Source organism: Delphinus delphis, chromosome 1 (genome assembly GCF_949987515.2).
Source record: "Delphinus delphis chromosome 1, mDelDel1.2, whole genome shotgun sequence".
NCBI classification, from domain to species: Eukaryota; Metazoa; Chordata; class Mammalia; order Artiodactyla; family Delphinidae; genus Delphinus; species Delphinus delphis.
Genome location: NC_082683.1, coordinates 31,054,530 through 31,115,477, shown reverse-complemented (window position 1 = coordinate 31,115,477; position 60,948 = coordinate 31,054,530). Strand labels below are relative to the sequence as shown.

At 43.5% G+C, this 60,948-nt stretch overlaps 3 protein-coding genes across 3 annotated transcripts; all 3 read left to right on the top strand.

The window, feature by feature from the left end:
- The first annotated feature begins 3,239 nt into the window (after nt 1–3,239).
- On the top strand, nt 3,240–5,282 carry GJA9 (gap junction protein alpha 9). Its single transcript, XM_060003963.1, has one exon. It carries the CDS (start codon nt 3,240–3,242, stop codon nt 4,782–4,784), a length of 1,545 nt encoding a protein of 514 aa, XP_059859946.1. The 3' UTR covers nt 4,785–5,282.
- Nucleotides 5,283–6,039: 757 nt separating this feature from the next.
- On the top strand, nt 6,040–13,321 carry MYCBP (MYC binding protein). Its single transcript, XM_060019750.2, has 5 exons — nt 6,040–6,139; nt 6,334–6,406; nt 10,245–10,293; nt 10,538–10,667; nt 11,934–13,321. Exons 1-5 carry the CDS (start codon nt 6,056–6,058, stop codon nt 11,976–11,978), a joined length of 381 nt encoding a protein of 126 aa, XP_059875733.1. The 5' UTR covers nt 6,040–6,055; the 3' UTR covers nt 11,979–13,321.
- Nucleotides 13,322–16,518: 3,197 nt separating this feature from the next.
- On the top strand, nt 16,519–33,164 carry RRAGC (Ras related GTP binding C). The gene is made up of 7 exons (XM_060019715.1): nt 16,519–16,809; nt 18,506–18,709; nt 19,677–19,876; nt 22,383–22,497; nt 23,681–23,823; nt 25,831–25,979; nt 30,225–33,164. The coding sequence occupies exons 1-7, from the start codon at nt 16,573–16,575 to the stop codon at nt 30,374–30,376; spliced, it is 1,200 nt and encodes a 399-aa protein (XP_059875698.1). The 5' UTR covers nt 16,519–16,572; the 3' UTR covers nt 30,377–33,164.
- The last annotated feature ends 27,784 nt before the right edge of the window (nt 33,165–60,948 follow it).

Genomic DNA, 60,948 nt, shown 5'->3' with positions numbered 1-60,948 from the left:
AAAAAATTTACATTTTGATAGTTAAAAATAATACTTTATTTTAATTTGTATTTCTCTGACTACTAATGAAGCTTAGTGTTTTTTAAGTTTACTAACAATTTATATATTACACATAATATATAATTTATATAATACATAATATACAAATATGAATATATATATATATTTTCCTGATGAAAGGGTTGCATTTAATTTGAAAATTAGCTATAGTTGGCAAAGAAGCCCAGGGAAGAAATATTTATCTGCCATTGCCAACCCACTAGGTCACCAGCTCTGAAGAGAGATCGTTAATGACCTAAAGTGCAATGTAATTGTTAATAATAGAAAACTAGACAGAGAAACAGGATTCATCTAACTATGAAATCGGACATGACCCATTGATTATTAAGACTGATGACTAAGAAGTTATTATCTAGTTAGATTATTTTGGTACTAGAAACATCGTTCACATTACCAAAAACTGTGATGTCTTTCTGGGTTCCCCCGGGGGGGCAAAGTTACCATTAAAAAAGCACACAAACATCTGGTGTTTTAAATGTGACATCTCTGAATTATAGAGGAGCCATTTATTCAGCTTAATTTAGGGCTCATAATTTTAGTCTCCTAAACTGTGCTGTAGCATTAGAAATGTTGGAAATATTCTTTATGTGTGCTGCCCAATAAGGTAGCCACTAAGCACATGTAGCTATTTACATTTAATTAAAATTAAATAAAATTTAAAACTCAGTGCCTCTGTTACACAAGCCACGTTGCAAGTGCTCAATAGCTATGTGTTTCTAGTGGCCATCTTATTGGACAGTGCAGATAGAGTCTATTCCAACATTGCTGCAAAAAGTTCCACCGGATTAAAAAAAAAAAAGTTCCATTGGGTAGCGCTATTTTAGAAGCAGGAATGAAGACAGGGAGATGGATTTTAGCTGCTGCCTGACTCACTCACTGCACTGAACCAAACTGAATCTGCTCTACATCTGCAAAGGGACACATTCAGAGATTAAGCTGAAGATGGCTGTGGTATAACTTTTAAGCATGATCTGCTTCAGATTTACCTAAACTGAGAAAGGTCTGTGTTAATCTCTCTGTCTTAGCTAATTAAGAGTCATTTGAAATTTTTTTGTTTTCTTTTGAACTCTATAGTACTGTATATGTGTATATTAGTATTTGTGTCATTTGCTATGAAAGCTTTAGGACCTAAGATTTGAAGCTAAATAATAGTACTTCTTCTTTCAGGAAATACCATGCACTTGTCCTTTAAGGAAAAAAAAAAACCTTTAATTTCCTTTGGTGATTTTAACAGTAAAGTGCTCATGGTAAAAGAAAAAATTAAAATATATATAATTATAAAAAAATTAAGTCAGTTGTAATCACACTACCCAGAGATAATCATAGTTAATATTTTGATGAATATCCTAGGCTTTATTGGACACATCTCTACATATAAATAAATTTACAATAATGGGGCCATATTATTCTATATTTTATAATGTGAATGTTACTGAAACGATATATCAATGTCTTTTTATGTTAGTATATATTTATTACTTCTATTGGTTGCATAGTACCACACTGTGGATGTACTATTATTTATATGAACAATACAGTCTTTCTTGTATTGATAATTATTTTGGATATTTTCAAGTTATGATTATTATAAACAACAAGAATAATATCTTTGCTTACACTTTAAAATGCTTTGGATTGTTGGGTCAAAGAGTATAGTACTATTAACATAATAAAGTCAAATAGAAATTTTCTCTATCTCAGGAATACAACTCAATTTTAGAAGTTTGATGCTTCTGCAAGTCTTCTGAACTATATAAAGCTTTCAAAAAGGAACTAAAGACTCTAGAACCTGTTATTTAAAAAGTCAAAACTTTCACTATTTGACATACCTAATATAAATAATTAAACTTGTAAGAGAAAACAGATGATTTCTTAATATCTCTTTCATGAAAATTTCAAGTGTGCTTAGAGAGGAAAAATAACAGTTTAGTAAAACAGTTAAGAGCTGACTTTAGAGCCACAGTGATTGAGTTTGAATACCAGTTCTAGCTGTGTAATCTTGGGTAATTTAAGGTGTGCCTCAGTTTCCTGATCTGTAAAATGGGGGAACAACATACCTACTTCATAGGATTTTTGTGATGCACATATCTTGTAGCTATAATATCCCAGTATGTTGTTTGATTGTGTATCATTTCCCTTTCTATAAGGGATATAGGACATACATTTATATGTTAAATGAAAGTGAATGAAAACATTCACTCTTTTTTTCTTTCCTTTGGGATATACTTTCTCTTAGATATCCTAGGGTATCAACTCTAATACGGAACCTACTGGCTCATAATCCAAGCATCTGTATTATAACTCGCCCCACTGCTCCCTCCACAAAGCAAGCTACATGTCTTAAAAAGGTCAAATACTGTTATAATGAAAATTTCTATAATACTACCACCATACCAATGATCCATTTATTTCAAGCAATATCTAATAACATCCTGGTAGTACAAAATAGTTGAGAATTTTTGGAAAATTTTCACAGCAAAGTTAGTAATAATTCCATAAATATTCATAAATATATTACTGAAATGATTTCTGAAAATGCTCAAAAACTGCCAGAAAGAAACTAGAATTTAGACATTTAAATGTGGATTAAAAAACGAATCTACATTCTTATAGTGAGAGCCAGATTTGTTTCTTTTGGTTTCTTTAAATGCTGTATCTTACTGGATTATGAAATGAAACATGCCTTTTCCTTTGTGCATAAATGAGATTTTAAAATCATTGACTTTGGTTATAGTTTTTATATAAAATAATCTTAATAGGTTTGTAATATCAAGTCAGTAGTTTTAGGAACCTCTCCAAAAGTTCTCAGTTAAAAAAAATAAAACTACAAACTTCAGCTGAGTAAGAAGACTCTTTTCTTACAGGAATTCCTATAATTCTATTCTTCATAGGAGGGAATATATACACCCCTCCTCCAGTTATCTTTTTTTTCCCCATTGCATTGTAAGGTCTAAACATAAATTATTTTATATTCCTGACATCTTAAACATATTCTTGGTAACAGATTATTACAACTTTCTAGGGAAAAAAGTAGAGCGACCAGCATGCTGAAAGAGTGATGCTTTGTTCATATTTTGGCCATAGGTTTGCCTTAAGAAATAGCACACCCCTCAGAATGGAAGAATTTATCTGCCTCCTATTTGATGGGGTTCAGAGCTAAGATGGCTGACTAAATAAACATGGGGGACTGGAATTTCCTTGGAGGCATTCTGGAGGAAGTTCACATCCACTCCACCATGATTGGAAAGATGTGGCTCACCGTCCTGTTCATATTTCGAATGCTTGTTCTGGGTGTAGCTGCTGAAGATGTCTGGAATGATGAGCAGTCTGGCTTCATCTGTAATACAGAACAACCCGGCTGCAGAAATGTATGCTATGATCAGGCCTTTCCTATCTCCCTCATTAGATACTGGGTTTTGCAGGTGATATTTGTGTCTTCACCATCCCTGGTCTACATGGGCCATGCTTTGTACCAACTGAGAGTTCTGGAGAAGGAGAGGCAGATGAAGAAAGCTCAACTGAGGGGTGAACTGGAGGAGGTAGAGCTTGAAATGCCTGGGGATCGGAAGAGATTGGAGCAAGAACTGCGTCAGCTTGAGCAAAGGAAACTAAATAAAGCTCCACTCAGAGGAACCTTGCTTTGCACTTATGTGATACACATTCTCACTCGCTCTGTGGTTGAAGTTGGGTTCATGATTGGACAGTATCTTTTATATGGATTTCACTTAGCGCCTCTATTTAAATGCCATGGCCACCCGTGTCCAAATATAATTGATTGTTTTGTCTCAAGACCCACAGAAAAGACGATATTCCTGTTATTTATGCAATCCATAGCTACTGTTTCACTTTTCTTAAATGTTCTAGAAATATTCCATCTAGGTTTTAAAAAGATTAAAAGAGGGCTTTGGGGACAATATAAATTGAAGGATGAACATAATGAATTTTGTACCAACAAGTCAAAACAAAACCTTGCCAGATATCAAAACACATCTGCAAATTCACTGAAACGATTCTCTTCTGCACCTGATTACAGTCTGTTAGTGGAAAAGCAAACACACACAGCAGCGTACCCTGGTTTAAATCCACCTGCATTTCAGACAGATCCAGATAATCACAGTGGAAATGATGACAAAGGTATTTTGGATGAACAGGAAATGCTACTTTCTGAGATGTGTATGCTTAGTACTACCTGTGGTCATCTTCAAAACATCAACTCAAGTAATAAAGGAGACACTCATAAAATATCTGGAAAAGAAGTTAATGGTAACCAGTTGAGGGGAAAAAGAGAAATTGATGGCAAAGACAGCAAAAGGAACCACTACTCTAAAGGTCACTGTTCTCTTCCAGGTGATGCTATAGATCTGAACAACCACACGGGGCAGTCACCCCAAACAGCTTTCTCTCTGCCAGCTAACTACACCTGGAAACCGAAATGGCTTCGTGCTACTTGGGGTCCCTCTGCAGAAAATGAAAAGCAGGCATCACCTCCTAAAGGTAACCTCAAGGGCCAGCTCAGAGAGAGCACAATCAGAACGCTTCCTCCTTCACAGGGAGACTTCCATCCACTTGACATTCCAGACACTCCTGATTCTTTGGGAGGGTTGTCCTTTGAATCCGAGTTGGTCAAAACCTGTAGTAACCCTACTGCTTGTCCTCCAAATCATTTAGTGTCGCTGACAAACAACCTCATTGGTAGGCGGGCTCCCACAGACCTTCAGATCTGAACAGCTGTTGGCTTTTAGACATTCTGTGTATTACATTATCAAAGAAGTAGCTTAATGATGGTTGAGCACAGAAAAAACAGATAGGGCAGCTCTACAGACCAGCTGTTTAGACAGACAACTGCAAACCCATTTAAAAAAGGGAAAATGGCTCTAATTCTGAATTGGGAAGGACTAGTTTCAAGTTCAAAGACATAGAGTTACCAAGTCAGGACTACTTTTCTACAGGCTCCCTTCAGAATAACACTAATTTTGGGAAAATCACATGTCAGAATCGAAGCTAAATGGAACCAGGTTTTTCCTTGAAGGGAGCACAGCCTTCAGAGATTGTTCTTAATCTACGTAATTCCCTCTTTTGGTTATTCATCTTTTACTTCTGGACACTGATTATACTTTGTTTGCCCCTGGGACTTAACGCAGTTTCTTTATAGACTGCAACCTGATCTGTCTTGAATATAATCATAATGTTGCTATCTAGGTAAATAAAATCCTAAAAAGACTGGTCGCTTTCTTTCACCAGTTTATAGATAGCATCGTGGTTCAGTGCCAGGATCGGAGTCTTGGCTCTACTACTCACTGGTTATCTATACTTGACCGTTTACTAACAGTACCTACCTTACAGGGATGGTGTGAGAATTAAAATAAGAAACATATGTGTTTAATGCACTGCCAGGCACACAGTAAGCGCTCAAAAGTGCTAGCTATTATTAGCACATTACTGCTCACCCTCCGGAGGCCCACATCAAGTTGGCCACAAAACAAGGAGACTCCAAATATAAGAGCTGGAGCCCAAACAGACGATTCTAAGCAGTCCTCTAGCCATTGGAAATCCAAGGGTTGCCCTCGTTAGTGCGCCCTTTTTCAAGATGGGGGTCGACAAGCCAGCACACACACGCTGCCAGAGCTCCGGAGGTCCTAGTTGACACAGGTCCGCCCACTCCCGGTGTCAGGAGATCCCAGTCTCTAGAATGAGTTCTAGTGCTCCAGGCTCAGTAGGCCCCGCCCCCTGGAGCCCCGCCCACCTTTGGCCCCACTGGACACTTGTCCGGAGTTACCAAAACCCAGCCTCCTACTAAGTAACCGAAACTCTGCGAGAACCGGAAGAGGAAGGAGGAGTGCTGCTTTGCTAGACAGAGGGGCGGGCGTACGCAGCCTCCTTGGGCTCAGCTCACTATGGGGCATTCAGAGCGTCCTGGTCGCCATGAAAACGGGCCACACCCCGGCGGTCCCGAACCGTGGTTCGCAAGTGCGCAGGCGCGTGCGCCCTTCCGCGCATGAGCAGTGCTGCTCCGAGCCCTCCCGCCACGGTCTCCGGCGCCAGCTACGCCGCTGCCGCTGTCACTATGGCCCATTACAAAGTGAGGGGGGCGCGGCGTGGCTGGGGGCGTGCGGGCGGTAGCCAGCCGCTGGTCGGCTTGGGTGGGAGTGGGGGCGCGCGCGCAGGTCTGGGGGGCTTGAGGTGGCGAGGCGGAGGCGGCGTTGCCGGACTCCCAGCGCCTTCTTCCTGCTCCGGCCCCCGGGCTTCGGCCACTGACCCGCCGTGTCTCCTCAGGCCGCCGACTCGAAGCGCGAGCAGTTCCGGAGGTACTTGGAGAAGTCGGGGGTGCTGGACACGCTGACCAAGGGTGAGCATGGGCCAGGAGAGGGTTTCTCGTGACCTCGTCGTGCTCCTCGGCGCAGCGCCCCAGACGGGCCGTGGCGTGGGGCAGGAGGGGAACAGGTGGAACTCGTCCCGGGTTCAGCGAGGTGGGCCTCGGGGTTCAGCGGGGACCGGCTCACGCCTGGCTGCCGGCCGCCGCCGGGGTTGGGTAGCCTCGCACTCGCTACCGCTCTCGCCGCAGGGAGTGAAACTCTTGCAGCTGTTGTGAAGTCCCTCCAACTTCCGTTGCTTTGCCTTGAGCAGCCGCAGTGAGCATGTTTGCTAAAGACCTTGAGAGCCCAACTCCTCCCTCCTGACACTTTTTTCGGAGCCCTCAAAATCCTGTACAGAAACACTTTCCTTTGAACAAAGGGCAAGTGGGGAAATGACCAGGTTTGAAAGCGGGCTATAAAGTAGCTAAGTAAACCTAATCCCCGAAGTAGCGGTTTGGCTGTGGCTTTTCAACGGAACCCAGTTTCGTAGTCTATATCAATTGCTACTTTGTGCAGATTTCACAATTAAAGTAGAATCACAGTTTAAAGAGCTTGAGGGCACATCAAAACGGTTATATTGTTTTCACTTTTAAAAATGGAAGCTGTTACACTGTATCTCTTACTCTGGGGTTCAAGATCTAAGTAGACGAATAAGGTGCTTGAAACTGGAGGGTTGCAAGAGGTAGTGTGGGTACTGCTTATTTCATTAGCTAAGCCGTAAGGCGAGTGCCTGTTATGTATCATTCAACTCACTGGCTGGAACTTTCAAGGGTGCAGAACAGAGGAGTTGGCAGGGATGATGATCTGGGTCCCTACGAGAAGTACGGTAAATATCTGGGAAATAATTTGGTAACTGCTCTTTGGCCAGAAGCAAAAGTTAGGAGAAAATTCTGGGAGAATAACAACTCTGGGTCTTAGCAGAATGCAGGGCTTTTAATTCCCAAGCATGGGCTGGCAATTTTGAGTTGCTACCTTAGGTTCAGGTTTCAGTTTCCTATCTCTTTGCAAATAAGTTTCAGTAAACATTTAAGGGACTACACGAAAGCACTTGTGCTGTCATCTGGGGAGGTATCACAGACTCTTGGAATTTCATCGACCTCCCCCACCCCTCAAAAAACTCCACAAGCGCACTTCTTTCATTTATTTAACCATTTTATTCAGGTGTCTGTTCTAGGCACCGGGGATAAAACAATGGGGGAAAAAAAAGTCCCTGCTCTAAATGAACTTATATCCTAGTTGGGGGAGACAGATAAACCATAGTGTCAACCAGCGGTAAGTGTTATGAAAAAAACATAGCAAAGTAAGGGCATAAGGAGGATGGGTGTGCCATTTTATATAGGGTGGTGAGGCAAGGCCTCTCAAGACATTTGAGCAGAGACATGAGTGAAGTGTGATGTTGAGTTTCAGGAGGTATAAGGAGGCCAGAGTGGCTGGATGGAGTGAATGAAACATACACTGGTAAGGACAGAGAAGTGATGATAGTGGGAGGTAAATGAAGATATTCAGCCTTGTGGCCATACATGGATTTTCCTTCATGAGAGACTGGAAACCACGAGAGGCTTCTTTTCCCTTACTGACATCTACTGGTATTCCCTCTCAACTTTCCTAGATTTCCAGTCTCCTAAGTAATATCAGACAACAGAGTATCTACTGATATGATCTATTTAAAGTTTGATTTTGTGTACTTTACACAGATTTAACTTATAATTTTTATCCAGCTTATTTCCACGTTAAAACGCTAACATTAAAACGCGATAAGGGGCTTCCCTGGTGGCGCAGTGGTTGAGAGTCTGCCTGTAGATGCAGCGGACACGGGTTCGTGCCGCGGTCCGGGAGGATCCCACATGCCGCGGAGCGGCTGGGCCCGTGAACCATGGCTGCTGAGCCTGCGCGTTTGGAGCCTGTGCACCGCAGCGGGAGAGGCCACAACAGTGAGAGGCCCGCGTACCGCAAAAAAACAAAACAAAACAAAAAAACAAACGCTATAGGGATGGCTAAAGAGAAAGATAAGTCATTTGAAAGAAGAGGCATTTTAGTTATTTTGAGCACTGTATCAACCTCTAAAAATCCTGGCTGCTAAGGCAAAAAGGGAAACACTGGGTATAGAGTTCTTGTCTGTTTAAAAGGAAGTATATTTCATCTATAGAAAAGCACAGGAAACTTGACATTTACATTATGTTCTGTAATTATCAACCTTGTAACTACCACTGACAGAAACTTAGAAGCTTAAAAGAAAGGGTAGGGGAAGAAAGGGTAAGAGTATTCATGTCTTATAAAGTTAGAATTTGGTAGAGATCAGTGTAAATTAATGGAAGAAGAAACAGAGGCTTGAGTACATAGTTTCAAGAAAAAGGTAATTAAGTAGAGGAATTAAAGTGTACTGTAACACTGAAAGAAGAGGGAAGGAGAGGAGAGGGTAGTGATGATGTAAATATGCCAATTTCTCAAAAAACAGTGCTGTAAGTACGTTTAGAAGAGTATCAGAACTTAACGTAAGTTGTTAGTATTAGTTGCCCATTTGATTTTTTTTAATACTGTCTATATTTGAAGGGTTATTACAACTCTAAAAAAATAAAAGGGGAGCATGTAAGTTGGTTTATGAGGTGTTCCTAAACTGGGGTCTAGATATGCACTTTTTTGTGTGTGTAGATAGAGTTTTTTGTCTTTGATCAGATTTTTCAAAGAGTTCTGTGCACAAAAAAATTAACCACTGGTTTAGAGAGATTTTTACTCGAGTAGTATATCCTAGAAGGAATGTGTTCAATAATAAGATGGAAAAGGTAGTGCTGACGTGAACTATTGGATATGAAACCACTAAAGTATATATTTTAATACTGATTTGAGCATGTTGATTACTGGTAAAGTTTTTGGTTGGTAGTTGTTTAGCATGTTGTGTGTGAAACTTCATTCTTGAAGAACATTTTGAATTCAGACCTTCTTCCTTCCAACAGTTAACCATAGCCCTGTTGATTCTCTACAGAGTTTTTCTCAAACATATCTACCTTGTTTTCATCCCTCTATCACTCTAGTGCAGGTCACTCTCTCCCTTTTTTTTTTTTGGCTGCGCCACGAGGCACGCGGGATCTTAGTTCCCCAACCAGGGATTGAACCCGTGCCCCCTGCAGTGGAAGCCCAGAGTCCTAACCACTGGACTGCCAGGGAATTCCCAGGTCACTCTCTTTAAACTGGATTACCGTATCAGCCTCTTAATTGCTCTTCCTGCCTTTAAATCCTTGTCCCACTTGTCTGTCTTCCACACAGGAGTCAAGAGTGATCCTGTCACTCCCCTGCTTATAACTGTTTAATTATATGCCATTTTGTTCTTAGGACCAAGGCCTGATTGAACTTGCAGGATCCTCTAGTCTCCTCCCTAACCACCTTTCCAGCTTCCTTTCCTGCCCCCCTTTTCACAACTCCATCTAGACACACTTGAATTTTCAGTTCCTCAATATGTTGTTCTTTTGCCCCTGGCCTTCCCTTTTTATCTGAAACCACTGCCTAGGTCTCAGGTCTTATTTCTCTTTCTTGGGGACGCCTTCCCTGGTGCCCTGGGCTGAGTTAGGTGTTCTTCCAATATGCTTCTATAACCCATTACCCTATATTGCTGCTTGATAGTCTTTTTTTGGCTAGTTCCTTGTTTATCTTTTGCACTAGACTGTAAATTCATTGAGAGCAGCGACCTTGTCTGTCTTCTTCACCATAGTATGGACAGTCCTAGCAATGTGCGTGGTGTATAATAGACACTCAGTATTTACGGGGGTATGGAATATAATTTCAGCCATTTTAATTTAAGACTTTAATTGTTGTTTTTTTCTGCTTTTTGATTTGCAGTTTTGGTAGCCTTATATGAAGAACCAGAGAAACCTAATAGTGCTTTGGAGTATCCTTTTCATTTTTCAAGTCAGAAAAAGGCCTTTATTTTTTTGAACTCCTATATTTTCACATAGATAATAACCTTTAAAATACTTTTGATTACTGAAAAAATTACTTTCTTTGAGTATTTGGATTTTGATCTCTGGGTAAATATTTGTGGTAGGGTGGGGTAACTCTCATCAGAGAATTATTTCCAAAGGCTATTTCATTAGTTTCATTGAGCTCAAGTAAATTCTTAACTTTTACATTAGTTTTTTAAAGCATCACTTAGGAGCTGCCACCCCAGAAAATCCAGAAATAGAGCTGCTTCGCCTAGAATTGGCAGAAATGAAAGAGAAATATGAAGCTATTGTAGAAGAAAATAAAAAACTGAAAACAAAGGTAAAATTTTTGAAAGAATTCATATTAAAAATAATGTCACCTTTAATGATTATATGACCAAAACCTCACTAAAATGGACAGTAGGGGAGGGAGGCAGGTGAATATCAATCTCAGTTAACTGCAAGGCCAAGCTGATGCCCTGTCTAGAAAACCACAAGCAAACTGTAACTAGGATGAGCAAAGTGTGGTCAAGAAGAGGTTCTTGGGAACCTTCATCGACAAAAAGATGAAAATATTGGTTAATGATTAGTGGTTTATAAGTAAATGGAGATTTCTTAGTCTTAGGCAGTTGACTTAATAGGTCGATACAGGGCCACTGCTTTGCTAATGGAACCCCTTAGATTGTGCAGTGCACAATCTGCATAGTCACGTGGTGGCCCTGTAATGTGTTAACTCTGTAAACTTGTTTGCACTTAACCTCGGTCCATTTGCTTGCCCTTAATTTTGTCTATTGCTGAAGTTTTTTCTTTGTTTAGGCTTCCGAGAATTTTCATAAAGCTCAAACTAGTCAACTCTTAAGTCTTTGAGGTTTTACCACATCTGAATCACATAATGCATTTCACGTGACTCTAGGCATTTCTCATGATGTGTTTTATCTTCTCAGCCTTGTGAGATAAGTCACACAGGTGCACAGACCATTTTGTAGGTGAGGAAACTAAAGCACAGTGAAGTCTAATTAGCTTCTCAAATCTGACAGCTAACTGGAACAACTCAAATCTTAGCACAGTGTTGCAGCAGACCCCAGCTCGGCATAACAGAAAATTCAGTGTCTGAAATTATCCAAGATCCCACAGTGTGTAGATGCCACACAACTTTTTGGCACCTTTTAAGTCAAAAGCGTTAGCTGCTCCTCATTGACTGGCTAGATTAATGTATGTCACATAATTCTTTTTTTCTGCTTTTTAGGAGAAAGTTCAGTAAACTTATGGTGGAGAGAAAGAATATGGTGGCTTATACCTTACTCGAAGCCACAACATCTTTGGGAAGATATATATTATTGCATATCAAGTATTTGTGTAGTGCAGTCATGAATGGGAATTAAGTTTTAGTTTCCCAGTAATTTTAAAGGTTTATTTAAAAAGAACTTTCACTAGGTTTGATTATATTAAATATTAAGATCACTGAGTGGTTTAAAAAGGATAGGATTTTAATATAAACTTACTGATTCAGTAATTAAATTGAATAGTTAACTCGTTTTGTTACTATTAAGTTTTTTACCCAATTTAGAATCAAATTCACCTAAACTCCTCTGTCTTTGCCCCATAGCTTGCTCAGTATGAACCACCTCAGGAGGAGAAGCGTGCTGAATAGGATTCTTCTCAGTTGAAAAGACACTGAAAAATGGTTTTGTATGACTTGAATAGTTTGTATAGTATATAATCTTTTCTGAACAGATGCTATAGTACTCTTTTAATATGTTAAATTCACCTATCACACTTTAACTGTTATAAACACATATACTTAGAATCACCAATAAAAACTCAATATAACTTTCTTTGGGTCTTAAAAGCAGGAGAATCAAAAGGGAATCCTGAAAAAACATCTAAACACAGCCATCTAATTCATTACCTTAAAAGACATTCTGTTTATTAGTCTGACTAGGAATGATGGTACTGGTTGTATTTTAGCCAAGGAAGTTTAGCATGGAGCTATTCCTTGGTTTAGTTCAGGATATGAACACAGGTACAGTCATTCTTTAAAACGAAGATGACACTGTTGTTTATATTCTCTGTAGGCAGCTGGAGAGATCTGTGTGACATAAGATACTGTTGCATGGGGTCTCATGAATCTTCTGCTCTTGTTTATATAATGTGGAACAAATGACTCTTCTTTGCCACCACTTTGCCTTAGATAACTGTGTGTGTGCCAGTGTGAACTCTGACACCACATTTCCTTCTATGCAATCATGCCCTATCTGATAATGTTGCCTTGCTTTACTGTGTGCTTCCGTGGGTCCCAGTTGCACATTGGCCTTTCTGTGTTGTTTTTCAACTTGCTATAATAGCAGTTATCCTGATTGTAATTTATATAACTTTAAAGAGAATCACACTGTTCCCCTGCCTTACTTGTTGCTTAGCCGAACACAGAACAGAGGCAATATAAAATTCTGGGTTCACGCACAAGCTGGGACAAGAAGGGGAATGAGCCATATATCGTGGAAAATTATAGTTTGCGGGTATAATTATATAGTGCTTTTTTCCCTCAAAGTATTTTTCTAGCCTTGAATTCATTTTATCTTCATTATCCCTGTGAAGTAGGTAGGCAAGTATGAGGGGAGGTGGGGTGCTGAATTTTTAGGCCAAAGACTGATATAAATACAAATTATTTACTAATTGCAGAACCTTGGGCACATCAGTTAATTGCTCTGAGATTCACTTTCCTCATCTGTTAAATGGGAGTAATATCTGTGCTGCCTACCTCACAGGGTTGTTGTGAGGGTCAAATGGAATGTATGTGAAAGATTTGTAAATGGTAAAGCACTATATTCTTGTTTGTTAGTCCTTTTTCCTTTCTTGGAACACCTACAGTCAGATGTTTTGTGTTACTGATCCCTTATTTTCCTTATTGACTGACTAGCATTATTAAGAAGTAGTCCTGGGCTTCCCTGGTGGTGCAGTGGTTGCGAGTCCCCCTGCCGATGCAGGGGACACGGGTTCGTGCCCCGGTCTGGGAGGATCCCACATGCCGCTGAGCCTGTGCGTCCGGAGCCTGTGCTCCGCAATGGGAGAGGCCACAACAGTGAGAGGCCCACGTACCGCAAAAAAAAAAAAAAAAAAAAAAAAAAGTAGTAGTCCTACTTCATGTATTCTGTCCCTATTGTTAGAGAAATGTCTTTATTTTTTGGTGAAAACACACATAGAAAACAAAATCCAATGAAAGCTGGTTTAACTAGCAAAAGCCTCAGCACCTTCTGGAAACTGTGACCAAGCCAATCATAAGGGCATTTTAATCAGTCATGTTGGCAGGAATGTGGCAATTGTCTGTGCCTCTTCTAGTCACAAGTTTGTTTTTGGAGGGGAGTCAGATACAGTTGGAAGAACATTTACTTGAATTGGTTTATGTTTTACCGGTTCGAGTGCCTCTTACATGGACAGCAGTGGGCTGAGTGCTAGGTGTTATAAAGGTGAATGACTTGAAGTTAGCTTTAAGCCACGTATATAACCAACTACAATGTGGGACAGGATGTGCTAAGAACCATAAATAATAATAAAACATGGCCCCATGGGAGTTTTGGAAGAGAGGGAGACTTGGCTTCCTTAAGCAATTGGTATGACAGTCCCTTTGTGGACAGGCAAGTAGAAATTTTTTCTGGCAGCCAACCCTCATTTGCTTTTTTCCCAATGGGACTGGTATTAATATTTATGTAAGTCAAATGACTGTCTCTTGTACCATCCTTTTGAACAGAATGGCAACCTGTGGGTTGGATAATCAGACCTTTTGGGGGAACTGACCTGCTTAAACTGCTGTATCAGTCAGTGCTATGAATTCAGGGTCAGCCTGGCCTCTGGAGGTCCTCTTCAACATTTCTAGCAAGGATCTGAATGAAGACAGTATACAAGAAGATGCTCACTGGAGTAAAAAAGGATCCAATCTATTTAGTTCCTGTTTGTTTCAGCTGCCTTATCTATAAAATGTAGATTTCATTATCTTGCCTACCTCACAAGGTATTGTAAGGATCAAATTAAACATAATGGATGTAAAAGTACCTTGCAAATTGTAAAGGACTACATATGGGTCAGATGGTAGTAATGCTAATTCTCTAAGCGCCACAAAGTTGGAAGGGCTGGTTGGTAGACTATATTGAAATGAGCTCGAAAATGATCAACAACTTGAAGTACCTAAACTTCACAGCCTAAGCCAAAAAGTTGAAATATCAAGTCTTATATTTAGGTTAAAAAATGTAGCTATACAAGTTTAGTCACTAGGATTGCTGACAAAGTACTAGTTCCAGTGACTATCAGTGTGAAACACTTATACTCCATGTATATTAAAAAAAAAAATCCATTCTGGAAAGCATTAATAGAAATATTGTCCAGGTGCTAAACAGTCACCCTGAAGGCTGTATTGGTCAGTATTGCATTGTAGGTGTCAGACATTTGATGGATGTTGACAAGCTCAGTTGCATATAAAGGAGAGCGCATTTGAAACTATCAGGCTGTGCTGTCCAATACGGTAGCCACTAGCCACATCTGGCAATTAAAATTAAACAAAATTAAAAATTCAGTTCCTCAGTCACACTAGCAACAATTGAGCAGTGTAGATGTAGAACATTTCTGTCATCACAGGAAGTGCTATTGGACATTACTGTAGAAGGAATGGCTGAAGGAACTGAGTATGTTTAATGTGGAACAGAGAAGACAGTGGGTAATGAAGACTGTAATCTAATATGTGAGGTGCTGTCGTGAAAAAGATGATGACCACTGCTTTTAGACTCTGGTATATAAGCTCCAGGGAGTGTGATTTTTGGCCTGAATAAGAGACTTTTAAACAAAGTTTTACCACAGTGGAATTGGATGCCTGTTGAGATAGTGAGCTCTCTTCCCTGGCATCTATTGAAGTGTATGCTGCATGTCTATCAGTCAGAGGCACTGTAGAGTGGATTCTCTTTAGGTGAGAGGTTGTACTAGATGACCTCTAAGTATGTGTCCTACCTTTAACTTCGACGTTCAGACAGAACCAAGTCCCAGATTTGCATACATGCTTTCCCTTCACAATCAAGAAGTTAGTTTCCTTGGAAGATCAGTACCACCACCCATGCCCCCTTCAGGAAGAGGATCCTCTTTTGTCAAATTTCCAATTCTAAAGCCTGACTGAAGAGTAAAAATTCCTCTAGCTTTCCCAAACATTGGTGATAAGCATTTGCTTTGGTTTGCTTTCTTTATTCATTCCTTTGGTTTCTGATCTGAAGGAGGTCATAGAAGATGCAATGTTCTATGGGTGGACAGGATTACTGAAGAAGTAGACTTTGGGTGGGGAGGAGAGGGGGAATCTGGTCCTGATGAGTGTGAAGTGGCAGGAGTATTCACTGTCAGTGATTTGCTGAAGAAAGAGGATAAGACATTCTCCCTTGCTTGCACTTGCTTTCCTATCAGGGTCCAGTTACCTGCTAGAACGAACTATCTCACCCATGACTCTGCCTTGGTTGAGGCTTTGCCCTCACTCTGGCTGGCTCCTCCTCCATACCTTTGCACATCCCAACCATATCCATCCTTCTAGAACTATTCAGACGCCAGCTCCTTAGAGATGCGTCCACCCAACTCTCGAGCATTTTTATCTACCTTTCACCTTACGATTTGGTATCTCGTACGGAAGCTACTTACGCAGAGGTCCGATCCCCATTAATCTTGGAGCAACTTGAGGGCAGGCAGGGTCCAAGGCGGTTCCAGTTCTGTGCCCCTTGTGCCCCAGGACTTCGCGGGCATCAATAAATACTGGTTGGGCGAGCACAATAGTAGTAGGAGGACAGTCAATTCTCCCAAGTGCCCAGAGAGCATCTCCTATTGCGATGGCCTCCGGAGCCCGGAAGAAAGTAGGAGAGCGGTGAGGAGCAAGGTACGTGGCTGGGCAGGGCCGAAGTGCGGGCTGGGGCGGAGGGCAGAGGGCTCAGGGCTCAGTCGGGCCGGGCCACCCTCCTCGTGACTCCTCCTCCCCCCTCCACGGCTCCGAGTCAGGTGATTCCGAGCACGTGACGGGCACCACCTACCTTGCTGCTCCCGAGTGGCAGCTCGGGCGGCCAATGAGGGGCCGGGTCCGGGCGCCGAGCCTATGAGAGCCGGGCTCCGGGGGGCGGGCTGCATGGCGGTGGCGGCTGCCGGGGGCGGTGGCGGCGGCGGCCTGGGGAGGCGGCGGCCTGGCTCGGCCTGGCGTGGCCTGTCAGGGCGCGGGCGGCAGCTGCTCCAGCACCATGTCCCTGCAGTACGGGGCGGAGGAGACGCCCCTCGCCGGCAGTTACGGCCCGGCGGACTCGTTCCCAAAGGACTTCGGCTACGGCGTGGAGGAGGAAGAAGAGGAGGCGGCAGCGGCGGGCGGCGGGGTTGGGGCGGGGGCCGGCGGAGGCTGTGGCCCGGGGGGCGCTGACAGCTCCAAGCCTAGGATTCTGCTCATGGGGCTCAGGCGCAGCGGCAAGTCCTCCATCCAGAAGGTGAGTGGGGCCTCGCCGGCCCCTCTGCCCCTCCCCCTCCCTCCTCTACCCGGGGGCGCGGGTGGCCGCCGGGGGGGAGGCCCCGAGGAGGGCGGCGGCCGGGCTGTCCCAGCGCACTTTCTCTTCTCCTCCGGTGAGCAGAGCCCGGGCGCGGCCCTCGTCGGGACCCCGATCTTGGAGTCCACGCCCAGGTCAGCCGAGGCCGACTGGGTCCCCGCGCTCCCCGAGTGGCCGGAGCGAGGCAGGTGTCCGTGGCACCGCCCGGGACCTCGCCTCTGGGACCCAGCCCCTGTGCCATTCACGAAACTGAGACTTGCTCCCCGGTTCTAACTTGGAGAACTTCCCACACTCCCTCCCCGGACCCGGTTGTGTTTGCGCCTCTCACTTCAGGTGATCTGAGTTTTCAGGGCTTCCCAGGTGAGCCCCAGGGAGCAGCGTCAGAAAGAGTAGTGACTAACTCTTTGGCCTTTGTAATGCCTCCTCTTGTTACTAGTACGAAGGAGACTTCACTGTGACATTTGTGGGATTTGGGGGCTGTTCTTCCACCTATTTTAGTACTTGTGGCCCGGTGAGTATAATTACTAGTGATTGTCCCCCGTTTGTGAGTGGCTACAAAAATTTTGAGACCTGGAGAATATTTGCAGACCTTTGTCAGTCCATGTGCTTTCACTTGGGGAATGTCGGGAACGGATGGAGGGTTCCTCACTTTTTAATAAGGGGGAAATAGAGGCAGAGTTGACCTCCTTCATCAGTCATGGCTCTTACACACAAAGTGAGCTGGCGATAAAATGCTAGATACCTGGCCTTTTGCCCTTTCCACTCTGTTGCAGAGGTCTCTCCAAAATAAATCTCTGCATGATATTCTGTAGACATGATGTTTTTAAGAAGTAGTCTTCTTCCACGTGTAATGGATTACTGTGTTTTATTTATCTTTTACCTTTACAGCAAAATCTGAGTACATTTATGGTAGGTTTTTAGCAAACTGATTTTAATTCTTTTCACTTGTTACTCACTATCTAAGCCTTGGGAGTAACTATCCATTTTTCTCATCTAGAAAGTAACAGAGAGGCAAATTAGTTTTGTGTTAGAATTGTATAGATTGTGATAATTTTGATTCTTAACAATTGCCTTTACCATTTATTTGGGAGCTGTCTTTTCCCTGTCAACTCCCATTCTTTCCCCTCCCCACATATATTCCTTCTCCCTCAATATGTCACTTTCTGCTTGGTGTAATTTGCCTTTGTTTCATTTCTTCCACAATACTGCAAACCCATTGAGGGCAGGGTCCAGTCAGTTTCATTTCTGATTATTTCTCAGAGCCTGATAAGTTTTCAGTGAACAAAACTGCTTAAACTTTATAAGTTTTCATAATCTTAAAGCAGATTTTGGCAGAATTGATAGTTTTACAGAAAAAAAATCAAACTGAAATGAGAGACATTGCTACTGCTAGTATTGAATACAGACAGAAAATAGCAGAAAAGTTTCAGCTTTTCTGGTGATTTGATTTCAATAATTTGGTGTCTTCTGTTAGAAGTTAAAGGATAGTGGATACCAGTGGATACACCGTTCACTTTTTACCTCTTTTAAAATTTTTGGTATAGGATCAAGTTCTTTAAATTATGTTAATTCAGGGTGGAGTTCTGTATTTTAAATAAAAATTGGAGTAGTCATTAAATTGTTTTCTTTCTTTTGACAGGTGGTGTTTCATAAAATGTCACCCAACGAGACCCTCTTTTTGGAAAGTACCAACAAGATTTACAAAGATGACATTTCAAATAGCTCCTTTGTGAATTTCCAAATATGGGATTTTCCTGGGCAAATGGACTTTTTCGACCCTACTTTTGACTACGAGATGATCTTCAGGGGAACAGGAGCTTTGATATATGTCATTGATGCACAGGTAGTTAGAAATGATAATGTTTACTTTTCTTCTTTGGTGATGGAAGATGTAGGAACAAAGGAAAGTTGTTTATTTGTCATGTGCTTCTTGCAGCTTATTTCTTTGCCAGTAGATTCCCTAACAGTGCGAGAGATGTACCTGCAGAGGTGCTTTGGGAACAGACATGCCATTGTACAAGTACAGAATATCAGATGACTAGGAGATATGGTTTATATCCCTGAGTTCTAGTTAGTGAGCAGCGTTCCGTTTTTGTTAATAGTAGATATTGCTGTACTCTATTAACTATTACAGTAGTGATGTCACTCACTGAAAAGGTCTCATCAGTGCCCATAATATAAGGAGGAATGTGAGAACTGAGTCAGTAAATATTAAAGTGAATAGTTTCTTTAGTTGACCAAGTAGGGTTTAGCCCAAGGAGCACTTATTGAGGGCCTAGCATGTGGCGGGCACTCAGACTGATGGGATGTGTCTCCATCCTTAAGAATCTTACTTTTTCTAAGCTTAAGCATTAGTTAGGAATGCTTTCTGAATGACAGGATCTGTAATGGCTGCTTTCATATACATGACCTAATTAATGTCTTCACAAAACTGGGAGGTAGGTACTGTAATTCCGATTTTATGGATAAGTAAACTGAGATCACAGAGTTGAAGCAACCTGCTTAAAGTCACACATCTAATAAATGGCAGAGCTGGGATTACTTTAAAAATTCCATTGGGAAGAAGTGTCGATTTCCCATTTCTTTTCCTTATATTATCAGTATTAAAAATTACAAGCATTAACTTGGTAGTTGAATTCTTTATCTTGAGCGATTGAAGATCTGTTTAGTGGTATAAGTTAATGTATTTGGATGTTTGAATATTTATGAATAATTAGGATAATATATTTTCTGTGGTTGGGGAAAGAGGTAGTTTGAGGCTTTCTTAACTTAAGATTTCTTTTTAAAAAATATTTTGTTCTGACTTACAGGATGACTACATGGAGGCTTTAACAAGACTTCACATTACTGTTTCTAAAGCCTACAAAGTTAACCCAGACATGAATTTTGAGGTTTTTATTCACAAAGTTGATGGTCTGTCTGATGATCACAAAATAGAAACACAGAGGGACATTCATCAAAGGGCCAATGATGACCTTGCAGATGCTGGGCTAGAAAAACTCCACCTTAGGTAACAACCTGTGTGTTTGATATGAGAGCCCTGAAAAGTGTGTAAATGTATTCCCATCTCTGTCATTACAAACACGTAGCTCTCTGTTACTGGTATACCCTTCCCAAATCTGTAATGTTTTTGATCTCTTTGTTGTTGAATTCAAGCAGGTTTGGGAGCCTAATGTTATTGAGACGTTACTTTCCCCCTTTTTTGCATTTTCCCAGAGGTGGAAGTCATGTGAAGTGTGTTTCTGTAGGTGTGTTTACAAATTCATCTCGAGAGACTGGAGTCAGGCTGTTTCCTCATGGCATAAATCTGCTTTGGGGCTCCCCTCTCTTGGTTTCATTATTATTATTATTTTTTCCTTCTTGCCTCAGTTCAGGGAATCTCTGTCGCATTTGTTGTAAAAGTCTGTAGCTTGAGCTTTCACAGTGTCTGTTTCAGTAGGAAGAGCTTTTTAAAGAGGGTACACTTTAATGTCTGGACTGTAATGTATCTTGTTTATGTTTTTTAAAACACGCTTTTATGAATCTCTAAAAATTGGGTTAAGTGAGTGTATCTTACCAAGTTTAAAGAGCTCTCAAGTTTAAAGAACTGCCGATTCATAATTAAATATTAAGAAATTATTAAAGAACACCTATTAGGATTGATGACTTGTGTACTTGTGTTCTGAAAGTGTATAAGAAATATTTCCTACATCTTATTTATTTATTTTTTTATGGTTTAGGTAGAAATGACTAATAAAAAGTACCCAAGAAAATGTTCTTTTGATGATATAAACAGCTTAAAGGGGAAGCAGGCGAGAGACAAACCATAGCTATTTCCTTATCCCTGGTCTGTTATAATGACTTCTCTATAGGCTCAAGCCAACCCCCATTTTTCAACCCCTAATATTCTCTAGGGCCTCTGGCTCCAAGATCCTTCTGTTATTCTCCTAGGAAACCACATAGAAAAGTCTCATTGACCTCTAGCCTGGATTAAAATATGTGCAAGTAATTCAGGCTTTAAAAAAATTCAGCAGTATTTGTAGGAGAAAGTGAAAGTATCTTCCCATAAAATTCTTCAATCTTACTCTTCCACCATGAATGATGGATTTTAAGCCATGATTGTCCTGTGTTCTCCAGTGCCCATGGGAACCCTTCTGGTCCTCTTAACACCACGTCTGTGTCCCTTTCCAGGGCATCCCGCCTCATTGGTACGCACCATCCCTTTTTCCAGTTCTCTTTGGGGCCCTAGGCCTTGTTAACAGCATTAAGCTTTATTAATAACTAGCAGGCCTATGGATGAGGCTGTATTTGATTTCCAATTTCGGAAACTTAGCTTACTATAAAGTGCCCTGTGGCTTGGAGGTTCTTCCCTGCCCCCATCCACCTCCAAGCCTCATAGTTCCTGCAGGACCTTCTCACGTTGCCAAAATATTCCTTTGACCCTAGTGCCTGTGGGGGGATCATCTTGATCTCACCTGTGCCATTGTTCTGACATCTAGATTAGAGCCCCATCTAGGTTAGCTTCTTAGGTGAGCTCTTTGAAAGTGTCTTTAGATTAGGTACAAAGTGTGATATAAACAGTTATGTGTCTCTGACTTTGTAATTTGTGTTTATAATTATATAATGGATACAACTTTATAACGAAGAGTATATTCCCGGAGTGAGAAAGTAGGTACAATTGACCACACTGTTATTGTTAAAGGTCTCTCGCAAATACGTGTTTTGTTAAATCTACAAATTTACTTCACTGTGCATCCTCTTAGGCCTCCAGATAGCTGTTCCATTTTCTCTAGAGCCCCTGCTCTCATCCTCCATAATATGTTATTTACATAAATTCTAAGCTCCAGTTTTATTCATTCATTTATTCACCAAATGTTTATGAGCACTCTTCAGGGTAGTGGGCCTGCAGCTGTGAGCAAGGCTGACAGAGTCTCTGTCCTCATGGAGCTTATATTCTGATGAATGAGACAGCTCAGAAGCATTTATAAATAAATGTATAGTATAATTTTAAGTGCTTACCAGTGCTGTGAAGAAAAACAAATTAGGGGAAAGGGGTTGAAAGTAATGGGTACAGGGGTACTATTTTAGGTAGGGGAGTCAGGAGGGAACTTTCTGAAGCGGTAACATTTTAGTAGAGACCTGTATTGTATTCTTATTTAATGAATGTCACCTATCTCCTATGAGCTTTCTCTTGGTTTTAATCTTGGTTTTTGTCAGTTATGGGCTTAAGAAACCAAGGTTTTTGGATCAGATTGCAAAGACTTAGGTGAATATTCAGGTTTCTGCATCTGAAAATGCTTTCCTGTGTACTGCCTCAATTGCCCTCTGTGTAAATGCAATAAAGGGACGGAGAGCTACAAGCCAGGTGGGGAAACTGCATTTGTCATCTTTCATGATGGGTATGGTACACAAGATAAAGAGGCTGTGTTTGAACTTACGGAAATCAAATGTTAAGAAACTTAAAATTCTATGTATCATGATAATTGTCACTGGACTTAAGATTTTTCAAATTAATCAAACTATGTTGTGTTTTTCAGCTTTTATTTGACTAGTATCTATGACCATTCAATATTTGAAGCCTTTAGTAAGGTGGTGCAGAAACTTATCCCACAACTACCGACCTTGGAAAATCTATTAAATATCTTTATATCAGTAAGTGAGCTATTTAATTCATTGTAGTTTCTGGTTCCGTTTTTGTTGAATATATTTGTGTTATCAAGTTCTCCAAAAAATTGCTGGAATTAGTCTGAATCAAGCTTAAAGACTAATAATACAATTAAGTGTAAAGTAAGTAATAAAAACATTTAAAAAATGGCTTGAGGGCTTCCCTGGTGGCGCAGTGGTTAAGAGTCCGCCTGCCGATGCAGGGGACACGGGTTCGTGCCCCAGTCCGGGAAGATCCCATGTGCCGTGGAGCGGCTGGGCCCGTGAGCCATGGCTGCTAAGCCTGCACGTCCGGAGCCTGTGCTCCGCAGCAGGGGAGGCCACAACAGTGAGAGGCCTGCGTACCGCAAAAAAAAAAAAAAAAAAAAAAAAGGCTTGAGTTATTTTCTGAATTTTTTTCCTTAATACTCACTTTTTCTTGTTTTAAAATGCCCTGATGAGATATTTTCTCATGCTTTCTGAATTAATATCTTCATGGTATCTGTTTCCTGAAGGAAGAGTAGAAAGTAGGGTAGATTGGGTTTTGGGAATTGGACTTAATCTCTGCCTTATTGGAGGCCACATTGAAAAATTGATCCTTTCCTTGCTAACTGTAATCTGTGTCATATTTCACATTACTTATTTTGAGGATTCAGCTTAATAAAAAAGGATATTCTTCCAATAAATTTAGCATTCAGCCACTATATTTCCCAAACATTTCTTTGAAGGACTCAATGTATAGTGATCCCCAGTTCTTTGGGCTTTTTGGGTTATGCTAGATGTTGATGTGAAACATTCTTTGCCACATCAAACCTTTCTGGTAGCAAGGTCATTTGAATCAGAGATTGATTATTGCCCCAAAAAGGATTATTGAAAATGTAGCATGGCTTGATTTTTGGAGATTTTTTTGGGTGTGTGTGTGGCATCTTAGGAAATAATTCATTTAAGTAAAGAGGATGAAGAAAAAACAAATTTGACTGGTGCGATTATGTCAGTAAATCAGAGCAGAGAAATAATTCCACTTTTATTCTTTGGATAAGAGACGTGTCTCCTAAGCAAGTACTATTTGCTCTCTTGGTTTTAGGTTGTATAATTAAAAATGCTCTTGGATGTTAATCAGTGATTCAAGATCTTTGATAAGTTTACAAATTGTGATTCTTAAAAAATGAACATTCAATTTTGTTTTTTCAAGAATTCAGGTATTGAAAAAGCTTTTCTCTTCGATGTTGTCAGCAAAATCTACATTGCAACAGACAGTTCTCCTGTGGATATGCAGTCATATGAACTTTGCTGTGACATGATTGATGTTGTAATTGATGTGTCTTGTATATATGGGTAAGTCGTACATATATATTTCTGCAAGATCTCAGATACGGGGAAGACTACCAGCTTGATTTGTCAGGGGGATTAATTTCTGAGGCGTCTAGCAAGTAGTGATGAAGTAGAATTGTTCTGACCATAGTGCTTCAACTTGGAGCATGATTTCTGTGTGGGTGGGCTGCTGGGTCTTAACTCCTTCAGCATAGGTGGATAAGACCGGTGTGACTAGTGCCAGACTCACTATCACTGAAAGTTTCACCTGCTATTATTTGGGGGGTTTGTACTGTGTCTTCTCACTACTGCAACTTAGCTAGATCAATAAATAAGATTAATTTATTTAAAACACTCTGAATAACAAAGTATGTACTGGTTCCTAATTTAATCTCAGGTTTTGTGTAACTGAGGGATCCTTAATCTTTCAGAGAGCTCAGAAACAAGGAAATCAGAATTCTGGACGTCAGAAGAACTTATAAACATTTGACCTATACATCTAAGTTTCCAAAATAAGTCTCTAAAATATAAACTCTTGTTTTATGCATATTTACCACACTCTATACAGAAATTTGTAAAAGCTGGCAAAGAAGTGATTTTGTAGAATAACCCAGAGGATAGGTGAAAACTTTGGTGAACTTACTGGTGTTTCAAAAGCCAGTAACCTCTGCAGCCTCTAATAGCCCTGATTCATCTCATGTATTAATGTCAGTCCTCACAATGCACTGTCTCGATGCTCTGACATTACCTTTGCTTTCTGATACCTGTGTCCTTTATCTGTTGTTCCTCTCTGCTCCACCTAGTCTAAATTCCTCTTTCATCTCTCTGTCCCTACCCTTTACCTTGCTCTCTCCGCCTAACCTTGTCAGTGTCTTTGTCCAGCTGCCTCTGGGTAGGAGAATGCATTTGTGTTACCTCTTCTTTACCTGTCTATTCTTGTCTTGCATTCCTGTCTCTTTTTCAGTTTTGTGATTATATGCTCTCCTTTGTTTTTATTCTTTCCACAGTGAAAATGAGATTTTGTCCGTAGGTTATGCAGAAGAGTTTCATGTTCCTATTCCTAATTTTAAAAATGGATGAATAGAACATTCGCTTTTTCTTTAAAATAAATCAGATTTTCATAAATCAAATTTAGTTATAAAGTTTATTTTCTGTATAAGGTACACTGTAAACTACATTATATATGATAAAGTGCATTATAAAAAAGAAGAGAAATAGCCATTACTTCGTATTCTTAACACAATACATGTGTGCAATTCGGTATGCTTTATTGAAGTTCAGTTTGCTGCTTATTTGATATATATATATATATTTTTTTGGCTGCATTGGGTTTTCATTGCGCACGGGCTTTCTCTAGTTGCGGCGAGCAGGGCTACTGTTTGTTGCAGTGCGCGGGCTTCTCACTGCAGTGGCTTCTCTTATTGTGGAGCACGGGCTCTAGGTACACGGGCTTCAGTAGTTGTGGCACGCAGGCTCAGTAGTTGTGGCTTGCGGGCTCTAGAGTGCAGGCTCAGTAGTGTGGTGCACAGGCTTAGTTGCTCTGTGGCATGTGGGATCTTTCTGGACCAGGAATCGAACCCGTGTCCCCTGCGTTGGCAGGCAGTTTCTTAACCACTGTGCCACCAGGAAGTCCTGCTTACTTGACTCTTGATTTATGTTTTTTGAACGGGACCGTATTTATTGATTTTAGTTTTTGTATTTACTCCTTTTTCACTGATGGCAGTTTTCATATTTCAGGTCCTTCTTTATTTGTAGAGGGTGTCAGCGCCAATTAGTGTGAGGGAATGTTGGAAACCTGCTGTGTTCCATGCATCCTAGGTGAAGAAGGTGATGTGAGCGCATGGAATGAATACTGCAGCATGGGCTGGGCACCCATAGCTAAACACAGCTTCTGTTCCAATAAGGGAGAGCGGGCATTCTCCTTTCTCAAAAGACGGTCAGGAAACTGGGTGGAAACCCTTATTGTTGTGCAAATGTGACAAAATGCTGAGTTGGGAAACCTCTAATGGATGATACTTTGTTTTAAAACAGGTTAAAGGAAGATGGAAGTGGAAGTGCTTACGACAAAGAATCTATGGCCATCATCAAGCTGAATAACACAACGGTCCTGTATTTAAAGGAGGTGACTAAATTTTTGGCACTGGTCTGCATCCTTAGGGAAGAAAGTTTTGAACGAAAAGGTAATGCATTTTAAAAAGATTTCTTTAAGTTCTTTGTCATAATTTCTTAGGTTCTTGAAAGCAAGAAAAAACAATATTGCAGTGTTAGAGGATTTACCAGCTCAAACTCCTTTTGTGCCTTCCCGTCCACGTACAGTGCAGACTTTCTCCTGCCTTCTTTTGGTCTTTTATTTTAAATCAAGTTTTTTATTCCAGCCTCTCTCATTTTACATCCTTCCATTACCTGTCTTAACTGCCTACGGTTTGGCTTCCACCTGAACCAGTCTGCTGAAGCTGTTTGAGAGGTTACTAGGTCTTCTTCTTGCTGCATTCAGTGGCCTTTTCTCATTCTGTGGCCTCTTCAGGCTTCTGAAGCATGTGCTGTCAATCCCTCCTCCCTCAAGCTTTCTTCTCTCTGCTTCCCTAAAGCAGAACTCTCCGGGTTCTTCTATGTGTTTGTTTCTCTGACCACCTGTCCTGTTTCTTCTGTTTTTCTTTTTCTGAGTGTTCTTCAGAGCCAGGTCTCCTGCTCGCTTCTTCACTTAATTCTCCTGGTCAGCGCATCTCATCCATGCCTTCAGTTAATCTTCTCTGTGTAGTTGATTGAAAAATTCACCTCTCCAACTCTGGCTTGGGCCTGTGTTTCCATCCTGTGTTTGGAGCTATTAGTAAGACATCTTCACTTAAATATTTTATGTTGTCCATGGTGTCAAAAACTGATGAATATTTTCCCCTTTGTTTCACGACCATCCCGGCTACTCTACTTCTGTTACTCGTTACGCCGTTTTTCTGGTGTCCAAGCTTAGCTATGTGCAGTCAGGTAATCGTATGGTGTAATTGCCCATGAGGCTCTTGCAGATCATCTCACAGAGAGCATTCTGTGTTTTCCTTTTTCTATTCTTTTCCTGTGTTTACATTCAGTTTTCACCAAATCTTACCATTTGTTTCTTGGAACTGTTTCTCGGGTGTCCTTTCCGTTTACACTGTTGGTGACTCCAATCCAGGTCCTCATTCCTCCAGCCTGTGGTGCTGCATTCAACATATATGTTAATGGTTCAGCATGTATCATCTTTTATTCTAAAGGCAGACTAGGTTTCAGAAAATTCCTTTTATCATGTTATTTAACTACTCAAGGATCTATAGTAACTCTTATTCACTGCAACAAGTCCCTGCTTTTCTGCTTGGGTTTTGTGATATTAATTAATACTGAATGAATTAATATTATTTCACTGATGTTGATATTAATGAAATATTTTAGATATACAAAGTGTTTTGGGTACAACAAAAATGTGAGTATTCACCTTTGAGCTTAAGAACTGAAACATGACAAATACATATTTGTCTTCTGTGTGTTTCTCAGTTGAAACCCCCTCTTGCGCTCTGTTGAATGTAGTGTTTTCTTTTTCCTGTGCATGATTTAGTCTTTCGCTTCATATCTATCCTTAAACAATATAGGGTATTGTGTATCTTTGTGTAAATGATGTCCAAATGTAAGTTGTCTTCTGCAAGTTGCTTGTTTCTCTTCATTCAAGATTGTTTTTGAGAATTATCCGTATCGATAGGTGTAGCTCCAGTTCGTCCATTCAGTTGTCACTGCCGCACAGTAGTCTATGGATTGCATGTACCACAATTTATATTCTTCTTGCTGGACATCTAGATGATTTTTAAGATTACAAATAGTTTTGCAAGAAATGCTCATGAACAAGTTTGCCTTTGCACATATGGAGAATTTCTCAAGAGTAATAAGTATTTAGGAGTGGAATTTATAGAGGACATATGTCTTCAGCTTTATTAGGCATTATTGAATTGCTCTCCAAAGTGGCTTATTTTCACCCCAGACAGTGCTTTGTGGGAGTTCTTGTCACTTCATGTCCTTGATAATGTTTGATATTGTTAGACTGTTTAGTTATTGTCAGTCTGGTAGGTGTGAAATGGTATCTCATTTGGTTCTGGTTTTTATTTCTTTAATTACGGGTTAGAGCAAGCATCTTTTTCACTGCAGGTACCCTTTTATGTCTGTTCAGGTGTCTTCTCTGGTAATTTATCTGTTCATATACTTCTATCTTTTTTGTACTGTGTCTTTTTTGTACTTAGGAGTTCTTTATTTTTCTCCATTCTAATCTTTTTTTTTTTTTTTTTTGCGGTATGCGGGCCTCTCACCGTTGTGGCCTCTCCCGTTGCGGAGCACAGGCTCCGGACGCGTAGGCTCAGCGGCCATGGCTCACGGGCCCAGCTGCTCCGCCGCATGTGGGATCTTCCCAGACCCGGGCACGATCCCGTGTCCCCTGCATCGGCAGGCGGACTCTCAACCACTGCGCCACCAGGGAAGCCCTCTCCATTCTAATCTTTAAAAATTTAAAAAACTTTTGGCTATGGAAATTTTCAGATATACACAAAAGTAGACTAGCACAGCGATTCCATGTACCCATCTTCCTGCTTTCACAGTCATCAAGACATGGTCAGTCTTATTTGCTGTATATCCTCCTCACAACTAAATTATTATCTTTTGCTCTTTTGTTGTGGAAACTATCAAACATAAAAAAGTAGAGAAAATAATGTGAGGGAACCCCTTTTTATCTATCACCCAGATTCAACAGTTATCAAAATCATAGCCATTCTTATTTGCTTGCTATACCTTTTTCCCTACTGGGTTATTTTGTTTTTGTTTTTTTTGTTTTGCGGTACGTGGGCCTCTCACTGCTGTGGCCCCTCCCGTTGCGGAGCACAGGCTCTGGAAGCGCAGGCTCAGCGGCCATGGCTCACGGGCCCAGCCGCTCCGCGGCTTGTGGGATCCTCCCAGACCGGGGCACGAACCCGTGTCCCCTGCATCGGCAGGCGGACTCCCAACCACTGCACCACCAGGGAAGCCCCCTACTGGGTTATTTTGAAGCAAATCTCTAACATCAAATCATTTTGTCTGTACAGATTTCAGCAGGTGTCTGTAAGAGGCAGTGAGTGCGCTTTTTAAAGCATAGCAGTATTACCATCAGTATTTGTGTAAAAAGAACCCCAAAAAACAGTGATTTCATAATATCATCAAATATCCAGCCAGTGTTCACATTTCCTTGATTGTCAGTTTAATTTTACCATTTGCATAGAAGTCAGTTTTAATGTAGTTGAACTTACTAAAACTTTTATTTTTTTCCTGAATCTGAAGGACCTCCGTAATTTGACTCTAACCTGCTTATTCAGACTCCATTCTCAGTACTTTTCCCCAAAATTCTCTGCCCCTATCTCCAGCCAGACCAGTTTGTTTCCTGTTTTCCACCTGTGTGCTGTGTTCCCTCATTGCCAGCTCCCTGCTGTTGTCTTGTGATTCTGCTCTCCCTTCCTGCCTGATTAAATCCTGCCCGTATCCTCAGAGCTCTGCCTCACACCTGGAGCTTTCATTGCTGCTTTTGCCCTGCACTTGGCTCTCCCACCTTTGGACTTCTTTCACAGTAGTCATTTTAACATCAGATTGTTGTGATTTCTTTCTCGTGTGCTGTCTTTACGTCCCAGTATCCTCGAGGACGTAAGTCCTCTCTTTCTGCTCTGCCCTTCTCAGCACTGGCTTCTATTCTCAAGTTCTCCTCGTGATCTGGAATGGCTCCTGGAGCTCCAGCAATCTTATCCATATTCTGGACATTAAGGAGGAATGGGGAGGAATAGGGAAGTCTTCCTTTTAAGGAGACTTCACAGAAGTCTCACACACTTGCATTTATCTCAGTGGCCAGAATTGGTCATATGTCCATACGTACCTGTAGGGAGCCCTTTGTTTGACCGAAATCTTATTTGGAAGCCAGTTCATAGAGCAGATGAGGACGGAGCTGCCTTACCTCCCATATAGGGGAAGCAGGCTTCCTGAGACTCTGCCTGATGGGCCTCTCTGACACGTCCCAACCCCATGGCTCTACTAAGCAGTTTGCAAAACTGTTCCAACTGTTCACTTCAGCTTTTCTTTGGCTGCCTCAGAGACTTGTAAAAGGAAAAGCTTAATAAATCAAAAAGTATTTTACTTGGACTTTAGATTTCATTGTAAATTTTCTTAGCAAATTTGTCTTCCTGATTGCTTTTTTATTTACCCTGTTCACTTCCAGGCCCCAGAGGTAACCAGTGTTAACACTTGGGCATACGCTTCATCATGTTTCCAGTGTGAAGAATTCCTCAATTGGATATATGTTTTTAAATACATATCAATTATTTTTTTCCGTCACCAAATGTTTCCTAGTAGATAGTCTCACAGTTGACATTCAGGAGGCCTAATCTCCTTTTTCTCTCCTGCAGGTTTAATAGACTACAACTTCCATTGTTTCCGAAAAGCTATTCATGAGGTTTTTGAGGTGGGTGTGACTTCTCACAGGAGCTGTGGTCACCAGACCAGTGCCCCCAGCCTGAAAGCGTTGACACACAACGGCACGCCGCGAAATGCCATCTAGCCTGAATGCCGGTGGTCGGGGTCTGTGCCAGCTTATTCCTCACTCCAGGGTCAGATGCCATGTGCTACAGGACATGGAAGTTGCCGCTTGTGGGAGTCTGGTGCCTGTTGCACTAGAGACAAGGGGTAGAGTTTCTCATTTGGATGAAAACCCCTTCAACCAGTGGTGTGCAACTGAAGCTACTATTTCTTTTTTTTAAAAAAATGGCAAAAAAGAATTCTATAGACCACAGACCTCAAGTGTCTTTCTCCTCTTGGGGGTCCTACTTTAAGTAGTTGGGATATTTTGGACCTGGAGATAACATCACTTACCCATCCTTACCAGAGAATGTTGCTGTCAATTACCAGTTGAAAATAATAGAAAGAACTGAGTTTTTATATGCTTCGCTTAGATTTTCATTTGAGTAGTCTCTGAAAATCCTGCCTTGCTTAAGTTCTAACACTGCCTCTCAGATTTCAATTTTGGACCTTGCACACCTCAGACCTAAATGCATTTGCTTGCTAACTCAGAAGACACATGGTCTGACTGCAGCAAAGGACATTTCTGTATTTGTTTCTGAGGAAATGAGAAAATTTTATGCTGCATCAAGTCAAGAGCAAGGCTCAACAGTGGCCGCTGCATTAGTTCCCTCGGAAGTGTTGAAGAACAAACTTTAAAACAGAAGAAAATTTTTGCACCTGTGTTTTGGGTACCAGATATCTGGGTTCTTGCTCCCACGTTAGATAAATGATTCTGATCACTGTAACAAAGGGAATTAAAAAAAATTTTGTTTTCCCCGCAATCTCCTCCTCTTAGGAGGGAAATGCATTATGTCACTGAATTATGTAGCTCACTTTTCTTTAAACTTGATACCAGCCCCCACATTCCTTTTATTCTAAGCTATCGAGATCCTTTAAGAATTGCTGTTTTGTTGACCCTGAATGACCCTCAGGCGCTGGTGGACTGTCCACTGGGACTGAGGAGAGCACATTGGCACCACGACATGTCGTTAAACATACTTCGTCTTCAGTATTCTGACGCCAAGTGTCAACTGTGGTACTTTCTTCACCTAGGATATTAATTCATAATTGTTTCTTTTTGTTGAAGATTGATACCCTTTTCCATCGACTTAAACTTACACGTTATTTTTACTCCACATGCCCAGTAGTCATGTATTCCAAAGCCACTGGACCACTTGAGTACATAAGTGCCACTGTTTAATGAAATATGTATATTCAGGTCTGTAAACCTAACAGTGTGACTTGGAGTGCTTCCTGCAGACGATTCTGACTGTTGAGTATTTACATGGACCATGGTGATATCCAAAAAAAAAAAATGCTTTTATATTTATAGATTATTTCATTGAACTATATAAAATGGGTATCAATAAATGTATTTACTCCAGAATAAGTTTTTTATTTGCCTAAGGTAATAGAAGGTTGGGGTGATGGAACATTGGCTTGTCCCGCTCTGTCATCCATTTCTTCTTTCGCTGCCTCATATGGTTAAAATGCCTTATGTTTCAAGACTTCAAGTTCTGTCCTGTTGCAGGAATTTCATGCCTTGTGTCCAGATACCATCTCCTGGCCCGTTTCTGTTTAGGGTAGGAGGTCTAGGTAAAAATGGTGTTTCATACCAACAGATCTCACTCATGGTGGGGAGTATCCAGGGTCTGGCATAATTAATGTATGATATCCAAACCAGGAAGTGGTTCAGGGGATGAGATGAATAGAATACACTATACAAAATTTGCACTGATTCCAGCTCATTTTTCATCAGTTTCTGAGACACTCATTATTGACCCTTCAATGTTAAGTTCTGCTTACATAGTTAGGTTGGGTCTCAACTGGTTGGAGTAAAGTATACATCAGTTTATAGAAAGGAGGGAAGTAGAGGTTGAAAGATCTTTAATTTCATGACTGGATTACTTTAATTTTAAAACAATTGGAAATCACAAAAATAGATTTAAAAGAAAGCTTAAAATACTATCTAATCCTGTATCCTTTTTCAAATTATGGGAACTGAGGTCCAGAGGAGTAAAGAACATTGTCTAGGGTAATAGACGGGATGAACATGTTAAACTCCGAATCAGGATACTGTTGAGAGTGGAAGGGATGCCATTAATAATTATGCCAGAGCAATGGGTGTAAACTACGCTGTTCTGGGTAAACCAGGGGGCAACCCAGTCATAGATCTAGTTAGTAGTGAAGTGGGGGCCTGTGCTGCAGACCTGGCAGCCCAGTGCTGCCTGCCTTCATCTCCAGCCTCAGGCTCCCATTGGCTCAATGGAGATGATGCCTCAAGATGAGTGTACCATGGCATATAGGTGCCCAAGAAATATTTTTTCGTACTACTGTGGAAAATGATAAATTCAGGGAGTGATTAAGGAGAACAGGTGAAAAGTGATGGAATAGAAATAAAGTGAATGAAGAAAGGGGACAACTCAGGAAAAGGAAATGGAAAAATCAGAAAACTATCAAGGAGGGTTTGCCTGAAATGTTTTGCATCTCAATGGGTGTTTGTCTTCAACTGGCTACCTCAGAGAGCTGGGAGAGATGGTGAAATAAAACGTTTTAAATCTTTTGCAGCAGGGTGTTTGAGCTGTTCTACATACCACTACCTCTCCTGTTCACACACATTCATACATACACACATTCACACGTGCACGTGTGTACACACACAGACACGTATGTAATGATATCCCAATACAGAATGCTCAAGGTATTTGGAATTGTATTACTTTACCTCCTACGTTTAGAATTCTGTGTGTACACAGAGAAACAAGCAATTTTAAAGATAAAATTATGATTGTCACAAGTTTAATGTGTGTGATTCGTGGGCTTTGTTAAGATTCTCTATCTGTCCTGTTTTGTTTTGCAAATGCTGAAAGCTCTTCCAGTTATATCCAGAAGAGGTTAGTTAGTGGATATCATTATTGTTTTTCACCTAAGCTAGCAAAGTAACTTTAAACACTCCCCTTCTTTCCCCCAGAAACCCTGAAGGAACACAGTCTTCCAAGGGACTATAGGTGGCAGCTGGGCATAGCTGGAGTGTATTTCTGTTAACAGCATCTTCCTTGAACTGCTCCTACAGAGTTGGGAGTCTGGACGTGTAAAGAGCACGCAGGAGGGACATGAAGGGACAGCACCTACTACAGATTATTTCAGGTGGTTTCTATGTGTATTACCTCATGTAATCTTCACAGTACCTGGTGAGGTAGGTCCTCTATTCTATTTGCAGATGGGGAAACAGGCCTGGAGAGGCCTAATAGTGGTGGAGCTAGAATTGGAATCCATGCGGTTTGATTCTAGAACCTGCATCCTTAAATCACCACTTGACCTTGCTTCCCTAGTAGGGAGGGAGGATTTACTCATGGGGTGTTTTGCAGAACATGAATTCTATAGTTAGACTTTGGAAACAGCCTTCTGTAGTCTCTTGGAGATGTACTATGTACAGTCAAATATTCTCTGAAAAGACCTGCAATAGAGAAATCTGTTTACCTTGGTTTATATCCCACGTACCTAAGTTTGACTGTTTTAAGAAATGCCTATTCAAGCAGCATATAATAAATATACCAAAGGACACTTTACTGGAATATTTTCAGTGGGATTGGAAATAGGATTTTTATTCCATTTCCCAAGTGTCTTAATACAACCTTTAGTGGACTGTTGGTAAAATAAGAGGAAATTTTGTGCATTTTCACAATTGAGATTAGTAGCTCAAGCTGCTCCTTCAGCCTGGAATCTGTTTCCCTTGGCTTATAGAAATTCTGTTCATCCTACCAGGGTCAGCTTAAATGCCATATCTTCTACAAAAGCCCTCTAACCACTCCCCCTCCCCAGCACCTTGACATGGGTGGGTCTGTTCTCTGCTTCCTTGGTGACTTGCTCATCACCTGTATTTTCTACTCTGTAGTTTCTCCAATATCCCGTATGCTGAAGAAAAACCCGTGCTCATTTAAATGTTCCTCATTGTAGCTTTTTTTTTTCTTTTTTTTTTGCGGTACGCGGGTCTCTCCCTGTTGTGGCCTCTCCTGTTGCGGAGCACAGGCTCCGGCTGCCCAGGCTCAGCGGCCACGGCTTACGGGCCCAGCCGCTCCACGGCATGTGGGATCCTCCCGGACCCGGGCACGAACTCGTGTCCCCTGCATCGGCAGGCGGACTCTCAACCACTGCGCCACCAGGGAAGCCCCCCCCTCATTGCAGCTTTCATGTGAAGGCAGTGATGCTTTTCTGGTGTGGGCAGTAGCTTGTCTAGCTTTTTACCCGGTCTGGCCGCAGTGTGCATTTCCTTAGTGCTTGACCTCTAGGTGGCGGTGTTGTATTATTTAAACTCAAGCTTTCCGGCTCCTGCCCGTTGGCTCTGTTCTGAAAGTTTAAATTACCTGTATCACCCAAGTGTACACTTAACTTAGAGATCCAAAGGATTGCTTAAGTTATTTCTCCTGAAATCATATTCAGTGATGACTTGAGACACTGTATTGGAAGTGAAGCAGTTTGTGATTTTCACTTTTTCTATTCAGTATCAGCTTTTTAACAAGGGGTTGGAGAGGATGAAGGTCATAACATTCTTTGTTTCATGGATTACGGGTTTCAAAGGGGCTTTAAGAAGACCACTCCATCCTCATGCCTATAGCAGGCAGAACGACTTGTCCCCTAAGCCATCTGCTGTAGATGTGTATGCTCTTAAAGACTCCCAAGGAAGGAAATGCCACATATTTGAATGATAATATCTGCTTTCATCACTTTCTTTTGCCTCAGATGAGGTTTGTTGTAATTATTTCACACTTGAGAGCTAAAACACTGCAAAGGAAAGGCTTTAGCACATTATCCTTCCACGGGCATGTCATCTCTCCACAAGCCCCAGCTGTGACTTTGTTCTACAAAGACAAATTTTAATGTAAAAAGAACTAGATACATCAGTGCATCTTCAGAACTGTTTAAAATGTAATTGAGAAAATTGCAAAAGGACAGTTATAATGAGGAACTTAGTGGAAGGAAACTAGTAACCCCCTGACCCCTCCAAGTACCCGTTACTACCAACGTGTCTCTGGAAAAGTGCTGCAACTTCCACTGTAAGATCCTTATACTTTAAAAAGCAACTTTTTGTTCAACATTGCTAATTATTAGAGAAATGCAAATCAAAACTACAATGAGGTATCACCTCATGCTGGTTAGAATGGTCTACAAATAATAATAATGTACAAATAATAAATGTATACAAATACTAAATGGTGGAGAGGGTGTGGAGAAAAGGCAACCCTCTTACACTGTTGCAGCCACTGTGGAAAACCTTTTTAAGGAGGTTCCTTAAAAAACTAAAAGCAGGGCTTCCCTGGTGGCGCAGTGGTTGGGAGTCCGCCTGCCGATGCAGGGGACATGGGTTCGTGCCCTGGTCCGGGAAGATCCCACATGCCGCGGAGCGGCTGGGCCCGTGAGCCATGGCCGCTGAGCCTGTGCATCCGGAGCCTGTGCTCTGCAACGGGAGAGGCCACAACAGTGAGAGGCCCGCATACCACACACACAAAACAACAAAAAACTAAAAGTAGAGCTACCATATGATCCAGCAATCCCACTCCAGGGCATATATTCAGAAAAGATGAAAACTCTAATTCAAAAAGATGCATGCACCCCAATGTTCATAGCAGCACTACTTACAGTAGCCAAGACATGGAAGCAACCTAATGTCCCTCGACAGAGGAATGGATAAAGATATGGTACATATATACAATGGAATATTACTCAGCCACAAAAAAGGAATGAAATAATGCCATTTGCAGCAAACATGAATGGACCTAAATATTATCGTACTAAGTGAAGTAAGTCAGAGAAAGACAAATATCGTGTGATATCACTTATATGTAGAATCGAAAAAATGATACAAATGAACTTATTTACAAAACAGAAACAGACTCACAGGCATAGAAAACAATCTTATGGTTAACAAAGGGGAAGGGGGGAGAGGGATAAATTAGGAGTTTGGGATTAACAGATACACACTACTATATATATAATAAACAACAAGGATGTACTGTATAGCACAGGGAACTATATTCAATATCTTGTAATAACCTATAATGGAAAAGAATCTGAAAAACATACATGTATGTGTATATATATACATATATATAGTTATATAGTTATATATATATATATATATAACTGAATCATTTTACCGTGTACCTTAAACAAATACAACATTGTAAATCTACTATACTTCAATTAAGAAAAGCATCTTTTGAGCTAAAGTGATGAAATGTCAGGAGACATGTGACAATTAATTTGGTTTAATACAACATAGCCTGCAGAACAGACAGAAGCTTGGTCTGTAAAAATGGAATATTAATCTTCTACAATGTTCTTTTTGCTGTTTTTCTTTTTTTTTTGCCTGCATGGCATGCAGGATCTTAGTTCCCCAACCAGGGATCAAACCTGTGCCCCCTGCAGTGGGAGCACAAGTATTAACCACTGGACCACCGGGGAAGTCCCTTGGTTTTGTTTTTTAAGAGAGGAGCTGGTACACTCATTTTGATAAGTTGTATATACTCTTTCCTTTGTTCTCTCCCCTGTCTCTATTCAAATAGGCATGCAAACTTCCCGTTCCAGGTAATGAGTCAGCTGAGAAGGGAATGTTAATTTATTTGAGCCTATCTTATTCTGAAAAGCAATGGTGGAACTCTCTGTACTGGGGCCTTGTCCCAGCAAGGCATTGGCTTTACAGTTTTTCAAGATGAGCTAAGAAGTAGACCTAGGGCCCTAACCATTTCCCAATAGCTGTGTTTGGAAATTGGAGCTGCCTGCCGTTTCTGTGCTTGGAGGATGCTTTATTGCTGCATTGTAGTTCTTCCTGGTTAGAAGAGAAGATTCTAGGACTGAAGGTTCCTTGGGCTCTGTTTCCTCACTACATGACCCCTGTGGCAGGGTATTGATGGAAATGGGATCATTGAAAAAGGCCGGCCATTTGGCAAAAAGGAACTCATTTAAGTGTCAGGGGTCATAGGATCTTAGTGGAAATGTTCTCTGGACAACTCAAATGGTGAGGCTGGAAGGAGGGGAAGGGGGCTGAGCTGAGGGTTGAGAGAGGACACTGAGCTGGTGGGGGCAGGACTAAGCAAAGGCCACGGTAGATCAGTGGAAGGAGGATCGCTGGGGAAGAAGTCAGAATGATCCTTGCAGTGAGAGGAAAACCAGGTGGACTGAAATGTGAAATGCAGTGAGAGACCTGATGGGTGGGAACAAACAGACCTAAATTTTGCCTAGGAGTATTGGAGACTTGGGAAAAACCCCTGAACTGGACAGCAGGACCATTTTCAACTCTATAGGTCCTTTACTCTCTTCTCCCAATGTATTATTAAATCCTGAAATTATTTATTCTTGATTTCTTTCAGATTCAAGATAATGGTTATAAAAGTACTTGTTGAACACTGGTATTCTTTTTTATTTTACCCCAGGCCAGACCTGTGTCACATTTTATCTCAATTCTTACAGAAGCCTCGGCTTGTCTCTTAGATTCTTCCTTTTCAAAATCTGGACTATGATTATAGTCCTATGATAATAATAGCATTATTTTTGTTATAATTATTATTAGCAGTAGCATTGGTATTAGACTGTTTGACTGCTTACAACTTGCCAGCTATCGTGCTGAGAGCTTTACTTGTGCCTTCTCATGCAATCTGCCAATGTCGTGAGGTTGGAGCTGCTGTTGTGGTCCATTTTACAGGTAAGAAAACTGAGGCCCAGAGAGGAACTTCCAAGAACCTATTGCTAGTTACTGGCAGAACGTGAACTTGAAGTCCCATCTATCTGATGCCTGAGCAAAGGCCTGCCTTCTTGGTAGTAACAGAGCTCCTTAGAGGCTGAGTCTACAAAAGGAGGAAGGAAAATGGCTAATGGGGACTCTGAACAGCTTGCCCAAGAGCAATTTGAGAGTAGCTGTAGTCATCCATTGTGGCAGAGGCAGGATACCTGTTCACCAAACAAGCTTTCTCTTCTTGGGCACAGGAATAACATTTCCAGCTTCCCTTGCAATTATGGGCTGTTATGATTGAATTCTGACCATAAGAATGTGAGTCAAGTGGTGTACAGCACTCCAAGCCTAGCCCATAAAATCCTCTCATGCACGATCCTTCATGCAAGATCCTTTCTTTCCACCAGATGGCTGCCAATGAGCACAGCAACACTGCTGAAAATGCAGAGCCTTGATGTGGAAGGAGCCTGGATCCCCCGGACACATTGTGCAAGGCTTATCTGCTAACAAGAAACAGTTGCATTGGAATGTTACATAAACTGTGAATAAATGTCTCTGATGTGAAGTCTTTGAGATTATGGACTTGATTTGTTATAGCAGTTGATATTATCCTAACTTATATACCTACACACTATGTGGGTTGTGATTCTTACCTAGGAACTCAGGCAGGTAGTGAGTGAGAAAGGAAATCATCTCTGGAAAGGAGTGAACCAGAAAGATTCAGATTTTGTGGCCAGTTGCACTATGCCAAAAATAATGTTCTTCAGGCCAAGGAGATTATAATAATTACAGAATTTGAAGCCTGGGGTTTGCTGGATACTCTTCAGGGGCAACTTCTGATGCAAGGAGTTCACTGTATGACTCTAGGAGTCATTGGATGGGCTACCAGGGGTTCGAGGGCTCCTGCATTTGTGTGCAAAATTACATGTACCAACTGGACAGAAGGAACCTGGTTTTTCTTCTCATTCTTTAATGGGTCTGCACTCAAAAAGGTGAAGAACAGTTGTGAGTCTGAACACAAACCACTTAGGAGGCTGATTTAGAACAGAAATGAAAACCTGACTAGGCTGAATGTTCTGGATTTCACATTTTTTCCCTGGGTTTCCAATTCTAAGTGGAAAAGGAGAGCTTTTCTTGAAACCAGTACGTGAGCAGATGGTGTGAGTACCAATGAGCGAGTAAAATAGTCCCGGTGAGTGAAATCATGAATATAAAATGTAATTGTCTTGTGGTCAAGTAGCACATTAGGCCAATAGTCTTAGGAAAAAAAGCAAGCCTGGATCATGGTTTACCACCTGGCCTTACCAGCCTTCTCATCTCTGTATGTCAGAAGTGTCTTCATCCTTCAAATCCCTTGCTGGGGACCTCCTCCTTTAACAAGATTTCCCTGGTCCTGCTTTTCCCTTTTTTTTTTGGCGGTACGCGGGCCTCTCACTGTTGCGGCCTCTCCTGTTGCGGAGTACAGGCTCCAGACGCGCAGGCTCAGCGGCCATGGCTCACGGGGCCAGCCGCTCCGCGGCATGTGGGATCCTCCCGGACTGGGGCATGAACCCGTGTCCCCTGCATCGGCAGGTGGACTCCCAACCACTGCGCCACCAGGGAAGCCCTGCTTTTCCCTTCTTGATCTCACTTCTCAGTAAGACTCCTGGCCCACATTCTGGCCCATCTCATCTCCTCTTTTAATTATTCTATATGTGTAACGAAATCCTACAAGAGCCATCACTAAGTTAAGGGCAGAGTCTGTGCAGTAGCCCTCTTTCGTATCCACCAGGGGTGCTCAAAACAGGCCCGTCCTTAGACTATGTACTCAATACATACATTACTGGGCTGGGGAATAATGGAAAAAGTGTAAACGGCAGGACTAGGTGATACAAATTCTGACCCGTTCAAGACAGTGATGTCTGGGCTTGCTGTGGGTGACCACTATGTACCGATTGCCTGCCCTGGGTCAGGGTCCAGGCCAGATGCTTTCCGCTCATTTAACAAATATTTACTGAGTGCCTACTGAGTACAAGGCTCTGTTCTAGGTCCTGAGGATGTATCAGTGAACGGGATAGCAGAGTTCTTGCCATTAGAGTGGTGGCTGAATTTCATTCTGACAAAAGTTGGGATGCAGGTGAAGGAAAACAGAGCCTCAGAGAGAAGTGAAGTCAGGTGCCCTAAATTGCACAGCTGGTAAGGGAATGTTGATCTTCTAATTCCAAGTCCCAGGGCCTTGTCAACACTCAAAGAGGGTATGGAGGAGAAATAAGAAAGATATTAGACAGAAACAAACACACCATTGTAAAGCAATTATACTCCAATAAAGATGTAAAAATAAATAAATAAAAGAAAGATATCAGAGAACTCCATTAACAAGGAGTTCTGTTATTTTTTTCCCCCCCATAAGAATGGAAAGCTTCTTTATGTCGAAATGTACTATAAACAAAACAGGATTAAACCAGAAAAAATGTTTGCCAATGTGTAATAGACAAACTTTATATATATATATAGAGATATATATAGATATAATATATATAGATAGATAGATATAATATATATATAGATATAGATATAGATTTTGGCCTCGCTGAGCAACTTGTGGAATCTCAGTTCCATGACCAGGGATTGAACCCAGGCCACGGCAGTGAAAGCACCAAATCCTAACCACTAGGCCACCAGGGAACTCTCAACAAAGTTAATATTCTTCATATAATTTTACAAATCAGTAAGAAACACATTGCAGAATAAAACAAGGAAAAAATATTAGGGTGTGGCATGCACACACAAAGTAGAAGAGGCCCGAAACATGACAAACCACAAAACCTCACAAGTAATAGAAGAAATGCAAATTAAAAGAAACAATGGGCTTCCCTTTCTCTTTATCAAATGGACATTTTTTTCGAGGGGTGATGCTGGATGAGAGTGTAAGGACAGAATCTTCCATACATGCTTTAGCAGTCAATTTTAGGATGGTTTAAAATTAATTGATTGATCCTTGTACATCTTTAAAATAACAGATTTTAAAAGTCTCTTCTTTTTTTTACCTTTTTAACAGTGTTTTCCAATTTTTCTACAATGAATATGTATCCTTTTTATAATTAACCATATATATTAATATACGCATTTAAAAATACCCTATAATTATTGAAGGGAAGATGAGGAAGAGAGGTTTAGTGGTTTTTAACACGCAGTAGAGCATGGTCCTAGACTCAGAGTAGGGGGACTAAATTGGTTGTCTGCAGTTTCCAGTGCATCAAATTGCTCCTCTTTTGTGCTTCCTCACCTGGCCCACGTGTGGCTCTCTTCCTTTTCCCTCCTAGTCAGAGCCTGATCATCAAGTCCTCCAACTTAGTGTGGTCTGAGCAGTCTCTGTTGTTGTTATGTTGTATGCCTTTTAAGCAGTGGTTCTGAACCCCAGCTGCACGCTAGAATCACTTGAGGCTGATTTAAAAACATAGCGATACCAGGTCCATCCCAAACCAATTAAATAAGGCTGTCCCCTTGTGACTCACTGTCCGTTAGTGTTGTTGAGACCCACTGGATCCAACCACATGTAGTTACCTTGGGTGCCCAGGCTTACATCATGACCATAATATAAGCTTGTTGAATCGAGTTAAATAGGTTTGGTCTCCCAGCTCCTCCGTCACAAAGAATCTGATTTTGCCAATCTTTATTATTATTTTTTGATGCTAACCAAAAGTGTCAATAGAGACACATGAGAGGTGTCAGATGTATATCTGCTAGTCGGTACACTGTTCTTTTTTCTTTTAAATTCCTGGATTGCGATAGCTCAAAGTATCTGCCGTTAGTACCAGGTATATTGCAAAACTTTCAAAGCAAGATGAATTTTAATTCACTTGGTTAAACAAAGAAATATGTTGCATTGCACTGTTTGACAGAAGCAATCATTAGCCCCCATAGGGAAGTGACTGTATTTATCCATCTCTAGCACTTGGTAGGTGCCCAGTAAACATAGGCAGAATGAATAAATGTATGACAAAATTGAAACCATGGTAGTACAGTGTCTCTAACTTTATACTTGTCTCTTACAAGGGTCTCTAGCTCCTTCAACTCCCCTCAGACTACCTTGAACCACTAACTTATTATTTCAGACTTAAGTTGAATATCTGTTTTACCCCAAACAACTTCCAAGCACTAAACACTCTTCAAAGTAAACCAGTTCATGGGCTGGGACAATGCCCAAGAACATTTTCTCCAGAACTGGGGCTCCTGTAGACGGCCTGTCATGTTCTCAAACTCCAGCATTTGCTCTCATACAAAATTTCCCCTTCCTCTCTCCTCTGACTAGAGACTCTGTAACACAGGTAGGAGCCTCATCAAACTTCTCTTGTTGCATCTGCTCTGTCGGCAGACGTGGTACTGTGAAAACAAATGTCACTGCAACAGCCATAATTTAAGATGTCCTTTTAAAAAATTCCAATTTCATCATTTCACAGAAGAATAGATCAATATTTCTACAGTTAAGAGTTTAGTTAAAAACCCTGCTGTGCAATGAAATAATGCATCTGCTATTGGCGTAGAGCGACTGGGATGTTAATTCCCTGGTTTTGTGTCAGTTAAGGGCAAATTAGCCTTCCAGCACCAGTCATGACTCATTATGTCATTATGTAGAAGGCACTTACTGTACCTCCACTACTATGCAATTTAGATCCAATAAAAATTGTGACAGCGTTTTTATCCACTTCATTAAGCTACTAATTTCTTGTAAAAAAATGTACATTAATCTTTTTATAGCTTCATGCAGAGTGGCATATTTTTAGACTCTAACATTGATTAGGTCCTGGTTAAGAATAATTTTCACAGTACTTTTAAGAAATGTAAATAAAGTTACAATAATTTAATTTTTCAACATAGTTATGACAGTATTGATCTTAAAATGAACATGTTGGCTGAATTAAATGTGGAGCCCAAATGAAATACAGACTGAATATTTAAACATGCAACAAATTACAAAGCATGGCGTAACAATACCCTGCAAACAGAATGAAGAGAGGGAGCGTGAACCTCCGTGGAAAATATTAATTGCTCGTATTTTAAAAGATGTAAATGGGGATTTTTTTTTGACATCTGACTTTTCTTACCCAAATGTTTAAAAGATACAGTAAAAAATTGTCTTCCTCCTTTGATTTTTCATTCTTTGTGAAGTATTAATGACTTTTCTGCCTGAATGCATTAGGGAAAAGTAGAAAAGGAAAAAGTTCCCTCTCCCAGGGTTGCAGTATTAGGTTGGAGTCAAAGAAGATGTGCCCAAGGCTTTCAGAGGGTCCAGTGAGTGGTCAAGATCAGGGTGTTGGCACCTGGGTACTTGGTGGCAGGAACTGCTCCTATTCACTCCAAGCACCCATCCTACCCAGGTCTTTTTTGAACAGGGCTGACCAAGCCACGAGTCACGTCCTCATTGGCTGTAAAGGTGAGCTCTAAATGCTGGCTGGCGTTTGGTGCAATTGCACAGATTTCCCATTAGATCCTGACCTGCCGCGCTGGATGTGTCTCTTTGCTTCGGAGTCTGAGTTGCATTCTGACTTTGCTCGCCTCTGGCAGTGGTGTCTTCTGCTCTCCCAGGCCAGGGAACCCCAGCCCTGTCCTGGCCTCCAAACTTACGCCATCCTTGGCACGAGTCCACCATGCTGGCCCCAAGAGGCACGCAGGGAATGAGAGGGGATATGGGATGATTCGACTTTATCACAGGAGCTACATAGAGTGGGAACAGTACTGTGTTGGTGTCAAAGACTTCGATTCTTCCAGAAAATAGATGTGTCTCCTCTCCAAGTCTGTCCCTGTCTCCCATATGAAGACTCTGTGCTGGGTGATTACAAAGGGTGGCTATAGAACTACATTTCTGGGACTGAAGACCTCCCTCTCAATGAAGGAATTCCTCCCTGGGACAGCCCTGGTGGGCTGTGCATGGATGCTTCCAATGTTGGGAAGCTCACTTCTTTTTGTTTTGTCTTTTGATTTTATTGAGTCCTGTGTCTCTTGCAGAAGGATTTACAAGTGGGGTTAGAGAAGAGCTTCCTGTCTTGTGATCCATTTTTCACTTTCCCTGAGACAGTACATGTCAGAGCAGTTCTAAATGCTGCTGCCAGCCAGTCATGTCTCAGTATGAAAGGTGCTACGGCTGCTGCTAAGGGCAATTATGTTCCCGTTCCCGCTGTCCAGGCCCCTGGTTCTGGGAGTGCATTGTCCCCAGATAGGCTTTTGAGGGGCCAAAGGCTTGTCCTTCGCCTGTGGCCCAATTCACATCTCCCTGGCCCTTGTCTGCTCTTTAGAGAGCCCGAAGTGGCTGGAAACGGTCATTCTGCTTTCTGGCTGCCTCAGACACTGGGCTCAAACAGAGCGTCCTTCCCTGGTGCTTCCCCTTTCCACTCCTCTTTGCAGCTGCTCCGCTGCTCCCCAGCTGTTTCCTGCTGGTCCACGCTGCTCTCCTAGGAGCGAGGCTTGTCGTGGCTGCTCTTTTCATCTGTGCAGTGCTTTACCCATTAGGGTAAAGTCTCAGACCTCATCTCCTAAGAGCATCACAGCCACTCAGTGAGGCAGGCAGATAAACTGTGACCTAGAGAGGCAAAGTGACAAACCCAAGGTCACACGGCTAGGAATCGGTGGAGCCAGGACTGGAACCCTGGCCTTCTCACTCAAGATCCTGTGCTCAGTATATCAGAGCTTACAAAATGCTTTTGGGAGGGGGGCAGAATAGTGGTCAAGTGCTTGGACACTAGAGCTGGGTAGATTTGGTCTCAAACTCCAGCTCTCTTACTTACTAGGTTATTTAGCTAGAGTAAGTTTAGGTAGCTTACCTAACTTCTCTGAACCTCTGTTTCATCTTGTATACAATGGAGATCAGTTCTTTTTAACCTCACATGATTGTGGTGAGGATTAAATGACATAAAACATGAAGCCCTCAGCCTTGTACCTGGCACGTACTAAACTCAATAAACGGTAGCCATCAACATCATCACTATCATCACCAGCTTCTACTACTGCTTCACTCAAAATCTCACCATAACCCTGTGCAGCAGGTGTGCACTGATTCATTTACAGGTATTTATAATCATAATAGATACAGTTGACAGAGGGAAAAATGAGGTTCAGCACGGTTTGCGAGGATCTCCTTGAAGCCTGCTCCTATATTTCTTTCTGCCTGTGCTCAGCACCACTTTGACAAGCCCACACCTACAAGGCTCCCTCCTTCTCCCTTGCCTTCACATGCCCACGCTCAAGGATGATGGCCTCATGACCCGCTGGTCCCTGGTTCTCAGAAGGCCACACAGTGACACGGATGCAGTGGCTGGGGAAACAGGATCCAGCCCAGAGGAGGAGCTGAGCTGTGCCCGAAGCACCCAGCCTCCCTCTCCAGGAAGAACTTGTGTTCTGGGGTCACCTCATTACTCCCTGCAGAAAGCTCTTTCAACTTCAGTATGGGGTTCTGGATGTGAAGGCCACCCCGAGGGCTGGCGGGCGGTTAAGTTCTGTTTGTCTTCCAAACAATGATCCCTTCAAGGTTTGTATAAATACTCAGTCAGCTTCCTATTATGACAATGTGAAGGAGAAACTGGTGGCATCTTCATAATGAAGACTTGAAGAAAAGTCAATGGCAGTGAATAAATTAGATGTTTTTACCCTTCCTGTCCTGCTCTTCCTTGAATACCTCAGTCCCCTCCTGGGATCAGCTTGTTGGCCGGGCCCTGGATTCCCAGGCAGGCCCGTCCTGAGCATCAGGCCATGGAGGAGGAGGGCTGTGGGTCGCCCTCACCCCACCAGGCTGCAAAGTCCTAGAGTAGGAGGGGTTTAGGTTTGCAGGCTCCTTTGCCAGATGGCATTTGATATGAATATTGACATTAATGGTGTTTGGATAATGATGCTGTCTGTGGCAGGGGCTTTATTACTGTTATGAACAGCGTGGTCCTGGAGGGAACCATTCCGATTAGTTACCTTTGTGTGTGAGTTGCAAATGTTTAACAGACAATTATCAGGAGATGGTGTTCTAGGGGATTCGGGTTATTCCTGGATTCCCAGGCAGGTTCTGAAATCAGTCTGCACCTTGGAGGAGTCGGTCAGGGCTGCCTGAGATCATTGCCTTCCGTGCAGAGCCGGTCACCCCAGTCTTTCCTGTTCGTCTCCCAACAAGGCTTTCCCATTCTCGGGGGTTCTGCTTTGTTGCAACCTCTCCACATCAGATACAACAAAACCCTACCTTTTACACTTCCTGAGGGAGTTTGAGCCTCTTCCTATTAAAAATGAATAATAAAATCCTCCGCTTTCATCCTAATGGGGTTAGTAGGAGGTGTTTAGCTTTTTATAGCTACCTAGATGATGGAAGGAGGCAGATGAAGCCATCACAAAATTAAGGAAGAGGTCATCATTAGAAGCCAGGGACCCAAGTCTTTTAAAAGCATTTCTGGTCTTAATTCAAAGCGTCTCTCGGTAGAGCTTCAGTGAGCAGAGGCCGAGGGTTTCCTCCGCCGGAACCAAAGCTTTGGCAAGGTGGAGACTGTGTGTGTGGCAGGTTTCTCTACAAGTCCTGTGGAAGGACCAGTACCTTCAGAGCGAATAGGACCCTTTCAAGATGGATTATCTGGTGGAGGGTTACGCCTGTTTCCCTACATCAGGCAAAAGCCTTCTGCCCTTTTGAGAAATGAATGAACGAATGAATGAATGGGACCTTAGTGTTTGGCGGGGTCCTGGAATGGCTTCAGAGGCCAGGCTGGCCATTGCTATGGACCAGATGGTCCTGGGATTTTAGCTATCAGGTAAAGCGGGAAGTCAGGAGGCTGAAGTGAACTTCTGGAAACAGCATAAAAATGGATTGCTGTGTGTGCTCCCAGTGCCACTCTAAATCTGAATACAAAATAGAGAAGATGCTCTTTTGCTCCTTTCAGACTAAGGATTTTGTCCTTTTTCCCTCTCCTCCTCGTTTTATTTCTTCATCTATAACATCTGCAAGAGGCCAGTCAGAGTAATAAAACTGTGCTAAGCTCGCCTAATGCCAGCCATTGATCCAAGGGTGGGACACGATTAATCAATGGGATTTTAGCGGTGTTCGTGTCCCCAAGGGCCATCATGCCCAAAGGCAGCTCTTGCCTCCGCCAAGGGGAGGCATCTGAGAACTGACGGTGCCGTGATTCTCTAGGTGTGGACTCAGGGAAGTGGTGAGAGATGGGGTGCCCACCCCGCAGGCACAGCCTTTGTGGCAGTTTCAGACAGTCACTTTGGGTGTTTGATGGCCTTGCTTTTAGGATGTACACTCACCACTCACTTCCTCTGCAATGTGACGTCACTGTGGGATTTGCTTGGCTCCAGGGTACGGGTCCCATGGGAGATGGAAGGGGGTTTCTAGAACAAAGAAAACCTCATCCAACATACTAGGTACCTCTCACATAACTACAGGCCTGGGGAAATCATCTCCTCTAACTCCTCATTGTGCACTCGAGGAAACTGAGGCCCAGAGAGGAAAGGGACTTGCCCAGGGTCACACGGTGAATTAGTAACACATCAGAACTAGAAGTCAAGTCTCCTGGGCTGAGCTCTTCCCCATCTCTGTATCTATAAAGCTGAGTCAGGATTAGACCTTGTTGCAGTCACATGAGGGAATCAAACAGAAGGTTGATACCGCAGTTATAGAGAATTCAGGCAGGGTAGAGACATCCAAACTGAAGAATTCAGTTTGAAAAAATTATAACACATTTAAAAAATAGGCTGGACATTCCTTTTCTTCCTTTTCCTTGAATGTGTTTTTTATTGTGAGCTATCACACATATATAGAAAAGTGAATAAAACACAGACACGATTTGACAAATAATTTATAAAGCAAATACTATTGCAGCCACAATCCAGGTTAAGAACTAGAGTATTACCCACTCCCTCAAAGCCCACTGTATGTCCCTTCCTTATCCCAACCCCCTCCCTCCTAGAACTAATCCTACCTTGACCATTTCCTTGCCTTTTTGCATAATGTTACCACCCAAATAGCTTATTGCTGTTTGTTCTTAAACTTTGGATAGATGGAATCATCTTGTATGTATGTGTTCTTTTGTGTCTTGTTTCTTGGCTCCAACATTATGAGATTCATCCATGTTGTTTCCTGTACTTGAATTTCGTTCATTTTCGTTGCTTGTACTTTTTTTTTTACATGGAAATTGTCTTAAAGAAACCTATTAGAACCCAGCCCTGTGAAATAAGCGTGATATAGCTCAGCCTAGAGGGTGGGAGTTGGAACAAGGTTGCCCCAGAGAGGTTGTCTTTTGGGCTTTGGTTCTGGCTCTCCTGATTATATGCCATAATTTTTTTGTTTTTAAAGCATTAGGGACCTGATTGTTTTATTTTTATTTATTTATTTTTTTACATCTTTATTGGAGTATAATTGTTTTACAGTGGTGTGTTAGTTTCTGCTTTATAACAAAGTGAATCAGTTATACATATACATATGTTCCCATATCTCTTCCCTCTTGCGTCTCCCTCCCTCCCACCCTCCCTATCCCACCCCTCCAGGCCGTCACAAAGCACCGAGCTGATCTCCCTGTGCTATGCGGCTGCTTCCCACTAGCTATCTACCTTAAGTTTGGTAGTGAACATACACTAATTTAAAGGACACAGGTTTGTGCTGGGGCCCGATCTCCACACGGCCAGGCCAGGGAAGGGAATCCCAGAATTCCTTGCTTTGCAAAGGAAGAGCCTGACACAGACTGCGAGTCCCCTAGGGGCAGGAGCTGTTTTATCTGTCTTACATTTCCAGGATCCAGTATAGAGTCAGTCCACAGCAGGATATCAATAACATTTGTCCACTGAAGGGAAGAATAAAGGTTCTTTAGAGCAGCCCTCTGCAGGATGCCTGAATCTCCTCTACAAAATGGTCTCCAGTGACCAGTCATGAAGGAACTGTTTCCTTGGTGGGCTGATGGAGGTCTCCCAAATGCAAAAACCAGCTTAGTGACGGAGGCAGGAATTTTGATCATCCTTAGTAACGTTTGTGTCTTATATTCAAAAAGACCTTAGAAAGGTCAGTGTTAACTGGAAACTCACCATTTCTCAAGAAATTACATAAAAGGGAATGTGGGGAAGAGAGGTCTTCTTAAAAATAAACACAGCCTGCGATGTGCTTTTGCAGAGAGCTCTGGAGAGCTGAGTGGGGCTGCTCCAGGTCTCCTGCTCTGAGTTGTAGGGTTTGTAGCCACCGAAGCTTCTCCGGCTGGCTCTGAGCCTCCTGCTTTGGTGGGAGAAGCAGCTGAAATTGAGGCTGTCTGCGCTGCTTCGTGGGTTGGGCTGGCTGGACAGCAGTCTGATGGGCTCAGTGACCCCAACCTTACCCAGCCAGGTCAGGCATCACGACGGCTACCATGGCAGCAGCAGATGTATATGCATCTTGCTGAATTCTTTTTGTTTGTTTGTTCATTTGTTTTAAAGCCCATCCGTTGAAGAAATACCTTAAAATATTTAGGACCCTCAAGGCGCATTATAGGATCAAGCCCCACCCCCCAGAGCCCCTGGAAGCTTCCAGAACTTTTATGGAATCCATCCTGGAAGTTAAAAATCTATGCTTTTCTTTCTTTCTTTCTTTTCTTTTCTTTTTTTTTTGAGGCACTTACTGTAATTTGCATGGAGTTATTTCTGGGATCATTTATTAAGTCAAACTTCCCCAACCAGATGTGAATTCTACGTCTGTTTTGACCACCAGGATTCAGCTAAGGGCTTGGTAGGGACTTGGTGATGGGCGAATATTTGTTGAATGAATGATGAGCGTGTGCTGAGGGGGACTGACTCAGTTGTAGACCGAAGGAAAAAGACCAGTCCTCCTCTAACCCCATCCAGTTCTCAGTCAAGGGCAGTTCAGAGCTTTCCGCAGAGAACTACTGCCGGTTAAGCCCCCGGAGAGCCCTGGAAGGCGCCGCGGGGAGGCCCGCCTTCCTGGAAAGTTTCCCTTGGAATTGTCTTCAAAAGCTGCGACGCAGCCCCCGGAGTTTGAGCACGAATAAATCATTAGCATTTTATTTACAATTCTGGGTTTACAATTCCTAGAAAAGGATCCTGCTGTTCAGTGTGGATTCCTGCTTTGCTGGCTTTCCGTGGCGCCGCCTTCTTCTACCGTCTTGGGGGACTGGGTTTGCTCAAGACTCATTTGGGCAGGAGTGGGGTGTGAAGCGGACGCGCGAAGCGGAGGCGCGGAGGACTGGCCTGGAGGAAGGGGGATGCGCCTCTCTCCCCGTCCCGTGTTTCCCGACGACCCTGAGCGGAGAAGTCGTACCCTCTCCGTTTTACCAGGAAAGCAGGTTTGATTCAGGAAGGGTCGGGGACTTGTCCAAGGTCACACAACTCGTGCTTAAGTTTGCTCCGAATGCTTGGCTTCCAAACCCGTCTGGGCTGCAGTGGACCCTGGGAGCCCTCCGCGCCCCGGCCCGGCTCGGGTCCCTCACGGCGCCCACCCGCCGCGCCCGCTAGATGGCAGCCTTGGTCTCCGCCGCGCCCCGCGGCCGGCGGGGTCTCAGCGGAGGCCGCCGCCAAGCTCAGGAGGGTCCGGCCGGAGGCCCCGCGGGCTGCTCCGTGGGAGGCGCTGCTGTGGGCACGCAAGCACGGGGTGACAGAGTCCAAGTGACCAAAGGAAGAGGGTTGCTGGAAGCAGTCCAGGCTCCCCTGCCTGGAATGAGCGGGGGCTTGTTCCGGGCTCTCCCGGCGCGGGGTCCGAGGGCGCGGCGGCCCGGGCTCCAGGACCTCCGCGGGGTGGCGGCGCTTTCAGCTCTGGCAGCCGGGGATGCGCGTGCAGGGCCCGCAGCGGGGCCCACCGGATCTATCCCGATCCGGTCTCTTAAGAAGTTGCCCACGGTTAAGCCTTCTCCCTTCTCTGGGCCCCGGACGGGCGTTCTGAGCCTCGCACTAGTGACCCTGGGTCAGTCACTGACGGCCTTTTAGCCACGGCGACGCTCCCCCACCCAAGACGCACAGTGGCTGGCTGAGTCACCCCTCCTTTCCCCATCCCCACGGCCGCACCTCTGGGGAGAAGCGATTGGCTGGCACACCTCGGGACCTGGGCCCAGCCACTGGATAGAGAGGTTTGTTGTATAGAGGAGGTGGACGTGGTGATGGTGATGGGACAAACACTGTCCTTCCCAGAGTAGGGGGGAGGTGGGACCCAGGGGGCTGGGGTCAGTCCTGGTGTCTCTGGAGTGTATGGTACGAATTCATGGATTTGTTTCATTGGCCTCTTTCTTTGGGGATCCAAGTCCTAGTCCTAGGGGCTCTGCCCTCAGGGTCCTGTGTTACTCTTTTGGGAGCTGCCTCTTGGGTAGGTGAGGTTTACAAACACCCTCTCCCCTCCCTTCTGCAGTCAAGTTCCTTCTCTCCAGGTGGCTTCTCTGCTTTCTAGGAGGAAGGGGGCTCCACCTGAATTTGTCTTGACTTAGCGGCCATCTTTACGCCCTGGTCAGGGACAGACGTGATCTGCTTCAGGTTCCGGGAAATTGGGCCTTATCATGGCACTTGAGGTGGGGACACTGAGGATCCAGGGGGAAGGTCTTTGTCAAGGTCACTCCCAGGCATCCAGGTGTCCCACACCAGGACTCTTGCTGCCGTAAGACCTGTTCAAATGTTTTTCTACTTTAGATCCGACAGTCCTTGCAAAGTTCTGCAGTTTGCATTGATTTTGAGAGGCATCTGAGGCTTCTGGGTAGAATGCATGGGTCATTAGGTCCTAGGAGTTGGGTCAGGCATTGAAGGGGCATTGTTTTTCCTTGCTGTGGGTCTCCAGGCCATGCCTTCCCCAATCCAGCCCCTGCAGGTCAGGTCTGATGTGGAGTTAGAGAATGGTGATGAGAACATCCCCTGATCGCATCAGTCAGGCAGGGAAAGGGGCCTGCCAGGCAGTGTAGATTGGTGCGAATAATTGGTATCCACCACATACCCCTCTGTTAAGACCACAGCTTCCATGACAGAGCCGCTCTCTAATGGAGCCTGTCAACTCGGCTTAGGCCACAATGGCTCAGAGCACACCTGCCCCAGAACCCTTGTGAAAGTGGGATCCTGGGCGGTAACCGTGCCTTGCCCACGCCGGACGCAGAAGGCGGCGGAATTCGATTTCGAAGGGGACTTGGACCTGGCACCTATCAGACCCGCCATCGAATTACTCGGTAATTATTCCGCACAGCCGCCCAATCGGCCCGGGTCCCCGGCGTGGCCGCCAGCAGACAGAGGGGGAAGGTGAGTATCCCCGGAGGCCCCAGCGCACGCCCAGGGCGGAGAGGGCCTCTCCGAACCCGCTGGATAAGACCCTCTTTGACCGCGTGCCTGGGTTTAGAGCCGCCGTCTTTACTGGCAGCCGGAGAGGCTGTTTGAGGAAATGGAAAAACTTGTGTCGGCGGCGTCAGTCTTGCAAAGGGGTAGCCAAGCAGTTTGCAGCGCGTTCTGTTCCTCGCGCTGCCGCCACCGCCTCGGCTCCTCGGAGGCTGCTGGGGAGGAGAGAGGGGGAGGAGGTGACCGAGTTCACGTCCCCAACGCTGCCTCTCCCGGAGTGATGGATGGCTGTCTACTCGGGCGGGGGAGCGCCAGCACAGCTCCCTCTGCAGGGAGCTGCTCTCAGCCTCCCACACCGGGCGCTGCGGCTTTTGGCAAACTCTTTCCCCAAATGCTCGGGGAATATGGACTCTGGGTCAGTTAATTTGGCCGATTACTTCGCGTTAATGAGACCATCCTTTTCGGTTTCGTCCGGATCTGTGGCAGCCTTGCGCAAACTTCCATCGCCCCCTCCGGGCTCCGCTGACACCCCCCAACCCCGCCATTTACAACTAACCCACGTGGGTCTTCCTTCCAGGACTCACCTGAGTTTCCTTGATGTGGCACTTTGCGCTTGGGCTAGGGAACAACTTACCTCTGGGAAGACAGATCAGAGATGGTGGGTATCCATTCCTCTCTTCTTTAAAATATTCGATTAATTGTTGAAAGCTCTAGTTAAGCAGTTAATTACAGGAATAGATTCAGTTTTGTCTTTCTTTGCTCCCTACCCCCAAATGTCCTTAGTAAATCTTCAGTAGCTGGGAATTCTGAGATCAAAACCAGGGGGGTGGGGGTGAGGGCTGAGGAGGAGAAACTCTTCCTGTTGGAAGGGGTCTTTATTTTGCAGTTGCTTGGGTCTAGTTCATGATGCAAAACCAAATCCCAGCTGTTGGCTTCAGGGCAGGATGTATGGATGCTACTGCATCTGGGGGCCAATGTACTTCAAAACCGACCTCACCAACAATAATGATGGTGAAAATAATAATATGAGGCAGCTAACATTTCTTGGGCACCTAGTATGTGCCAGGTGCTGTATACTCTATCTCCCTTATCTTATTTAATCCTCAGAGCAGACCTATAAAGTAGGTGCTATTGTCATTCCCCACTTGGCAGGGGAGGAAACTGAGGCTCAGAGAGGTTAATTATGGTGACACAGCTGGAGAGGAACAGAGACAGAACTCAGCCTAGGTCCTCCCGATTTTAAAGCCCTGGACTTAATCACTCTGCTCTATTGTTACAGAAACTTGCAGTTATTTTGCTGCAAAGCACATTTGTATGTTGGGAAATACCCTTTGAAATTATTTTACAGTTTTGCAATGAGTGGCTGTTTGGTTTTGCTGTTTCTCTTTTTTTCAAAATGGAGTGAAAAACAAAAACAAAAAAACCCCATCTCCACTTTCCAATGGGTCAGCCAGATCAGAGGAGGAAGAAACCACTGAGTTTCATTGCTGGCTTATATAAAAGAGAAGTTGCCTTAGAATTATTTGTCTTAAAAAAGGATCCATTAATTTAACTCATATTTAATGCACTTACTGTGAATGCACTTCCTTTTGCCACTGTGCCCTCTTTCCAGTGTGCCCAAATGGAGCTGGACAAATCTGTCCTCCCTGGGTACCCACTGTACTTGCCCTTCACCCTCTGTGAGGATGGAGAGGGCCACCCAATGAGAAACCTTCGTACAAGCTGCTCAACTGAGTTGGCTGTGAGTTGGCCAGAGCCAGGGAGAGTGAGAAACTTACAAATTTCAAAACTGCCCTGGGCCAATTTAATCAAATTCTGCCACCTCCATCCTCTCCACATTTTTGAATTCTCAAAAATTCACTCCCATCTAAGATGCGTACAAGAGTGGAAGGATTTTGGAATGTTAATAATGCAGACTTTTGCAGCACAGCAAGGTGAATTCTCAAGGGGTAACGGTTAACATCTGCTTTTTCTTTCCCAAGATAACAATGGGGAAGGCTGGGCTCTGCATGCACACACACCAAGCCAGGACTGTAAGAGCCGAGTTTTTTTCTCTCAGCAAAGAGGTAAATTGCGCCCAGATCCAGCACTAGGAACGGTAACCAGAAAACTTGGATGTAGCAAGAGTGACAGTGATAGAAAACAACAACAACAACAACAACAACAACAACAACAACAAAAAACAAAGCCAAATCTCCCATGAGGCTGTGAACAAGACCCTATCTTGCAGGGGGTTTGAACGATGGCAAGAAGCTCTCTGCTTCCTCCCAGTGGGGCAATTCTTAGCAATCAGCGTCAGAGCCCATGGTCCTGACATGTCCCCTGGGAAGCAGCAGGATGCTTTGTATCAGGAGACAGAGAGCTCAGCCTCTGGTTCTAGATACAGGCTCTGCGGCATTCCAGGGGTTGACGGCGGGGGTGGGGTGGGGGTGGGGGACTTGTGCTTGTCTTCTTTGAGGGTTTCTATGCTTCTGCCATCATCTCTGCCCCCCACGGTAAAGGGTAGTGACTGCCAGTGAGCTCTGGAAACAGAGGAACCTGGGTCCCAATCCCAGATATGCCCATGTGAATGTAAGTGAACTCTCTGAGCCTCAGTCTTCTCATTTGTAAAATGGGGATAATAAAACTGACCTGGTGGGTTGTGGGTTGCTTAGCACAGAGTATGGCTCAGTACGTGGTAACTATTTTTAAAAAAGCGCACATAAGTATCTATAGTCCACACTTGTTTTCTAAGACCCATTGCACACCTTTTGAGCTGCTCATTTTAGGGAATAAAATGCTCTGTAACTTGGAGGAAACTAGGTGACCCAGAATACAATTTCTGATCTAGCCTTGCCCTATAGATTCACTTGAATGGTTCTGTGGAAATGATCCAGAGTCAGATCTAGAAGCAGTGCAGACATCCTTCTAAAGGGAATCTCTTGGTTAGTTTTATCAGTAAAAAAATGACCTAGAAGCTATTTTTTAAAATGAAGGGTGCCAACCTTGTGTTTGCAGCTACCTAGGGATTTTTATCATGGGATTTTGGGGCTGAAACGAATGCTCTTATATGTTGCAGCAACATCTTGCAGCTCAGAGAAATGTGAAGAAATGGTCAGGCTTCATTGTACAGATGCCATCCTAGCCGCATATTGGAAGTCCTGAGCTGGTGCACTGGCTTCTTGGTTTCTATCTTTCGCTTGCATAATGCAATTTAAATCCCTTGTTAATTTCCAGGTCGAGTTTCATTCATGAGGATAATCTTTAATAGATGTTAAATATAGGGATCAAGTTAAGTGCATTATTTCTTTTTTACAAAGTGCTAATTGTTCATGTTCTCATAAATTATTTTCTCTTCTCATGTAGCAGGTTTTATGAAAGAACTTTTCAGCCAGTGCTTTTAACCCCATTGCGTGAATATTATCCCGTAATCAGCAGGTCGTTCAGAGCCTTCCTGTGCTGATGATCTCTATGTCACCCTTCAGAGCAGGAAGGAGAAGAAAAATGAGCTCGTTTGGAGCATATGTATATATGAGTGGCTCACAGACATTAAAACAGATTTTATACCCAAACATTTTGAACTTTAAGCGCATCTTTTCAGCTGCTCTGTTCCTACTGAGACTCTTGAGGGATTCAGCCTAAATCTACTTTTTTTTTTTTTTGCTGTACGCGGGCCGCTCGCTGTTGTGGCCTCTCCCATTGCGGAGCACAGGCTCCAGACGCGCAGGCTCAGCGGCCATGGCTCACGGGCCCAGCCGCTCCGCGGCATGTGGGATCCTCCCGGACCGGGTCACGAACCCGTGTCCCCTGCATCGGCAGGCGGACTCTCAACCACTGCGCCACCAGGGAAGCCCCTACTATTTTTTAAAGGTCTGAACAAGTTATTGATTTTATCTTATTTAGTTTTAATTGTGATAAAATACACATAACATAAAATTTAGCATCTTAACCATTTTTAAGTGTACAGTTCAATAATGTTAAGTACATTCACAATGTTTTGCCACCAATTTCTGGAATGCTCTCTGTCTTGCAAAATGGAAACTCTGTATCCATTAAACAACAACTTCCCATTCCTCCCTCCCCTCCTCCCTGGATACCACCATTCCATCTTTCATTTTTATGAATTTGACTACTCTAGGTACCTTGTATAAGTGGAATCGTGTAGTTATTTTTTTTTGTGACTGTCTTATTTCACTTAGCATGATGGCCTCAAGGTTCATCCATCCATATGTCAGAATTTCCTACCATTTTAAGGCTGAGTAATATTCTATTTTATGTAAATACCACATTTTGTTTATCCATTTATCTATTGATGGACACTTGGGTTGCTTCCACCTTTTGGCTGTTGTGAATAATGCTACTATGAACATAGGTGTACAGCCTGAAACTACTTCTGATTGTTTCACTTATTCTAAAAATGTTTAACCACATTCAGGAAGGACCCTGTGCTGAGTTCTAAGGAGAAGAGAAAGATGCTATGTCTGCCCTCAAGGAGCTTGCATCAAGAGAAAGACAAGACAATAGTAATACCAGCTATTTATTGAGCTCTTACGTGCATCACTTTATTTAACCCTCACCATGACCCTCTGAGGGAGATGCTGCGTTATTGCTATTTTACTTGTGAGGAAAGTAAAATTCAGCACCATCAAGTCACTTGCCCAAGATTATAACACTCTGGGGAACTGGCATTTGAACCTAGGTCTGTTAGACTCAAAACCTGCATCTTTTTTCTTTTTTTTCTTGGCTGCCCCACAGCTTTCGGGATCTTAGTTCCTCCACCAGGGACTGAACCAGGGCCCCCTGCAGCGGAAGCACGGAGTCCTAACCACTGGACTGCCAGGGAAGTCCCGAAACCTGCATCCTTGACCCAAACAATATTGTACCTCTTGCCATGGCATAAAACCCCATAAAAAGAAGGGAGAGCCACAGACATTGTGCTGGGAGAGTTCAGAGGGGATGCTTCCCCTGGGGATCGGAGCAGGCTTCTTGGGGGGAGAGACGTTAGGGCTGGAGCTAACAAGGAGGGTTTGGGTGGGCAGAGATGGGAAGGAAGAAGATTTTACAGGAAGGGTCATCATAAACAAAGACCCAGGGGAGAGAAGGCATGAGGATTCCAGGGCAAGGGAAGTGCTTTGGTTAAAATGCAAAGGGACTTTCTGGGAGATGAGGCTGCTGAGATACACATGGAGTCAAGCCGTTTGAGCTGGAAGGGCCGAGGGATGCGGATGCTCATTTCACAGAGGAGGAAGCCAGGATCCCAGGAAGAAAACAAAGCTCATATCGCCAGACTCCAGACCAGTGCTTGTTCCACAGCAGATTGGAAAAGGCCGAGGGGTCTGGTTGCGGGGGTGATGGGAAAGCCTTGAAGATGTTTGAGCGGAAGTATGACATGCTTTGCACTACCTGGGCATTTGGTCTTGTATTCTGAGCCCCAGAACCACAGGGCAGTCGAGACGTTAGGGCCAGTATCGCACACGTAAGGGCTGTGGTGACTCAGCCCCCTACTGGTTCTCTGTGGGCCAGTGCTCTGTGGGTCAGTGCTGAGTGACCCTCTCCCCAGACTCCTGCTAGAAGCTGCTGAATTTGCTTCTCCCATCATGGGTACATTTCCAGACTTTTAAAAAACAACTGGAGGTAGTATGTGTGAGGGAGGTTAGGAACACAGCCTCTGGAGTCAGACAGTTGCAGGTTGAACCCACCTCTTTGTGCTCTAGCTTTCTCAGTGCCAACAGAGGAGTGCAGTAGGACTCTCCTGCAGATTAAGTGAAATATCGTCTCGAAGGGAGGAGGGTGCCTGGCATTTGGAAGCACTAGTTCAATGTTAGGATGGTTGTGGGTGTTCCCAGGATGGCTCAGCAAGATGTTTTCTCCTGAGTGGCAGCCCATTTGGGGCAGTCAGCACTGGCTCTCAGGCTGAAGATCCTGCCCCTGATCTAGAACAACAGAGAAACCAAAGAGAGCCCAAAGGCCGATGTTGGGTGTCAAGAGCCTGATTTTTGGATTTTTGAAGTTTGAAGATTGCACTTAACACCTGTCACACTTCATCTGAGTTGCACAGCCCTGGGAGGGAAGTGGGCAGGCACTGACGACCCTGTGACAGGTGAGTATGCGTGCTCTAAGAGGGCAGCACAAGCTCAGGCAGCCAGGAGGTGGGGGAACCAGGGTTCCTTCTGCGGTGACTATGATGCTTCAGTGTAGGGCTTTGCTTGTGCCTAGAGATGTTTTCCAGGGACCCAGGGGAATGTAGACGGACGGCTTTCAGCTGAAGTCATTCTTTCACCTTCCATTTGTTCACTCGTTCAATACAGATACAGAGCACTTCCTACACCTAGGGACAGTGCTGGCTGAATATTTCATTGTACTGATAACCCACATTTTATTTTTCCATTCATCAGTTGATGAACATTTGGGTTTTAATACATTTTAGCTATTACGAATAATGCTGCTGTGAACATTCATATACAAGTTTTTGGGTGGACATATGTTTTCAGTTCTCTTGGGTATATACCTAGGAGTAGAATTGCTGAGTCATTCTATGTTGAACTCTTTTCCAATCCCTGCACCATTTTGCATTCCCACCAGTAGTGTATGAGGGCTCCAATTTCTCCACATCCTGCCTTTTTGGCTATAACCATTCTAGTGGGTGTGAGGTGGTCGCTTATTGTATTTTTGATTTGCATGTCCCTAACGAATGATGCCGAGCGTCTTTTCATGTGCTTATTTGCCATTTGTATATCTCTTTTGGAGAAATGTCTAGTCAAATCTTTCCCCATTAAAAAATATCAGGTATGTGTCTTTTTATTATTGAGTTGTGAGAGTTCTTTATATATTCTAGATATAAGTCCCTTACTAGATATATGATTTGCAAATATTTTCTCCTGTTTTGGGGATCGTCTTTTCTTTTTCTTTTTTTAGGTCAAATGTTTTAAATTTTGATGTAGCTCAATTTTTCTTGGTGTGTGCATGCACACACACTTTTGGTGTCATATCTAAGAAACCATGGCTTAACATGAGGCTACAAAGATTTACTCCTATGTTTTCTTCTAAGAATACTATAGTTTCAGCTCTTACATTTAGGCCTATGATCTATTTTCAGTTCATTTTTGTGTATGATGATGTGGCTATCCAGTTGTACCAGCACCATTTGTTGAAAGGACTAGTCTTTCCCCATTGAATTATCTTGATACCTTTGTCAAAAATCAATGGACCATAAATGTAAAGATGTGTTTCTGAACTCTCATTCTATTCCATTGATCTATGTCTAGCCTTATGCCAGTGCCATGCTGTCTTGATTACTGTAGCTTTGTAGTAGGTTTTGCACCCCCAACTCCCAATCCCTTTCCCCGGGCTAATTGCGGGTGCTCAGCATATACTTGGTGCATGAATGGTGGAAAGAGGCAGCAGCGCTTTTTGACTGATGCTGGGGCAGCAGGTGCATGCACACTTACATCTGAACCACAGGGCTTCTTAGCCCCTTCTTAAAAAATGCCACCCCAAGCACAGCCTTCTTCTCCAGCCTCCTCCTTTGAACTCATTTGTTCCTGATCTGCTTCCTAGGCCAGAAAACTTTAGTGGCAAAGTGCATGCCTCGGTCTACCTCAGAGACAAATACTCCTGCTCTTGGCTGCTTCCTCCAGCAGTGCGGTAGCTCCCTAGCTGTCAAGACCTCTGCCACTTCACCCCTCTGAGCCCCATTTACTTTGACAGTATTAATACCCACCTCTCAGGATTGTTGAAGAATAAATTAGATAACGTGTCAAGCACGAAGATAAGTGCTTTACAAGCATTTACTCCGATGAGATAGGTACCCAGCTTCATTTTTAAAGGTGGGGAAATCGAGGCACACAGAGATAAGATTGTAGACCAGGGCTCCATATCATTCCATGGCAGAGTCAGGACCCAAGCCCACTCCAGTCGGGCTCCGGAGCCTGTGCACCCCGGCCGGAGTTGCAGAGACGATGGCAGGGAGATTTCCAGGGAGAAGACCCAGCTCAGGGCATATTCTGGGGCAAAGCCTGCGCCCCTTCCCGGTTCCCTTCCCAGCCTCTCCTTCCCTGGCGGGCCTCCCCAAGGTGGTCTGGCCGGGCAGGGCAGGAGGCACGGGTGCTCCGGAGGCTGCCGGGCCCGCGGCCGGCTTGGCTTCCCAAAACCTGGGCAGCCGCGTTCTGCCTCGGTGGCCCCGCTGCTAAGGACACGGCCCGGGATGTGCCGAGCATTCGGGATGGAAAATGAGCACAAAAGAACAAACAGGAAGGCCTCGAAAATGCTAATACGGGGCCCGCGCGGCTGGCGGCGGCGCAGCCCAGGGCCGCGGTCACGGCGCTCTGCCTCATTATTGCTGCCGGGGGCCCGCGGCCGCGAGCAGCGGGGGACGCGGGGCCGCACGCGGCGCAGCTGATGGCGGCGCTGATGGCACGGCAGCGAGGCCCCCGGGCTCAGCGTGTGTCTGGCCTGCCCGGGCTGCGCGCTCCGGGGCCCCGCGTCCCCCGTGGCCCCCGTGGCTCCGTGTCCCCCCGACCCCCGCGCGCCCAGGGCGCCCGCGCCCTGCGCCCCCGCCACCCCCGATACCCCCGTTGGCCCCTCCCCCCTCGATCCATTCCCCCCTCTCCGTCCCTGCGGCGCCCGTGCCCCCGTGTGCACCCCGCGGCCCT

Bases quoted from the DNA above. Each gene is read 5' to 3' on its own strand.
- RRAGC (XM_060019715.1), top strand. From the start codon at position 16,573: ATGTCCCTGCAGTACGGGGCGGAGGAGACGCCCCTCGCCGGCAGTTAC. The intron at 16,810-18,505 runs GTGAGTGGGGCC...TTCTTTTGACAG, and splicing joins GCAAGTCCTCCATCCAGAAG to GTGGTGTTTCATAAAATGTC. The intron at 18,710-19,676 runs GTAGTTAGAAAT...TCTGACTTACAG, and splicing joins TATATGTCATTGATGCACAG to GATGACTACATGGAGGCTTT.
- GJA9 (XM_060003963.1), top strand. From the start codon at position 3,240: ATGGGGGACTGGAATTTCCTTGGAGGCATTCTGGAGGAAGTTCACATC.
- MYCBP (XM_060019750.2), top strand. From the start codon at position 6,056: ATGAGCAGTGCTGCTCCGAGCCCTCCCGCCACGGTCTCCGGCGCCAGC. The intron at 6,140-6,333 runs GTGAGGGGGGCG...GTGTCTCCTCAG, and splicing joins TCACTATGGCCCATTACAAA to GCCGCCGACTCGAAGCGCGA. The intron at 10,294-10,537 runs GTATCCTTTTCA...CTTTTACATTAG, and splicing joins AAACCTAATAGTGCTTTGGA to TTTTTTAAAGCATCACTTAG.